General features: G+C 43.7%; 1 long non-coding RNA gene across 1 annotated transcript; it reads right to left on the bottom strand.

Moving 5' to 3' along the window:
• Positions 1–33,634: 33,634 nt before the first annotated feature.
• Positions 33,635–52,762, bottom strand: LOC129058659 (uncharacterized). Its single transcript, XR_008523930.1, has 3 exons — positions 50,540–52,762; positions 47,640–47,733; positions 33,635–34,832 (listed from the first exon to the last, which is right to left on the bottom strand). It is a non-coding gene; the product is annotated as an uncharacterized LOC129058659 (long non-coding RNA).
• Positions 52,763–72,089: the final 19,327 nt, after the last annotated feature.

The raw sequence follows: 72,089 nt of genomic DNA, 5'->3' as shown, positions 1-72,089 counted from the left end.
GAGACAAATGCATATCTGATTGCTTCCTCTGCCCTATTGTTTATGTAAAAATGCAGATTCACTGAGACAGACTAAATCGTGTTTTTAGTGGAAGGCTGATCAAGGACTCAGAAGAATATAACTTCAGTCTCTTATCCATTTATGACCTGAAACCCCTGCCTCAAGTTGTCTAGCCTTACCAGACTGAACCAATGTATATCTTACACATATTGATTGATGTCTTATGTCTCCCTAAAATGTATAAAAGCAAGCTCTACCCTGACCACCTTGGGCACATGTCATCAGGACCTCCTGAGACTGTGTCATGAGCACGTTCTTAACTTTGGCAAAATAAACTTTCTAAATTGATTGAGACCTGTCTCAGATACCTTTTAGTTTACACACCTGAGATTTGCTGCCTTCAGATCTTCTCTTCCAGTCTTCTGAAAGATTCTGCTTTCCCAGAGGCACAGGTCCCAGAGTTCCTCCTCTCATCAACTCAGCAATCCATCTAATAGCCACATACAGGAGGATTTCTGTAACTATCATTGAGTACTAGCAGGTGAGCCATTTAACACTTTTTCTCTTTCCCATCACTAAGACATTTGGACTTGAAAGCCTCTAGATCCAGACAGAATAGCTGAGCCCTTTTATACAGAGATGGAGGGAGAATCAAGTCTCTGCAGAGGCTAACAGGTGGCAAAGGGGCATACAGGCTTGACACCTCTTCCCCTATGCCCTTCATTTGTCCATGGGGCATTCCTGGAAACTGGTTAAAAACAGACTAGTGAAGTTAAAATGGCCTTTCCCCGAGGAACAATATTAACATTATAGTGGGTTCCTGAGCTAAAACCAGGAACCAAAGACAAGAAATCCATGACCAATAATGAGTTGGAGAAAAACAGACGAAACAACCATAGGCACATAAAATAACAGAAATGACTCTCCACCATGGAGTCTCAAACTCACAGTTATGATGGGTAAAGCCACTGAGGAATGGGTGAGACTAAAAGGAGTACTGTAAGAAGGGGGCTGTCCGTAATGTGGGGGCTCTGGGAGTAGAAGAAGTGGCTTGAGAGAGGGAAGGAAGTTTAGGACAAACATGAGGAAACCAGCTTCCCACACGATAGGAAAAACATGGTAGCTGGTGCAGGGGCTTTGGCATGAAGCAGTCGTAAAACATCCCATCCCCACCACTCCCTAGCTGTGTAACTTCAGGGAAGCAGCTTCTCTTCCATGAATTCCAGGTTCCTCATTGGTTAAAAGCAGGTAATAATGCCTAGCAGGAAGTTGTGAGGATTTGGTGACTGGCATCTCAAATTTAATGTGTCCAAAGTAGCCCTAAACCTGTAGTTTCCATTGTCTTTTCATTTTAGTTAATGACCTCTTCATTCTTTCACTTGTTCAAGCCGAAAACCTTGGAATCATTCAATCCTGTGGGCTCTCTTCTAAATTCATCCAGACTGTAACCACTTTTCTCATCACCTCCATCACTCCACACTGGCCCAAGCACCAAGCCTTCTCACCTGAATCACAACAAAGCCCCCCCCCCCACCCACCCACCACTACCAAGTGTCCCCACTTCCACCATTGACCGCTACAGTGTGAATCCACACAGCAGCACATAATCCCATCAATCACTCCTCTCTGCTCACATCCCCTCCAGCATTTCCATCTCAGAGTAAAACTCAAAGCCCTACTCTTGATCTACAAGGTATATGGCCCCTGCTAGCCTGGACATTTTCTTTTTCCACTTTCTCTCCTGCCAGCCTTGTTGCTATTCCTAGATCTTGTCTGTTGTTCTCCTGAGTAAGCTGGAGTTGAAAATCAGCTGGAGTACATTGAGATGAAAAGGCCTAAGGGATTTGGGTGTGGCACAAAACATGTCTGCTACCCTCAGGGAACAGAGGAAAGAGAATCCGGGTGCATGGCCCAGCCAGAGCTGGGAGGGTTTCGAGCATCCTTCCTGCCTTTTCTCAACCTACCTAACATCAGAGCCCACCTGAGGAACTTCCCGGGAAGCCCCTGTTACCTCTTCAGTCCTCCCAAAGCCATGGCCCTGTCTTCTATCAAGGAAAACCTTCACTGTTCTGTTATCTGGAGTTCAAACAAGCCAGTAATTCCCAATCCCTTTGTATTTTGTGGCCCCATCCATTCTATCATTCTATCCTCCAGACTTCTGCCAAAGTGAGCTTTCCAACTTACTTTGGAATTTTTGGACTCATTTGCCAACTTAATTTAGATACTTTTTCCAAGTATCTGCCAAAGATATTTTAAATTATCTTTTTAAGTAGATTCATTTATCCTCTCTACCTCTTTTTTTTTTTTTTTTTTTTTTTTTAGTACCTACTGTATGCCAAATACCTGCTAGCCACCTTGGAGCAAGACATGCTTCAAAAGTGAAGAAGATAAGTTGCGTGAACATGAGAAAATTACTTGTTTTCTCTGCCTTAGTTGTCTTATCTCTAAGACAGACATACTTCCTTCCCCCAAGGAGCTGATCCACCACAGTCTTTAGTGGAATAGGTGGCAGAATTAATCCGTTATTGAATATGCATAAAGTCTATGAAGATAGGGTGGTCATTCCTTCTGAGCACATGGTAGGTACTCAGGAAAATCATGCTGGTTGTTTGATTTAAATCTGCAATTAGTATTTGGTATTATGTGCTGCTTGGCACCTTACTTAAACCTGTGGAGGACAGAGATAAGTTAGACTCTGTCTCTCCTCCAAAAAACTGACAGTTTAGTGGGGAAGACAGAAGCACAGGCAAGTCTGTATAACGTCTGTAAGAATGGGCTTTAATCAAGGGATGAACCAACACCACTGGTGCTCAGGGAAGGAATCACTTTGCCTGCAGAGGTCAGCTGGGCTTCCTCAAGGGATAGGACATTTGAGCTGGGCCTGGAAAAGTGAACCCACTTGCCTCTTCCTCCCTCCCAAGAGAAAAGTATGGACAAAGGCAAGGCAGTGTGGGACAGCATGGCAGGCGTAGGGAGCCATGAACAGAACGGTGGTGGGCAGAGAGCGAAGAGGAGCAGAGTGGGGTTGAGGCTTCGCTCTGGATCACAGAGGGCCTAGGGAGCAGGCTAAGGAATCTGCATTAGCTTAAAGATATTGAAGCACCCTGGAGAGGTTCATACTGGAGCCATTCCCAAGGAAATGGTAATGTTATATGACAGTTAAGACCACAAACTCTGGCACAGGACACATTTGCATTCAAATCTTAGCTCTTGTAACCTAAAAGCTGTTTGAACATGGAAGAGTTACTCTGTGCCTTAGTTATTTCATCTGTAAAATGGATATAATAATAGTACTTACCTCAAAGGGTTAAATTATGAGGCTTAAGTAAGTTAATTCTTATAAAGTATTTAGAACTGTGCCTGGCTCATAGTAAGCACTGAAGTGCTAGCATTAGCATCAGCATTATCACTCTTTTAATTATCTGAATTTCCTCCTAGAGTGCCCATCCATGAGGGTAGAAAACCTGTTCATCTTGCTTGTGCCATGATCCCAGTGCCTAGAAAAGGATCTGGCATATAGTAGGTGTTCAATTAATGTTCACTGAATGAAACAAATGGCAGACTGGATGGGCTGGTCCTCTTGAGGCATGGGCTTCTCAAGCCTTTGCAGACCCCAAAGGCAGGCAATGACCTCCTGTCCTGCCTGGATGCTAGGAAGCAGGCTCAGCTGGGGCTTGCTCAAGGGTCCAGAGTCATCCACTCAGGCTCCACAGACTTTCTCAGCTGCAGACACACTTATCCTCATCAGGGCCTGCCTACCCCAGGACACAGCCACACAGCCTTAACCTGCACCTTCAAAGTCTGCCCCTCATTACCTCGATGGGCCGTCCTGTTGCCACCTCTCCTCAGCCAGGGGTCTAGAAACAGGCCATTTCTAGGGAACTTCTGCTTTCCATCCTCTAGTATTGAAACCACCCAACGATTCTCAGTGCCTTGCAGTCAGGTCCCCTCCAGACCCTCCTCCCTGCCTCTGCCCAAGTGAGCCTTCCACACTCAAATCTTCTCAGGTCGCTTCTGTGCTTAAAACCCAGCCCTGCTGTCACTTGTCCTCCAGATAAAGTCCAAACACTTTAGCACAGCTGCTTACCAAACCCTACACAGTCAGCCCCAGACCATGTTCCCAACCTCACCCTCCAGCTGCATCATTGCCCTGAGACCCTTCTCACTTTGCCCACCAGTGTGCAGCTCCCCAAACGCCCTTGTCTTTACACGTCTGCCTAGAGCTCCCTTCTCCCCCTGTGCCCCCAGAAAACTCCTCTGCAAGCCGTTAAGACCTACTTCAATTACAATTTACTCCATGGCACCCCTCCCCAGGCACCCTGTTATGGCTTAATAAAGCTGTTTTATGACCACTTACAATTATGTTTCTATTTCTGTCTCAACCACAGGACTGAGAGACTTTGAAGGGAGGGCTGGAACTGTCTGGTTTTGAGGGATTTTTTTTGTTTTTTGTTTTTTTAACTTATTTAGTGCCCAGTTCAGAATATGGGACATAATAGTCACTCAGGAAGTGTTGTTTGGTTGGTTGGTTGGTTGGTTAGTTGATCCACTGGCAGAATGAATGAATAAATAGCAAGCTCTCTGTACCCCTGTGATCCTGGCATGTAGTAGGGGTGCAGTGAATGTTTCTTGTGTGAATTCATAGATAAGATGCCCCTCCATTGGCCTTCTATGTTGCATTTTTGTTCAGCACAGGCTCCACCTAATACACATATACATAAACACACACACACACACACACACACACACACACACACACACACACACAGCTCTTCCAACCCCCTCCTTTCACTTTTTCTAAAAGAACCATTTGGTAAGCACTGACTTATTTAACTATAATCTAATAGAATTTATTTTGTATTGGGATATAAAAAGAATATATTCAAATTTGTAATCTTCCAGAAGTTCTTTTCAAAACATGGCCAAGAATTAGCAAGTGGTCCCATGAAATTCAGCCAAGGAACAGCTGATGAGCGGATGTTCTTTCTTGGGTGCCCCTTCCTGCTCCCCCACCCTACTCTGCGCATGTGAGGCCCCGGCCCAGCCTCTCTTCCTTGGCATTGAGTAGACACCTGTGGCTGTACCGTAATCCCCAGGTAAGCCACCCACACATAGCCCAGCACCACCCCCATCCTGGTCATGGAGACATCAATAGCTGGGCGCACCTGCAGGCCAGCTGGTCACTGATCCATGGGCAAAGCCCAGGAGGGCTGAGGTCTCGGCTTTTGAAGCACTGACAGGGCTGCCCTGCTGAGCCTGACCCTTGACCTGCAGGTGGGCACAACCATTGTCCCTACATGTCCCAACCCCTCTCTGCCCCACTGCAGGGACCCATGAAGGTATCCATTTCAGGTCAGTGCAAAGCAAAACAAACAGAAGGGCCAAGGGGCAGGGGTTTGTGTGGAGGGTTTTGCTGGGCAAGGAAGCCATTGTTGAAAATACAGGTATAATCCTCTCCAGGCAGGCCCCACCAGCCAGCAGGGCGCCACCTGCCATGAAGCTATTTATAAACACGTGGCCTGGGTTGAATCTCCAAAACAAGAGATGCTGTAAATCAGGGGATTCTGCAGGCATTGGAAGATGCTTCAACATCAGAAATAGGAGAAAGGAGGCGGAGAGATCTCCCTGCCATACACCAGAAGCTGAAGCCAGCACAGACCTGGCAGAAGAGAGCTGGCAGGGCCTCTGCAGAGCCCAGACACTACAGACAACTACCTCACTGTCAGACCCCAACAGCAGGAGATGAGTCCATTTAAGCCATAGCATTTCTGACAATCATCAATGTGCTACTGGCAAAGAGTAGAGTGTTTGTGAATGAAGGCTTCGGGGGTCGGAGCAGGGGTTGTATCATTTAGCAGGACAGACCTATATCTTGTTTCTAATTCTGATTCAGCCACAAACTAACTGTGTGAACTCAGATAAGTGACAACCTCTTGGAGTCTCAGTTAATTCACCCATAAAACAGGCATGTCAATGTCCAACTTGAAGAGGTGTTGTGGGGATCAATTGTGTCCAAAATCCCCTGGTGCCCCTTTCAGCTTCTCACTTCCCATAATCCACCTGGCTCAGCCAACCAAATATAGTCATATGCTGCATAATGCCATTTCAGTCAATGATGGAATGCATATAGAATGGTGGCGCCAAAAGATGATAATAGCTGAAAAATTCTTATTGCCTAGTGACATAGCCATCATAATGTCACAGTGCAACACATTACTCATGTGTTTGTGGTGAGGCTGGTGTAAACAAACCTACTGTGCTGCCAGTTGTATAAAAATATAGCATATACAATTATGTACAGTACATAATACTTGAAAATGATAATAAATGACTGATGATAATAAACTGTTGGTTTATGTATTTACTATAATATACTTTATATCCTTATTTTAGTATGTACTCCTTCACGCTCCTTCAGGAAGAATTCCGAAAGAAGACATTGTTATCACAGAGACGACAGCTCCAAGTGTCCCACTGAAAGCCTTTTAGTGGGACAAGATGTGAAGGTGGAAGACAGTGATATTGATGATCCTGACCCTGTGTAGGCCTAGCCTAACGCATGTGTTAGTGTTTTAGTCTTTAACAAAAAAATTTTAAAATAATAAAATAAATTTTTTAAATGGAAAAAGCTAATAGAATAAAGGTATAAAGATAATATTTTGTACAGTTATACAACATATTTGTGTTTTAAGCTAAGTGTTATTACAGAAGACTCCAAAAGTTAAAAAAATTAAAAATTTTATAAAGCAAAAATGTTATAGTAAGCTAAGGTTAATTTGCTATTGAAGAAATAAATTCTTTTTTTCTTCTTTTTTTTTTTTTTGAGATGGAGTTTTGCTCTTGTTGCCCAGGCTGGAGTGCAATGGTGTGATCTCGGCTCATTGCAACCTCTGCCTCCCGGGTTCAAGCAATCCTCCTGTCTCAGCCTCCCAACTAGCTGGGACTACAGGCATGCGCCACCACGCCCAGCTAATTTTGTATTTTTAGTAGAGACAGGGTTTCCCCATGTTGGTCAGGCTGGTCTGGAACTCCCAACCTCGGGTGATCCGCCTGCCTCGGCCTCCCAAAGTGCTGGGATTACAGGCGTGAGCCACTGCGCCCAGCCATTTTTTTAACCTTTATTTAAGTTCAGGGTTACATGTGCAGGTTTGTTATATAGGTAAACTGTGTGTCACGGGGGTTTGGTGTACAGATAATTTTGTCATCTGCGTAATAAGCACAGTACTCAATAGGTATTTTTCTCACCCTCTCCCTCCTCCCACCCACCACCTTCAAGTAGGCCCCAGTGTCTGTTGTTCCCCTCCTACTATCCATATGCTCTCATTGTTTAGCACCCACTTATAAGTAAGAACATGCAGTATTTGCTTTTCTATTCCTGTGTTAGTTTGCTAAGGATAATGGCTTCCAGCTCCATCCCTGTTTCTGCAAAGGACATGAGTTCATTCTTTTTTATGGTTACATAGTATTCTGTGGTGTACATTTACCACATTTTCTTTAACCAGTCCACCATTGATGGGCATTTAGGTTGATTCCATGTCTTCCATATTGTGAATAGTGCTGCAATAAACATATGTGTGCATGTGTCTTTATGGTAGAATGATTTATATTTTGGGGGATATATACCCAAAAATGGAATTGTTGGGTTGAATGGTAATTCTGTTTTAAGTTCTTTAAGGAATTGCCACACTGCTTTCCACAATAGCTGAACTAATTTACACTCCAACCAGCAGTGTGTAACTATTCTGTTTTCTCTGCAACCTCATCAGCATCTGTTATTTTTTGACTTTCTAGTAATAGCCATTCTGACTGGTGTGAGATGGTATCTCACTGTGGTTTTGAATTGCATTTCTCTAATGACCAGTAATGTTGAGATTTTTTTATATGATTGTTGGCCACATAAAAGTCTTCTTTTGAGAAGTGTCAGCTCATGTCCTTTGCATGCTTTTTAATGGGGTTGTTTATTTTTTGTTTGTAAATGTGTTTAAGTTCCTTATAGATACTGGCTATTAGACCTTTGTCAGATGTACAGTTTCCAAATATTTTCTCCCTTTCTATAGCTTGTCTGTTTACTTTGTTGATAGTTTCTTTTGCTGTGTAGAAGCTCTTAAGTTTAATTAGATCCCATTTGTTAATTTTTGCTTTTGTTGTGATTGCTTTTGGTGTCTTCCTCATGAGATCTTTGCCAGTTCCTATGTCCAGAATGGTATTGCATAGGTTATCTTCCAGGGTTTTTATAGTTTTTGGTTTTGGATTTAAGTCTTTAGTCCATCTTGAGTTGATTTTTGTATGTGGTGTAAGGTAGGTGTCTGGCTTCAATCTTCTACATATGGCTAGCCAGTGATCCCAGCACCATTTATTGAATGGAGAGTCCTTTTCCCATTGCTTATTTTTGTCAGCTTTGTCGAAGATCAGATGGTTGTAGGTTTGCAGCATTATTTCTGGCTCTGTATTCTGTTCCATTGATCTATGTGTCTAATTTTCTACCAGTATTATGCTGTTTTGGTTACTGTAGCCCTGTAGTATAGTTTGAGGTCAGGTAACATGATGCCTCCATCTTTGTTCTATTTGCTTAGGATTGCCTTGGCTATTCAGGCTCTTTTTTGGTTCCATATGAATTTTAAAATAGTTTTTTCGAATTATGTGAATAATTTAATTGGTAGTTTGATAGGAATAACATTGAATCTATAAATTGCTTTGAGAAGGATGGCTGTTTTAACAATATTGATTCTTCCTATCAATGAGCTTGGAATGTTTTTCCATTGTTTGTGTCATCCCTGATTTCTTTTAGTGGTGTTTTGTAATTCTCATTGTAGAGCTCTTTCACCTCCCTGGTTAGCTGTATTACCAGGTATTTTATTCTTTTTGTGGCAATTTTGAATGGAATTGCATTCCTGATTTGGCTGTCAGCTTGGATGTTGTTAGTGGATAGGAATGCTACTGATTTTTATTTGTTAATTTTGTATCCTGAAACTTTGCTGAAGTTGTTTATCAGATCAAGGAGCTTTTAGGCAGAGACTATGGGGTTTTCTGAACATAGAATCATCTCATCTGCAAACAGGGATAGTTTGACTTCCTCTGTTCCTATTTGGATGCCCTTTATTTTTTCTCTTGCCCTGATTGCTCTGGCCATTGCTCTGGCCAGAGCTTCCGATACTATGTTGAATAGGAGTGGTGAGAGAGGGCATCTTTGTCTTGTGCCAGTTTTCGAGGGGAATGCTTCCAGCTTTTGTCCATTCAATATGATGTTGACTGTGGGTTTGTCATAGATGGCTCTTACTATTTTGAAGTATGTTCCTTCAATGCCTAGTTTATTGAGTTTTTAACATGAAGGGATGTTGAATTGTATCAAAAGCCTTTTCTGCATCTATTAGGATAATCATGTGGTTTTTGTTTTTGGTTCTGCTTATGTGATGAATCACATTCATTGATTCGAATATGTTGAACCAACCTTGTATCCCAGGGATAAAGCCTAATCATAGTAGATTAGCTTTTTGATGTGCTGCTAGATTTGAGTTGCTAGTATTTTGTTGAGGATTTTTGCATCTATGTTCATCAAGAACACTGGCCTGAAGTTTTGCTTTTTGTTATGTCTCTGCCAGGTTTGGTATCAGGATGATGCTGGCCTCATAGAATGAGTTGGGGAGGAGTCCCTCCTCCTCCATTTCTTGGAATAGTTTCACTAGGAATGACATGAGCTATTCTTTATACATCTGGTAGAATTCAGTTGTGAATTCATCTGGTCCTGAGCTTTTTTTGGTTGGTAGGCTTTTTATTGATTCAACTTTGAAACTTGTTGTTGGTCAGTTGAGGAATTCAAGTTCTTCCTGATTCAGTCTTGGAAGGTTGTGTGTATCCAGGAATGTGTCCATTTCTTCTAAGTTTTCTACTTTGTGTGCATAGAGGTGTTCAGAGTAGTCTCTGATTTTTTTTTTTTAATTTCAGTGGGGTCGGTGGTAATGTCCCCTTTGTCATTTCTAATTGTGTTTATTTGGATCTTCTCTCTTTTTTTCTTTATTAGCTTAGCTAGCAGTCTATCTATCTTATTAACTTTTTCAGAGAACCAATTTGTAAATTAGTTGATCTCTTGTATGGTTTTTCATGTCTCAGTTTCCTTCAGTTCAGCTCTGATTTTGGTTATTTCTTGTCTTCTGCTATCTTTGGAGTTGGTTTGCTCTTGCTTCTCTAGTTTTTCTAGTTGGGATGTTAGGTGTTAATTTGAGATCTTTCTGATTTTTTCATGTGAGCATTTAGTGCTATAAACTTGCCTCTTGACTTTGCCTTAGCTGTATCCCCAAGATTCTGATATGTTATACATTTGCTCTCATTAGTTTCAAAGAATTAATTTCTGCCTTAATTTCATTGTTTGCCTCAAAGTCATTCAGGAGTAGGCTGTTTAATTTCCATGTGATTTTATGGTTTTGAGTGATTTTCTTAGTAATTGATTTCTATTTCTACTGCACTGTGTGCAAAAGTGTGGTTGGTATGATTTTGGTTTTTTGAATTTGCTGAGTATAGTTTTATGTCTGATCGTGTGGTTGATTTTGGAGTATGTGCTATGTGGCGATGAGAAGAATGTATATTCTTTTGTTTTGGGGTGGGGAGTTTGGTAGAGATCTTTTAGGTCCATTTGGTCAAGTGTTGAGTTCAGGTCCTGAATATTTTTGTTAATTTTCTGCCTTGATGATCTGTCTAATACTGTCAGTGGAGTGTTGAATCTATTATGGATTGTATGGGAATCTAAGTCTCTTCATAGGTCTCTAAGAACTTGCTTTATGAATATGGGTGCTCCTGTGTTGGGTGCATATATATTTAGGATAGTTAGATCTTCTTGTTGAATTGAACCCTTTACCATTATATAATGCCCTTCTTTATCTTTTTTTGATCTTTGTTGGTTTAAAGTCCATTTTGTCTGAAATTACGATTGCAACCCCTGCTTTTTTCTATTTTTCCTTTGCTTGGTAGATTTTTCTCCATCCCTTTATTTTGAGTCTATGGATGTCATTGCATGTGAAATGGGTCTCTTGAAGAGAGCATACCATTGGGCCTTGCTTCTTTATCCAGCTTGCCACTCTATGCCATTTAATTGAGGCATTTTGCCCATTTACACCCAAGAGTAGTATTGGTATGTACGGATTTGATTCTGTCATCATGTTGTTAGCTGGTTATTATGCAGACTTATTTGTGTGATTGCTTTATAGTGTCACTGGTTTGTGTACTTAAGTGTCTTTCTGTAGTGGCTGATAACAGTCTTTCCTTTCCATGTTTAGTGCTCCTTTCAGGACCTCTTGTAAAGCAGGTCTGGTGGTAACAAATTCCCTCAACATTTGCTTGTCTGAAAAGGATCTTATTTCTCCTTCACTTATGAAGTTTAGTTTGGCTAAATATGAAATTATTGGTTGAAAAATTTTTTCTTTAAGAATGCTGAATATAGGCCCTCAGTCTCTCCTGTGTTGTAGGATTTCTACTGAAAGATCCACTATTAGCCTGATGAAATTCCCTTTGTAGGTGACCTGCCTCTTCTCTCTAGCTGCCTTTAACATTTTTTCTTTCATTTCACTTTGGAGAATCTGATGATTGTATGTCTTGAGGATGGTCTTCTTGTATTATATAATATCTCACAGGGGTTCTCTGCATATCCTGGATTTGAATGTTGGCTTCTCTAGAGAGGTTTGGGATGTTTTCATGGACAATATCCTGAAATATGTTTTCCAAGTTGTTTGCATTCTCCCATCTCTTTCAGGAACACCAGTGGGCCATAGATTTGATCTCTTTCCCATATTTATCTGAAGTTTTGTTCATTCTTTTTTCTTCATTTTTGTCAGACTGAGTTATTCCAGAGAGCCAGTCATCAAACCTGAGATTCCTTCCTCAGCTTGATCTGTTCTGCTGTTAATACTTGTGATTGCATTATGTAATTTTTACAGTATGTTTTTCAGGTCTATCAGATCAGTTCGGTTCTTTCTTATGATGGCTATTGCAATAGGCTATAGCATCTAGGTTTGTGTAAGTATACTGTATCATGTTGATACAATGGTGAAATCACCTAACAATGCATTTCTCAGACTGTATCCCCATCATTAAGCAACACATAACTGTGTTCTAAAATGCTAGAACTTTTAAAAATATTTTATTGTTAAATGTAACTCATTCAAAAAATCCTTAAAGATCAGTGTATGATTGAATAAAATACTACAAAATGAATATGTGGTCTCCACCCAAATAAAAAATTGGGGATTTGGCTTTTATTATTGAGCATAAATCCTAGAGATTCATCCAAGTTGCTGTGTGTATCAATTCATTGCTTTGGCTGGGCACAATAGCTCATGCTTGTGATCCCAGCACTTTGGGAGGCCAAGGCAGGTAGGATTGCTTGAGCTGAGCAGTTTGAGACCAGCCTGGGCAACATAACAAGATCTTGTCCCTACTACAAATTAAAAAAAAAAAAACAGCTGGCCAACATAACAAGATATTGTCCCTACTAAAAATTTAAAAAAAAAAAAAAATCAGCTGGCCAGGTGGTATATGCCTGTGGTCACAGCTACTTGGGAGGCTAAGGTGGGAGGATCACTTGAACCTGGGAGACCAAGGCTGCAGTAAGCCATGATCACACCACTGCACTCTAGCCCAGGAAACAAAATGAGACCTTGTCTCAGAAAATTTTAAAAATTAATTCATTGCTTTTTATTGGATTGCATGGCATATGTGTACCACAATTTAACCATTCATATTTTTTTTGTTTGGTTTGTTTGTTTTTGTCTTGCAATGTTGCCTAGGTTCTTGAACTCCTTGGCTCAAGCAATTCTCCCTCAGCCTCCTAAGCAGCTGAGACTATAGATGTCCTATTGAAGGACATCTGGAATGATCGTAGTTCTTGACTATCGCAAATAAAGTAGCTATAAACATTCATGTACAGGTTTTTGTGTGAACATAGCTAGACAGACCCTGTTAACTCCTCTGCTCACAATCTTCTAATAGCATCTCCTATCAATTTTTTAAAGCCAAATTGTCTTACAATGGTCTACAAAGCCCTACACAATGACTCCAAGCTCATCTCCAACCACTCACCCCTTGCTTACAACCCATCAGCAACTCTAATCTTATTGTTCTTTCTCCAACAAACCAGGCACATTCTGCCTCAGCGCCTTTGCATTTGATGTTCCTTCAGCCCAGAATGCTCTTCCCACAGAGAGCTACATGACCTACCCCCTCACTTCCTTAAAGTCTCTGCTTAAATGTCAATGAACTGATTAGAGAGTATTTCCCTATATATAAAATATATATTCCCATATATATAAAATATCAATCCCACAGATCCTCCTACTGCTGCACTAGACAATCTCTATTTTCTTACCCTGTATTTCCCTATCATCAGATATGTTATATATTTATTGATTCACTGTTTGTATTATGTCACTAAAATCTAAATTCTACTCAAGCAGGGACTTTGTTTTGTCCACTACTGTATCCTCAACACTTAGAACAAAGTGTGGCACATACTAAGTACTAAAAAAAAAAAAAAAATTAAGTAAAAATTAATTTCTAGGCTAAGGATAAACTCTTTTTTTATCCTGGTTGTTGCATATAACATATATTAGTTCATTTCCATTGTTGTATAATATTCCAGTATATGAATAAACCACACTTATTATAAGCTGTTAGTAAGCATTCTTTTATCTATCCTTAAGTACAGTTATATATTTATTTGGGGGTATATATCTAAGAAATAAATTGCTGGATCATAAGCTAAGAGTATCTTCAAATCTACTATGTAATTCTTCACTGTTTTCCATAGTGGTTGTACCAATGTCATACTCCCACCAGCAATGTTAAGCAGTTCTTATTGTTCCACATCTTCACCAATATTTGATAGTGTCAGATTTTTTAACTTCAGCTATTCTGATGGGTATTTAATGACATCTTCCTGTGATTTGACATTTCATCAACTCCTCTTACTGAGACTGATCACCTTTTATATGTTTTAGTATGTTTATTAGACATTTGGATGTCATAATTTATGAAGTGCCCATTCAAGACCTTTGCTCAGCTTTCTATGGGTTGCTTGCCTTTTTCAAATTGACTTGGAGGAGTCTTTTGTTGACTTTGGATCTGGACCCTATGTCTGATGTACATGTGTCAAGGATCTTCGTCCATCTTATCACTTCACCTTTCCTTCTCTCTTTATGGTATCTTTTGATGAACTGAAGTCCTAAATTTTAGTGTAGTCTTCTCCTTTATGTTTAGCAGGATTTGTGAGCTATATAAAAAACTCTCACTACCCCCAAAGTCATAAAGCTATTGTCCTAGCTTATCTTTGTAAAGTTTCATTGTTTTACATTTCTCATTTAGATACACAGCACATCTGGATTTGATTTTAGTGATGAGGTAAGGTAAAGGTCAAGTTTCTTTTTCTTATATGGATAACCAATTTTCTCAGCATCATTTATTGATGAGACCTCTCTCCACTGCTCTGCAGTGTCACCATTGTCATAAATCAATGTCCACACATGCATGGTCTGTTTCTGGATTCTCACATCTCTTCCATTGCTGTATGTCTCTATCCTTGTGCCAGTACTACACAGTCTTAATAACTGTAGCTTTATAATAGGCCTTAAGGAGGCACTACATACTTTTTTTTCTCCAAGGTTGTATTTGTTGTTCTTGTCCCTTCACATTTTCATAAAAATTTTAGAATCACATTGTAATTCTACAAAACAGAAACAAACCAGTTGGGATTTAATTGGAATTACATTGAATCTATAGATCACTTTGAGAACTAATATCTTCATAATATTGAATCTTCAAGCTGTAAACATGGTATGTCCCTATATTTATTTAGGACTTCTTTGTTTTCTTTCAATAATATTTAATAGTTTTCTCTGCAGGAGTTGTGTGGATGTTTTATTAGACTTATTTCTAGGTGTTTAATATTTCCAGATATATTTAAGTACCATGCTTTAATTTTGGGGGGTTTGTTGCTGGTATATAGAAACATGACTGAGTTTTATACATAGTCTTTGTGTCCAGCTAAACTCTTATAAAGTCTAATATTTTATCTGCAGATTCTTTTGGATATTCTATGTACATAATCCTATCCTCTTTAAATACTGAGACTTTTGTTTATTCCTTTCATGCATTCTCTTTATTTTCTTACCCTACTGCTCTGGCTAGGACTTCCACAACAATGTTGAATAGAAGTGGGGAGAGTAGACATCCTTGCCTCATTTCTAATCTTTGGGAAGAGTGGATGAAGGGATTCGGTAATTCCCCATTAAATAGAGTGTTGATTGTAGTTTGTGTAGATGCCTCTAATCAGAGTGAGTTCCCTTCTATTCCTAGTTTGCTGATAGCATTTTTTTTTTTTTTTTTTTTTTTTGAGACAGAATCTTGCTCTGTTGCCCAGGCTGGAGTGCCATGGCACGATCTCGGCTCACTGCAAGCTCCGCCTCCCAGGTTCACGCCATTCTCCTGCCTCAGCCTCCCGAGTAGCTGGGACTATAGGCGCCCGCCACCACGCCCAGCTAATTTTTTTTATTATTATTTTTAGTAGAGACGGGGTTTCACCGTGTTAGCCAAGATGGTCTTGATTTCCTGACCTCATGATGCACCCGCCTCGGCCTCCCAAAGTGCTGGAATTACAGGCGTGAGCCACTGCGCCCGGCCTCTGCTAATAGCTTTTTTATCATAAGTGGAATTTTATCAAATATTCTGTCTATATCTATTGAGATGATCTCATGATCTTTCTCCTTGCTGTTAATTTGGTGAATTACATTGACTTGTTTTCAAATATAAAGGTAATCTTGCTGTCTTGGAATAAAGCCAACTCCATCAAAATGTTTTATGCATGATGTATATTACATGATTCAGTTTGCTAATACTATGTTTTATATCTTTATGTTCATGACTGGAATCAGCCTGTTATTTTCATTATTCATGTGTCTCTGTCAGGTTTTAGTATCAAGGTTATGCTAGTCTCATTAAAACGAGTTAGGGAGTCCCCTCTTTTTTATTTTCTGGAATAGTTTTTGTAAGATTCATGTAATTTCTTGCTTAAATGTTTATAGAAGATGCCTCTGATGTTTTCTTTGTGGAAACATTTTTTGGTTTCGAATTCAATATTTTGAATAACTATAGGACTACTAGAATTTCTATTTCTTATATTCATTTTTGGAAAGTTGGGTTTTTATAAGAATTTGTTCATTCTATCTAAACTTTCAAGTATTCTGTCATAAAGTTGTTGTGCTTATCCTCTTTTCTTTTTCTCTATGTCTTTGGCTCTGAAGTTGACATCCTCTTTTTCATTCCTAACATTACTTATTTACATCTTCTCTAAAACCAGGGTATTATCCATTTTATTAGTCTTTTCAATAAACCAAATTTGGCTTTGCTAATCCCTTCTATTTTACATTTGGTTTCTCTTTCATTAATTTCTACTCTTATCTTTGCTATAAGTTTTTCCTTCTACTTCCTTGGGTTTATTTTGTTCTTTATGATGATGTTTTCCTAATTTCTTGAGATGGATGCTAAGCTCATTAATTTCCATATTTATATGCTTCTAAGGATATCCATTTCTCTATAAATGCAGGTTTGTTTCCCACAAGTTTTGAATATAATATTTTTATCACTCGGTTAAAGAGATTTTGTTTAATATCCATTGCAGATTTTGCTTTAGTATTTAGAATAATAATACTAACTTGTAAGCACAGCTATCATTTTGCTATTGATTTCTGGCTTAATTGCACTGTAATCAAAAAACATTCTTTGAGGATTTCAGTACTTTTTAAATTGCTTTAAGTCTCACTGTATGCAATTTTCACAAATTTCTTATGTGTACTTGAAAATAATGTGTATTCTGCAAATGTTGAACACAGTGTTTTACCAAAGACTTTTTTCATATCTTCACTTTACTGCTGAGAAACCTCCAGGAGTTGCCATTGCCCCTTGCTTCCATTGATGCTCAAAAATATGCCTTTAAGTATCTTGCATGGGCCACATAGTTAATAAATGTGAGTCAGATGCAGGTCTTCTGGTGCCAAATCATGTTCCTGTTCTTTTCCCCTTATTCTACCTTTCCCAAGACTTTGTTTGATGGGAAACATTTTAGAGATGAAGCAAGAGTTCCATAACCAAAGAATCTGTGGTCAAGTAGGTTTGGGAAATACTGCAAGAAACCAATTCGTTTGTTCACTGTAGGACTCTGTAGACCTTACTATGCTGTTGTGCCTTGTGGATCTTCAAAAGGCAAATATAGTATAGTTTCCCCAAGTTGTTTACACAGGAGCACTTTTTGTTTTATATAACTGCTATTAGGATTTAGCCATGTGAGACATGCTCTATGATGCCATGTTGCTTCCTGTAGATGACATATGAATGTCTATATGTGGGTTTGTGTGTACACAATGTACTGTCATATGTATGGCAGTAACATCATCACTGGTTCAGACTTCAGGTGTCTGACAATTAGATTACTACATAATCCAATTAATTGGTTTACTACATAATCAGATGACCTTTATACGTCTGTGTAATTTAAAAACATGGAGAGAGCAGAACAAATGTGACTCTGGTTATAAAAAGGTGACATGAAGGATCCTTGTGATGTTGAAAATGTTCAGGTGGAAATACAAACTTAGATGATAAAATTATATAGAACCTAATACACACACACACACACACACACACACACACACACACGAATACAAATAAAACTAGGGAAATCTGAATAATACTGATGGATTGTATAACTGTTAGTGTCCTTGTGATACTATACTATAGTTTTGCAAAATGTTGCTACTGGCGGAAACTAGGCAAAGTATGCAACAGATCTCCCTTTATTAATTCTTATGACTGCATGTAAATCTACAACTATCTCAATAAAAATTCAGCTTAAAAAATGGAGCCACTGGGTGCAGTGGCTCACACCTGGAATCCCAGCACTTTGGGAGGCCAAGGCAGGCAGATCACCTGAGGTCAGGAGTTCAAGACCAGCCTAGCCAACTTGGCGAAACCCCATCTCCACTGAAAATTTGAAACTTAGCTGAGCGTGGTGGCAGGCCCCTGTAGCCCCAGCTACTCAGGAGCTGGGGCTGAGGCAGGAGAATCGCTTGAACCTGGGAGGCGGAGCTTGCAGTGAGCCGAGATGCACCACTGCACTCCAGCCTGGGAGACAGAGTGAGACTCCATCTCAAAAAAAAAAAGGGGGGAAAAGAAAAGGTTAAATTATATTCTCAACTTCAAAAAGAAAACAAAAACAAATTATATAAAACATTTTCCAAAATTTCCATCAAAAAAGTCAAACTCGTAGAAGCAGAGAGTAGAATGGTGGTTCCCAGGGGCTTGGGAGTAAGAGTAGAGATAAGAGAGATGTTGGATAAAAAAATACAAAATCTTGGCCGGGCACAGTGGCTCACGCCTGTAATCTCTGCACTTTAGGAGGCCGAGGCAGGTGGATCACAAAGTCAGGAGTTCAAGACCAGCCTGGCCAACATGGTAAAACCCCATCTCTACTAAAGATTAAAAAAATTAGCCGGGTGTGGTGGCACAAGCCTGTAATCCCAGCTACTCGGGAGGCTGAGGCAAGAGAATTGCTTGAACTCAGGTAGCAGAGGTTGCAGTGAGCTGAGATTACACCACTGCACTTGTCTGGGCAACAAAGTGAGACTCCACCTCAAAAAAAAACAAAAAAAAATACAAAATCTCAATTAGATAGGAGATATAAGTTCAAAAATTCTATTGTACTACATGTTGACTGTAGTTAATAACAATGTATTATAAACTTGAAAATCACTAAAAAAGTAGATGTTAAGTATTTTCATTGCAAAAAAATAATAAGTATGTGAGGTACTACATATGTTAATTAGTTCAATTTAGCTATTCTACAGTGTATACATGTTTCAAAATATCATATTGCATACCATAAATACATATAATTTTATTTTGCCAATTAATATTTTTTTACTTCCATCAAGAATGGCTAAATATTTTGGTGTTTTCAAAAGTAAGCTGCATTTCTTTGGGAAATATTCACTTATGCAGAATACATTTTGCCTTAACAACGGTGGAAGCATGAAATGTCCACTTAATGTTGCAGCCAGCACAGGACTCCCCAGTCAGCTCCTGCTCAGAAAACAGGCCAAGGAAGACTGCAAAAATATCCAGAGCATGGGCTTGAAGAAGGGAAAATTCCTAAAAATAAAGGGTGATCACAGTGTGGCATCTGAGTTTATTTATTGTCTGCTTGTCCTATTTTTTTCAAGAGTATAACCTCGCTGATAAGAACACAAGCTCAGAATCAGACAAATGTAGAACTGAGTCCCAGCTCCACCACCTACAAATTGGATTGTCTTGAACAATTACTATTCTCAGTTTTCTCACTTGGAAAGTAGGAATGATAGTAGTTCTTACACCATTGGGCTACTGTGAGGAGTAAATGAGAACATGAACTTAAACTACTTAGCCTGGTGCCGGACACACAGTTTGTGTTTATTAAAAGTAGCTATCATTATTTCTAGAATCTAAAATCACATTTCTGAGGATGAATACAAGCTATCACGAGAGAAAGTAAACAATAATATAATTATAAAATAAAAATTAAAGGAAACGAAAGAACTTATGTTTTTCTAGAAAAAATATAACTACAATGTTGGCTCAGGAAAATATACAAGCTATTAATACACCAATATCCATAGAAGCTACAGAAAAGATACTCAATGATCTATCCCCTTCTCCAACAACAAAAAAAAAAAAAAAAAAAAAAAAGGGATGGGCCAAGAAGATAGTATGCATAGATAAATATTCCCAAGACTTCAGCAAGCAGATTATTCTCAGGCTATCCAATCAGAGTATAGTAAAGAAAGTTTTGGCCAGGCATGGTAGCTCACGACTGTAATCCCAGCATTCTTGGAGCCAAGGCAGGAAGTTTGCTTGAGCACAGAAGTTGGAAACCAGCCTGGACAACATAGTGAGACCCCATCTCTATAAAAATAAAAATAAAAAAAAAAGAAAAGAAAGTTGCCCAGCTCTTTTACAAGGTTAGGTTTAACCCATATACCAAATCTTCCCCCATACACATACACTCAAAAATGGACCAACCACATTTGTGGACGTAGAAGCAGAAACCCACTGTAATATATTATCAAATCAAATTTGGCAGACTATTAAGAGAATAATAAACAATGGATTCGTGGTAAGCAGACAGCAAAGCTGGTGTAAGCAGAAATGAGAGGCTGTTTTGCCATAAGTCTTCCCATGCCCTGGGCATCAGCTGCTTTGTTCATAGAAGAAATAGAGTGTCAGTTAATCCAACTACTCAGTTCCACAGATTGGTCAACCAAGTGTACTATTAAAACAGAGTTAACGTATGCAGGTGTGTGTATGTAGGGTGCATGGCTTGGGGGTGATAGAGAGAGAGTTGAAAGAATTTATGCTGTATAAAGTATTTCGTACCCTTTTTAACATAATATTTTCACATAAGCTTATCTTTCATAAAGATAACTTGAAACAACTGGCTACCATTTCTTCTTCTTATGCATATACCATTATTGATTTACTAATCCTTTCATGTTACGTATTTAAGTTCTCTTTTTCAATGCTAAAAATTATATTGCAATAAACATAGTCCTGGCTAATTCTTTGTTCATATTTCTGATATTTCCTTAGGACCTACTTTTAGAAGTAAAATTATTATACCAACCATTGCCACACTCTTTGAATTCTCACTACGTGTTAAAAATCTTGATGCATTTGGCCTAAGCGCTCTTGAAAAAGTTGGCATCGTATTATACTTCTGCCAGCGGTGCATAAGCATGCCTTTTCTACTACAGCCTTAGTAGCATTTAAGTGTTCTTTTTTCTGAACCCGTGTTAATGCAATTGGTCAAAAATGGCAATATCATGTTGTTCTTTTAATTTAGCACTGTTTGATAAGCAGCAGAGGTAAACCTTCTTTCCCATGTTTGACAGCCAGTCTCTTTGCTATGCATTGTCTTTACTTGAGTGAAGACAAACTCTGAAATCTGCTGCCTTATAGATATCTCTCTACAGGGTGATTTTTCTCAGTACAAAGTCTCCAGAGCATACATGCTGTGACACACGCAGTCCTGAGCCGGCCATCAGCCAAGTACCTGGATGGTGTAATGATGGAGAGCTGGAAACCCGAGTACCTCTTTGCAAAACCACTTTCATAATGACCAGCCCTCTGAATGGATGCAGACACAGGCAGGATAAGCCAAGAGAAGGATAAAGTGAAAAGGCCATATGTGAGGGCTTTTAATTGCCACAGACTGGAAACACTATTACACTTGTTTTTAATCTCCCCACTCTCTGTTCATCTCTCTCCTTTTAATTTTCCTAAATGGCCCAGCCGCTGCTGTTGAGGAGAAGGTATTTAATATGGGTGAGGATTTAGCTGTTCCTCCAGGAACAGGCTGGGCCACCGCTTTTGAAATGTCATCTTGATTTGCTGCTTCCTCACTAAGTAAGAGACTTAATAAGGCTTAGGAGATGATTCTGGAAACAAACCTCCCTAATGAAATGGCCCAGGGCCTCGCCCACTATTTTAGCTCTAGGGACAGCTGCCCTGGGAACAAGAGCTACTGATAGGAAAGGAGGCTGGAAACTGCCCACCTTGGCTCCAGCCACTCAGAACCACACCAAGTTCCCCTGGCCTGCACTGTGTCTGTCTGTCTGTCTCTCTCTCCCCTGCCCCTACCTCCCCTCTTTCTCCCTGGGTCAGATGAGTCTCCTCCAAGTTCACCCAGCACTCTATACTTATATCTCTGCTAATATTTATTCCACAATGTTGGAATTATCTGTTGACTCTCCCACTTTCCCTTCCTCCTACATCCACTCCAAACCATGAGCTATTTGAGAATAGGAATATTTCTAATTTGTCAGGATACCTTGGTACCAGACAGAGTATTCATTCCAGAATAACTGCTCAATAAGTAATTGGTGAATGAATGAATGAATTAATTACTCACCAGATGACCTTTAACATCTCTTTGTCACAAGTCAGCTATGGCTCAATTTTCTTATCTATCAAACAGGAATACATATTCCTGCTGGAATCCCTTAGAGAGGTACTGTGAACAACTACAAGAGGGCTATGAACAGCTCGTTTTCAAAGGATACAATCGTGCAGGTGGTGTACTTCCCAGAGTATCTGAACAAGATAGTGTGTGGGATCTAGGATCAGGCCTGAGCTCTGCCTACCAAACCATGTGCCCTAGTTCATGGCTGTGTTCAGCTCAGGGTACCACCAAAGAGACACTGAACAATCAAGTGGCAGAATTACTTGGCCATTTTGCATGAACCAGCCTCTGTCATTGGCTGCTCAATTGCTAGCTCCACAGAACCTATCAGGTCAAATGATGCAACTGGCAGGCTGCTTGCATCACAGCCTGGACCTGCTTCAAACGCCTTTCATGGTCTGGGCCCCTCTAAAAGCTGTGGGCTTCCCTTATCCCCCATAACTGGATCAGGCTAGTATTCCTCAGTGCACCAAATGCTACCTCTAGAACCAACAGGAGCCTGCCAAGCATTGTACTGTTTCTGTCAGGAGGTACAAGAGACAATTGTCCTTTGGAAGGATATTCCAGCATGCCTCTGACCACTAAACCCCTAGAAATTCACAGATGTAGAAGGCCTCTGTACCTTCATAGAATTAATCTCCATGTGTTATTCCAACACTTCCAATCTACTTGCCATTTCTTGCTCATCCAGTTCAATTAACATGTTGTTATCAACACAGTGAACCAACATGATGTTCTTCAGAATGCCCACATCCCTTTGGACTATATTGTAACATAGGGTGAGAGAAATAACATCATCCTAACGCAAGACCATAAATGTATACTGTTGACTGTCCCATGTCAATCCAAACTGACTCTACTCCTGCTTCATGATGGCTATGGAAAACAACATGACTGCCAGATTGATGTTCATACATCACCCACTGTAGACTGTGTTTCTTATCTACCAAGGACAGCACATCTGGCTCCGCAGCTGCAATGGGAACTATACTTAGTGTTGAAATAAAAATAAAGACTATCTGACCACAATGTGATGGCTAAGTTTTACTGCCAAACAAGGAACTTGCTCTGGCACAAATTCTAGGTGAGTTCTAGGAAAGAAGAGAAAGAGGGAAGATCTGTCAAAGCCAACAGACTGAGAATTGTTTCTGTCCTGTATTAGGAAATCAAAATTTGAGTGAGGCTGATTGATGGAAACTAACTGGGCTCTTCTGTTGTGTAAGCGTTAGAAGTGGTTTGCTGTATGCTCTGCTGATTACCTGTGGACCCTGCCTCAGGATCATGACGTCCCCTTGCTTTGTGATATTCCTGAGTCAGGATGATCTCATCCCCAGGTCTGACCAGTTTCAACAGGCTAGGAGGCCCGGTCAGACTTTATCATTGGTTAAGTGTGTGGTAACAGTACTGTCCCTCAGAATCCAGCAATCCATACTATAGTAGGTGTTGGGCTGGTGAATAAAATAGGGTATGGCATTTTTTAGGTTCTTGGTCTTAGCACAATCTCAGTCAAATGTCAGTACCTCCCAAGATGAGGTATTTTTTTTAAATATACTATCTTGGTCAGGGAGGGCAGTTTCAGAGCCTTTTTCTTGTCTTTTCTCACTAGTTGTGTTGTTATTCAACAGGTCAAGGATCCAATGTGAGGGTTCTGCAAACTACCAAGAAAGTCCACTCTAATTATACATTTAGGGCCTGGGGAAATGCCATCAGCTGGACCCACAGATACAGTGGACCCACTGTGAGCTAGATCTAGGCAAGGACTTCCTTTATTAGACGGACTTCATGCATGGACCTCATGTGTCCCCATTCTAGAAGAGTTATTATGGCCCACTGGGTCCCTGGGTATCAATGTCAGTTCAGACCCTGTGAAAAGGCTGAAAAATGTTTTCAGGTTTTTGAGAAGTCTGAGTATTCTTCCCAGTGCATGGTTACCTCAGTAAATGGCCATAAGCCATCATTACTACTGAGTATAGCTGCTTCAGAGTTGCAGGGTCCTTCCTCACAGGGACACAGCCTTTCCTTCAGTCAATGGAGTTTGGCCCTGAGAAGTAGCTTGGGTATGAAAAATGGGCAAAATCAAAACTTTTTATTGGGCCAGTTGCTCTCCACCTCCCAATCAACCCCTAAATTTATATTGATATACAGTGTATATACATTAAAGAATACCTGTGTTTGCTGCCCCTCTGTCTTGGAAGGAAGACTTTGGTCTTTTAACCATCTCCATAGTATTACTCAGGCAGGGCCTTCCTGTGCCACTTGGGCTTTGCTGCTCATTGCCATAGTTAGGTCCATCTTGCTTCTGATAGTTAAGCACTGCCGTTTGGCCTCTAGCATTTGGGATTCTATCCTTCCCCACTGCTACAAGGGAGCCCAGTGCTGTAACAGCATCTGCTAGCCTTAGCCCTGGTCTGGTCCACTGAGCTTTTCAATGATGCGAAATGTCCCTCTCAGCACATTCCTTATCACTCTGGTAAAGAGAATGTCCTCTTGGCCCTCCCATAGAACATAGTTGACTTTTTCCAACCTTACATAGCACATCCACTCTATTCTGTAAGCCTTTTGATTCCTTCTGCATTGTGTGCCACAGCAGTTTGCCATGTCTGCTTCACTTAGTGGAGGTTGTCACTTTTGCCAAGTTTCCAAAAGCCATCCTGGCAGCATATTGGCATCATCTCCTGGGTTCTTTGCCAGTATATTAAATCCCATATGTGCTGCAATATCAATAAACTCTCCCCTATCTAGTTTTATATTCTGCCTCCCATAATGTAGCACCTTGATCTAATTCATGCACACTCTCCCACCCCCTTCCACTCATGGAACAAATGAGCCAGATCCTGCCACCAGCGTACAGTCCCTCTCCTCCCTTAGCAGGCCCAGCTCCTCCCCAGTCTGGCTCCTCTGAGATTATACCCTTGTTATTGGTCTGGTTGGAGGAGGAGAAGTGCGGATGAATCCCAAGAGGATTAAGCATTGTTTTATACAGCGTCTGCCTCATTTAATTGGAGGCTTCTACATAAGCCTCAAACAAGGTGTGGGAGGGGAGGGAGGATAACTGCCTTCTAATAATAGAGAGAGGGCACTTCTGCCTAGCAGCTTCAGGAGAATCTGGAAGTTCAAGGTTCTCAATTGTATCTATCCAGATTTCCCCATCTCAAGAACCTGAGGCTTGGTGTGCAAAGCTCACTGGGATTGAGAATTCTACTTCTGTAGTTCTGCTACTCTTATAATTAAGCCTAGTCTTCTGCTTTGTCTGCCCTCCGGCTGCATAAGATTAGTGTTTGCTTAAATGATGCTAACAAGGCTCTCTTGCTTTTCCATTTTGCCTTAAATTTGTAATTAGTTACCCAAATCCTGCCATTATCTCTCTTCAACAAATGAACGGCACTCAGCAACAACCACCCAATTCTATAGTCCCCATAGTTATCATTTCCCTCATTCCTCTTCAGTGCCAGAAATAATACATCAACCCAAATTGCCTGCCAACAACATTCTACCCCAGCTCACCAATGTGCAAGTTTTAGCAACTGCACCTCTACAGCACACCAGGGGCCATCTGTGGGCCCACCTGTGGTGGGGTCCTCATTGCCAGCCAGCTGACAAGGGACCATATTTTAGAGTCTAAGTCACAGGACCACTCTGGGAGCCAACTGTTTTAGATTGGATTTCCTAAAAAGACTCTGAGACAGAGCTGTATGCAGAAGTTCTCTTGGGGGTGTTCTTAAGAGAGATGTCAGGAAGGATGTAAGGAAGGAAGGCAGAATAAGGCAGAGAAAGAAACTGCCCACAGTGCAATTTGCAACCAAGGCCTCAGCTGATCCTGCCAGCTGGGCTTGGTATTTCCATACCAGCTAGACACTGGCCCATGGGCCACCCTGGGAGGGGACATACCCTTAGATAAGACAGTTTTCTACAGTAGAGGGTAAGGCTCAGTGAGGGATGCAGCTGTGAGCCATGAGCAGCAATATCTCCAGCAGCTGGGGGATGACGTGTCAGCCCTGAAGACATCTGGGTGGAGCACCATGGCACCCCACAATAATGTCAGTAGGAGTCTGTGATGGCAGGGGTTACTGTGGCTGCAGGGCTCATCCCAGTTTTCAGCCTCCCTCACCCAACTCCCTAAAGGCCCTGCCGTCTGTGGATTCCTGGCCCCTGGGGCCTTGGCCCACCAACCATAGGATAATTGTACACATGGTTTTAGGGATTGGTGGGATTTCAGGAACTGATCCCTAACCAACTGCCATCCAGATGGAGATACTAGGGCCACTGCTCTCTGAGTGAAATCACAGTATAGGTAGGGGCGAGAGACAGCACTGGGAGTTTCTGTCCGCACACGTATGGGTAAACAGAAGCTCCTGCCACTAACAGCTCCCTGCAGCGTTTTCACTAGGGAATGGGAAGATCCAGGCTAAAGGCCCCTCTTCCCGGTGTCCTCCCATTGCGTATGACTCTAACACTGTTTGGGTGCTCCCTTCACTATCTCCTACAATGTGACAGGACCTACCCTTCATACAGCACATGAAGTTCTGCGGTTCCCCAGACAATGAGCTTCTACCTTGCACCGAGCCCTAAGCCAAGCACCCTGCACATATGATATCATTTAACCCTTGTAACAATCCCTTGAGAGCATTATTATTGTTCCCATTTAGAAATAAAGAAACCGAGGCTCCAAAAAGTGAAATGACTTTCCAGCTACATTTTCTCCCCCCGACTCCCCCATACCCTGCACTGCACTCTGAAAACCTACCTGATCAGAGTGTGAGCTCCCAGGGCTGAGGCCCTGTCCCTTCACTCTCTTGGTCTTGTGTGGCCACCTATCTGGCTCAGGCATAGTTCAGCGAAGCCCTGGAGGAAGGTTTAGGAGCATCCCAGTGATTGTGAGGACAAGACCGCTCTTTTAGGGTGACCAATCATCCCAGCCTGCCCAGGAATGATTGAGTTTTTCTGGGACTCTGGACTTTCACCCTACTCTTTTCCCACTCTTGTCCCTATTCTCAAAAGAAAGAAGGCAGTCGGTCTGTGATTATGGATGTGGTTGGCCTCAACGAGGGGACCACTGGCCTCAAACCCAGGCACTGCTCTCCCACCAACAACCTCCCTCTCCAGCAGCCTGACCAACTCTTGCTCTACCTTTCAGCTTTAACACGTGTCATCAGCCCAGAGGCTCTGTCATCTTCCCCACTCCTTCTGTCTACTCCTATACCAAGCATTCACCCACCTCCACCTCCAAACCAGACCATGAGCTCCAATAGGGCAGCGCCAAGGACATTGCTGGCCTGGCAGAGAGAAGAGGCTCCAAGACATTTGCTGAATAGATGAATAAGTGGATGGGCAAATGGTGTTTAATTGCTCCATAATTGTTGTCTGTTCCTTACCTATTTATCCATGTAGTATTTTTTGATGCCCCTCTCCCAAGCCAGACTACCGGCTCAACTGAAAACTGAGGCTGAATCCTTCTTTGGGTCTTCCCCACAGTGCTGAGCACATGCACACAGCAGGGCACACAGTAGGTGCTCAGGGAAGGCTTTGAATGGGTGCTTAAGGACACTTGCTGCCTGCAGTAAACTTTCTCAGGCTCCCTAGAGCATAGCAGATATGACTGCGGCTTTTTAAAATACTTCACACCCTGATCTGCATCAGTGGCTGCCTTTGAGCCCAGGACCCAGCGTGGCTGCTTCTCTGCAGGTCAAGGCTGCGCCTGATTGAAGAGGTAGGGGGACAAGTACACTGGGCAGAACTGGAGGAGTTCCTGTAGTGTTTCCTCTGATCAGGAATGGAACTTATGTTGGGAGATGCCAGCACCTGCCATTTCAGCTGGCTGCACCTCTTAAATGATAGTGGTCTTGGATTCTGAATCTGGCATACCTGTTCTTCTGTTTGTCTGTCTTGGGGCATCTCCAGCTCTTTCACCCACTCCCTTCCCCACACAACTCACTGGCCCTCTGTAGGCACCAGGTCCCATCCATATTCACAAAGATGAAGCCAGCAGAGCAGCTGTTCTGTTCCCTGGGGCCTGATGTTCTAAAGGGGAATAATGACTATTCATGAGTGTGCTTAACTGAGTTGACAGATGCTCATAGCAGACTGGACTTACTGTTCCTTGCAGTCTTCACTGACCTCAGTGTATATGGACAAACCAAATTCCACCCCTAGGCAATACTCTGGTTTCAGACTGAAATTTGAAGACAGAGTTAAGAACCTAGTTCAAGGGGGGCCACTGGAAGCACCAAAAGTTGTAGCAACCCTTGAGTCTACCCTGTTCAGATGGTTTGTTTTGCAGGAACCACACACACACACACACACACACACACACACACTGCCTTCAAACTCCTCTGACTTGTCTTCATCACCTAACCAGTTTTCAACATACCCCACCCTGTCTACCTGCTCAGCTCAAGTCAGGGGTGTAGCTCAGCACATTCATGGGTGATCATACCTCACCATCATTCCCTGTCTCCTTAATTTGCTTATCTGCCTATCTGGATTAAATCGAGCACCTGAAAAGGGCCAGACACCATGCCCATTTAATTTAGTGCTCAAAGTTTATATATTAAATAATTTAGTGTTCAAAAAGAGTACTCTGTGTATTAGCTCCATTTAACAGATAAGAAAATCGAGTCTCAGAGAGGTTAAGTGACTTACTTAAAGGTACACAGTGGTGAAACCAGAATTTAAAACTAGGTCCTCTGATTCCAACAACTGCTCTTTCCACTACAATGCCCTAATTACATTTAAACATCACACATAACTGACCACCACTGCCTCTTTGTGCACCAAGACCTCTTCCCACACACCTCTCACTTTGCTCTGTTACCCAAAGTCAGGTGGCAACTCTAACTCTGAGTCCTCTTCATGCCAGTCATTGAGTCCTTTCCAGCCACCTCTCCAGTTCCTCTCCCATCCTCCTCATTCCATTCCTACTCCTCTGCATGGGAGAGTCCTCACCAGCTCTCCCTGTGTAACCATCACAACCTGCCCTCCCCACCCTTCCAATGTCATCACCCCATTCATTCCCTCCCCACAAAACCTCAGACTTTCTGCCTGTCTATACTAGTCCTGCCCCTCCTAAGTAAGCCTTGCTGTCTCACAACTCTGCAGATGACAACAGTGTTGCCCACACACCCTGCCTGTGAATTCCTAGTCATCCTTCAAAATTCAGTTCGAATGTCACCTCTGCTGAGAAGCGCCCGCCCCAGCTCTCCCAGGCAGAGATGGGTGCCCATCCTTTGACCTTTTTCAGTATCCTGTACTTAGCCCTGTCTCATGTCCTTTGCCACACACTAATGCAATCATTTAGTGTATGTGTATGTGTCTTCTCTATTACTCTCTGACTATCTCTTATCTGTCTTTGGCATTTTGTTTTGTGTGTGTGCATGCATGCATGCATGTTTGACCTTGGGTGCAGATAGTTAAACGTGCTTCTTGGTTTCATGGAACTCCATCATCACTGGCCTATGAAGGCCTCTCTTTTATCCCTATTCCCACCCTCCTTCCCCTCCTCCTCCTATTTGTCTCTGTGTGCCCAGGGCCTAACACAGAACACAGAAGGGTGCTCAGCAAATGTTGCTGGGTGCAGGAGATGGGTGACAAATTAGTCATACACCCCATTTAATCCCACCCCTTGGAGATTTCATCAGTCAGCCAAAGTGGAGAATGGTATGGTTTAACTGGCACAGCCAAGGAAATGAGAGTTATTGAACAAGATCAAGTCTTTGTTGTTTGAAGGCCTGGCTGTTGCAGAAGAAATAAAAAAGGTCAAGAGTTTGAGACCAGCCTGGCCAACATGGTGAAACCCAGTCTCTAGTAAAAATACAAAAATTAGCCGGGCATGGTGGCATGCGTCTTATAATCCCAGCTATTAGGGAGGCTGAGGCAGGAGAATCACTTGAGCCTGGGAGGTAGAGGTTACAGTGAGCCAGGATTGCGCCACTGCACTCCAGCCTGGTCGACAGAGTGAGACTCCATCTTTAAAAAAAAATGTACACATCAGAGACCAGTTTATCATTTGGGGACTGCAATGTAAAATTTCTGATGCAAATTTATTTCAATCCAACAAGCCCAAGATAGAACTCTCAGCTCTTCATCCAAAAGGGCACTGGCCTCCCCAGGAGTCACCTGAGAGGTCATTCCCTTCCTTCTAAAGATGCTGCTATTGTCCACAGATCATTGCCCCCTCTAGACAACTATCTGGAATGCTTATCTAGGGCAATTCACTGATCACCCACAAGAGCACTGTCAGAATTTCGAAGCCACAATTCTTTTTGGAACAAAAATATGTCCCATAATTTTTTTTTTTTTTTTGAGATGGAGTCTTGCTCTTGTCACCCAGGCTGGAGTGCAGTGGCGTGATCTTGGCTCATTGCGACCTCCGCCTCCCAGGTTCAAGCAATTCTCCTGCCTCAGGCTTGAGTAGCTGGGATTACAGGCGCCCGCCACCGCACCTGGCTAATTTTTGTTCTTTTAGTAGAGATGGGGTTTCACCATGTTGGCCAGGCTGGTCTCAAACTCCTAACCTCAGGTGATCCGCCCGCCTCAGCTTCCCAAAGTGAAATATGTCCCATAGTTTAATCATTGTGGTAGACTGTAAAAAAAAAAAAAAAAAAAAAAAAAACGGTCACAATTCTTCATTCTTCCTTGTATCCTTTGCCGTGGAACTTGTTTGGGCCAATAGGATGCTGGCAGGAATGAAGCACAGGCTTGAAATGAACTTGCAAACTGGAGTTTCCTTCTCTTTATCCCTCTGCCATTGCCAAAAGAACATGCCCCAGCTAGCCTGCTGGAGGATGAAAGATAAATCAAAGAAAGCTGAGTAGCCCAGATATCCCAGATGAGGCCATCCTTGCCTGGCATCATCCAGCTCCACCCTAGATATCTCAGCAAGCTCAGCCAAGATCAGCCAACAGCAGATGCATGAGTAAGTCCAGCCCAGATCAGCTGAACCACTGCAAACTCATGAGCTAAATAATGTTACTGTTGTATGTCCCTGAGGCTTTTGTGGTTTCTTTTGCATCAATACTGTGGTAATTGATACCCAAAACAATCAACACACACACACACATACATATATACACACACACACACATACACACACACACACACACACAGACTTAATTGATCTGACCTTTGGGACTTCATAAAGGCCAAATCTGCAAGATTTGCCTCAATTAAAGGCACTGAAATGAATTTGTTAAAGGTTCTGAAGGCGGTCACTTAGGGGAAACCACCCAAAAGCATAGCATAATGACAACTTCTTTGAACAAGTATAGAGCCTAAGGGGAACTACTTTAGAAAGGCAACATGTAAATGCTGGCATGTTTGCCCATTTACCTGTGAAAATACCTCATATTTGCTGAGTATCCCCTAGTGTGACTTCTGGAAGCACCATTTTTTTCTGTACAAGAGATAGCCCTATACGGAAGTCTATGTGAATACAATTAATGAACATCACCGTATCTAAACCATGGGCTAATGTTTTTCTCTTTGGAAATACTAGATGCCTATGGATATCTGCAGAGAACTGCTGGATTAGTGGAAAATTACTTGAAAATCTGTTAACAGACTACTGTGAAACTCAACTAACCATTATCTTTGGGATTTGGGGCACAAGTGACAGAAACTAAGGCATATGTTTTCCATTCCTACACCCCATCACACACACACAAAAGGAAGGTCCTTGTGACCTAAAAATATAGTCTGCAAATGTTCAAAGGCTGCTTGTCCTTACGTCTCCTCTGAAGATGTGCAGAGCTTGCACTTTTAAGTGCAAATGTCTAAAGGGTCTCCAGCCTGGGAAGAGCCGTATCTCAGCCAGGCTGGGTGCTGGTGCCTGCACACTCCGGCTGGTGCCTCCCCAGCAGGCAGCTGTACCCACAAGCTGGACTAATGAGGACCTTGTACCACCATCCCAAGACCAGGTCCACATACTGGGACAAGGGAGGTACTGGTCTTGAGGAGCCAAGGGGGGTCTTTAGAAGGATAGGGGACCAGTGGATAGAGAGCTGATAGAGTTCTGTGGCCATGCACATGGGCTTTGGAATCACACCTGGTTCTAAACTGGTCTGCCACTTACTTGCTGTGTGACCCTAGGGAAGTCACTACATTCTTTCAGCCTCAGTCTCCTCAGCCTCAGTGTCCTCAAACATGAAAACAGGGATACTTTCCTTGGAGGGCTGTCACAGTAGTTAAATCAGAAAATGGATGTGGAGTAATTAGCATTGTCCCTAGCACACAGTAAACACGCCATAAAAACTGTTATTAGAATTATAGACACATTTTGGCTTGACTGCGATGAGAGCTGTTTTAAGCAACAGAATTACTAACCCACCAACAGTGTTATTGAAACAAGCCAAGGACCCACAGGATATATCCTGTAGCTAATGATGCACTGACTGTGCCAATCAACAGGTCCCCACTTCTGTCTGCTCAGCAGGCCCCCACCTGTCTCCTGTCCATTTCTCAAGAGCCGCAGACTGGGAAAACAGCCAAATGAACAAAAAACACACTCGTTAGAATTGTGTCAAAAGTAGGAATAAAATTGTTCTGAATGAGGTTTGAACCTGTGAGGATCATGCTCAGACCATGGACTCTGAGGCTCAAACCTGTACTTTCTACTTCTTTCTTGAGCATATTCCATTTATTAAGCACCTGTTACATGCCAGGCACTGTGCTAGGTGCATGACAAGCATTATCTCATTTAATTCTTCCAAGGACATTTTAAGATGTTTTGTATATGAGGAAATGAGGCACAGAGCAGGTAAGTCATGTGTCCAGTCTCACACAGCCATTATATGGCAGATGACCCAGCCATCCCATTACTGGGTATATACCCAAAGGACTATAAATCATGCTGCTATAAAGACACATGCACATGTATGTTTATTGCAGCATTATTCACAATAGCAAAGACTTGGAACCAATCCAAATGTCCAACAATGATAGACCGGATTAAGAAAATGTGGCACATATACACCGTGGAATACTATGCAGCCATCAAAAATGATGAGTTCATGTCCTTTGTAGGGACATGGATGAAATTGGAAATCATCATTCTCAGTAAATTATCGCAGGAACAAAAAACCAAACACCGCATATTCTCACTCATAGGTGGGAACTGAACAATGAGAACACATGGACACAGGAAGGGGAACATCACACTCTGGGGACTGTTGTGGGGTGGGGGCAGGGGAGAGGGATAGCATTAGGAGATATACCTAATGCTAAATGACGAGTTAATGGGTGCAGCACACCAGCATGGCACATGTATACATATGTAACTTACCTGCACATTGTGCACATGTACCCTAAAACTTAAAGTATAATAATAATAAAATAAAATAAAATAAATTGAAGAGAGGTCTGTGCATCTCCAAAGCCCACACTCATTTCTGCCTCTTGCTGCCATGACCCCCAAGCTAAACCGTCTAGATAAATGACCCCGTAAGGCCAACACAATGTGCACTCAGAGTAATGAACATGAGCCCTTTCTCATCAGTACTTTAATGATGTTTCCTAAGCTGTAGCAGTCCAATTTCTACCTCCACAATGTTTGCCACATCCACATACCTTTTCCTTTTACATTATCTCCCAATTCCTTTCATCAAATCATCCCACTTTTTTGACTGAACTTTATTTTAAAAGGAAACCTTCTGCATTATCACAGTTCATATCACTTGCTATAAGTAATTAAATTTTAAATACATAATAATTAAATTTAAAAGGCCATCTGAATATCACTTAAAATCAGCTTGTGCACTACATGCTACATACCATGTCTAGTGAAGCTCTGCTATAAACATCATTTTCTCATATGTATGTATATATTTGTATATATACATATATAGAACTTTTATTATGGAAATTTTTATGAACAGTTTCAAAGCAAATGTGAAAAGAATAGTGTAATAAACCCACGTACTGATCACTCAACTTCAACAATTATCAACTCACACCTGCTCCTGTTTCATCTGTACCCCAAGCCACTTCCCCAACCTCCCTATTATTTTAAAGCAAATCTGAGACATCGTATCATTTCATTCACATATACAACAATCTTGATAACAGCAAACATGTGAAGAATGTTTGCTAGATGCCAGACAGGTAAAGCATAGCAAATGCACACTCATATATCTACAGTCACCACAACCTTGAGACTCTTATCCCCATCTTCAATGTGGAGGGAAAAGGAAAGTGGAAGCATAGACACAAAGGCAACTTGCCCAAGGTCCCACAGCTGGTAAGTGGCATAGCTGGGACTGAACTCAAGCAGTTCATGCCCTTAACCTACAACACTGTTTCTTGGCATTCTAGGTGAATGCAACATGCTTTTCCCTTTGCATAGAGCTGGCCCAGAATGAGTTTCCTGGAGTTGGTGTGTGGAGCCCATCATCTTTGCTGTCCCATCTCGGCACCCCGGCCACATCACCATCAGGTTACCAGAGAGGAGCTGCTGCCTTGAGACATGAGGCAGGAAGGGTGGACACTGAGGTCCCTGCAGCTTCTGCTTGGGGCAGAATGTGGGCCCAGCATGTAAGGCACGAGCTCCTGGGCTGGGGGTATTAAAGACAGTGTGTTGCAGCTGATACAGATACAGAAGTTGACCCTTGATAATCATTTAGTACTTGATGCCATTGCTCTTCTTTTCAGCCGACACCATCTTCACACAGGCACTGATTTCTCCAAGGCCTTGTTTCCTGAGAAGGTGGCTGCTGCCTAGGTTGGCCTTGACTGCACTGGGATCGGGCAGGGAGGAATGCCTTTTGTCTTGATTGAAACCCTCCACATTCATTTGCTTTCAGCAGCATGCAGAGTCCTGGTTTAAAGAGGGGGTGAGAGGGCTTAAATGTCTCCAAAGGTTTCTGAGACATGGGATTTCTCAAGAGAGAAAGGGTGATGATTTCAGAGTAAAGGAATCAAAAGCACATGTACTGCCTTTCTCCGTGCATACAGAGTGACTTAAATATGAAGGGAAGAAAGCGTTAGGAAAAACAGTTTTGAGTTTCGTTGAACCAACATTGGAAAAATGCAGCAAGACCCTTTCCAAATCCAAAGCAGAACCGTGTCCTTCCACCTCTGTGGAAAACTCTTCTGGTCTGGAAACCAGGTCTCCTGGGGCTGCCAAGAGTCCCCAGCCTCGGCAGAGTACCTCCCCCTACTTCCTCTGACAGAGAAGCAGATGGTCTCAAAGCCACCCTCCCTAACCCCAAAGCCCATTGAAGGGGGGCAGGGAGACTGTGCCAAGGCTGGCAATTCCCCTCGGCAGAATCTTCCCTTTCCTTGTCTCTGGTGCCCAACAGAGGCAAGAATGTGTGCGGGCCCTTGGCTGGGTAGTTTCCATTAGGAAGCAAGGAGCTAAACAGGTTCGGAGGCTCTCCAGGGATGTGTGGGGTTTTGGGGAACGGTTTTGTATTCTGGTTTTCTAAACCAATCTCTCCCCCTCCCTCTTTCTCCTCCCTTTTCCAGACTCTAGTAACAACTATTCTACTTTCTGCTTCTACAAGATCAACTCTTTTAGATTCTACATAAAGTCACCAATCAAACTCGAGCCAAAGAGGATGAATGTTTATTGTAAGGCTGCATGTAGGTGCTCAGCCAGGCCCCATAAACAAGAGTTACCTTCAGGAGGCCACTGTTTTCCCATGGTTCTGACATTCTCGTGACCTGGTGTTCCTCTGTCTCCTCTGGTTGCTATCAGCTGCCCTTTCAATAGTCCCTGCTATCCTGTTATCCCATTGCTTCTAAAACTTGATTTCTGCCTTTTATCTGCCTGCCTGCTCTCAACTATCTCTCTTAGGTACCACAGAGGAGAAGATCTGATTGGGCCCATTAACCACAATACCAAACTCTGAGTTTCTATTAAACAGCATCCTGCAACAGCCCATCTCGCTGGCCTTTGAGGGGCTGCCTTTGGCTGGGCCTCAATGCCTGATCTAATCAGTTGTGGCCAGGAGGCAGAGACATACAGTTAATCTCAAAGCAACCAATACAGAAGCAGCTACCTCCAGCCACTTTGTTTAGACCAGGTACATGGAGGCAGGAGGAGAATGAAAAGTCCACCTCAGCACCCTATGTTGCCCTAAACATTGAAACAAAGGCCCAATGATCCTAGGCAGAGTATCAAAGGCTACCAATGAAAGAGCATCAGAGGCTAACAATTAAGCCTCAGCCTAAGAGAGGGGTGTGTGTGCGTGTGTGTGTGTGAACAGCAATGCTGAGTTTCGATTAGGTAAACCTGTTTTGTAACATGGTCTAGCCTTTTAAATCCCAACTGTCATGGAGGCCTCTGCTTTCCAGGAAGTTATTCCCATTGGCAGTTATTTCTGCAATCGTGGTTGTTATGAAACCCTTTATTTTGAAAACACAAACACATTTCAAAACAAGGCTTCTTACACATTCAGCTTTCTCTGGTCCACTGGGAGCAAAATGGCGCAGATGTTTCCCTGTGGCCCATATACTTGTATGTTATCCTGGTGGGCCATTCAAGTCCCAAAATCCATCTTGCAGTCACCATGGAAAAATGCAGAGGCATGCTGCGGGAGGATGCATGTCAACTCATCCCAAGCACTCCCTTCAGCCAGCTCCCTGCCCCACACGTGGCAGAGCCATGACACAATGGCCTGTTCCTCTGAGAGTAATTCATTATGTAATTAAAAGCTTTTTCATCAAAGTCATTTTCTAAAGCAATCACTGGGATAGTATCAATTAGGAAACACTAACAGAGAAGGAGCTGGGCCCTGATGTCAGGGCTCATGCCCTTAAGAGTTTACATAAGTTTTCAGATGCTTGTGCCAGGGACCCTGACAGAATGCTGGGTAAGAAACAAACAGCACATGCTCTTCAGTCTTCAGTGGACCTTTCTGGAGAGGGTCTGTTCCCACAAGCCAGGCTCACAAAGAACCAGGGTGAAGTGATGGAAAGAAATGGGCTTTGAGATGACACCAACATGGATTCTAATCCCTGCTCCAACTGTTACCAGCTGTGGGAACTTGGGCAAGTCAAGTAAGCTCTCTGAACGTCAGTTTCTTCATCGGAGTGGCATGGTCTGCCCAGAGGTCTCTGGAGAAGCAAAAGTCCTCTCCTCAGGCTGCTCAGCAATCACCAGCCACAGAGGGTTTTCCCCAACCCTCCTGGGTCCTGTTCATAATGGGTTTGGTTCAGAAAACTCCCCCTAAGCATAGGGCTTACTTGCTGAAAGAGCTCACTCTGAAAAGAGATGATAGGCAGGCAAGTGTCGTCACAGCACCACCTGACCAGGGCAATGAGAAATGAGTGCACTGATATTTTAGGAAGCACAGAGGCAAGATCAGGGAGAGCCTCCTGGAAGAGGAGACAGAGGGGTGAGAGGAGAAGTTTCCAAACAATGAGATGGGATGAGCACAGGCTGAGGTGATGAGGTGGGAACTGTGGGCAAGACCAGGTCTCCAGCTGCAGAGTTAAGGAGCTCACTCTCCAGATGCAGGTTTGGGAAGATGACTCAAGCCCAAGTGAGGAAAACAGACTGGACAGGTGAGACTCAGAAGAACGTAGTGGCAGCCATTCAAGGAAGGAGGGCAGCTTGGTGGCCCGCTGACAGTTGAGCCAGGCTTATCTGTACTGTGCAATCAGAAGGAAAAACCAATTTGACAAATGGAAAAACCCTCATGTGTAGGAATCAAGTTACCTAGCATACCTGGCACACAAGTTGGATATCCTACAGCCCTTCCCCTGGCTGTCCTCCTAAGGCAAGCCCCGTGGGCCAGCCAAGCTACCCTAGCCCATGCTGTGGGCCACTATACTGTATACCGCAGGGGCAGGATGTGGTCAGGGGAGGCCAAGATGGGCCTCAGAAAACAGCAGGGGAAACATTGCCGCATCTGACCCAACACAACTGTCAGCTGGCTGAGCCATCCACTCCGTCAGGCCCAGGCCAGACCTTCCCCCATCTCGGAAATGACACAGAACTCTCCTTGCTATCCTTCTGCCTGCCGCTACTATGGGCTGAGCGAGCCCCCTGCCTCTCAGCCAGATGTCCACTCGCTGCTGCCTGATGACAGAAGTGCTGACCACAGCCATCTAGGTTGTACACTGTGTACCCCAATGCCCCACCCATGAACTTGGTGTTGGAAACTAGTTCCCTGGTGTCGATTTTCATGACTGGTCATCTAATGAATTCACTGTGCCTCTAACCATGCTGAGATTCCAGAAGGTTGCCATGGTAACATGCTACAGGCCTGGCCTAGACTGAGAGGCCTTGGGGAGATAGTGGGTTATGGAGCCCTGATGAAAACAGAGCCCAAGGTGGAGCAGTGAGCAGCTCCCACCGGCTGGGCCAAGGAGTGCTTTGCACTCTCCATCCCTGCTCTCATCTGCAGCACAGTGAGATGAGCTGTACCCACAGCCCATGCAAAACCAAGCTGTCTGCCTCAACTCATGATGCAAAAGGGAAAATATACCCAGTTGTCCCTCCACCCCATTAGAACCAGATATGCATAATTTGTACATTGTAGACTTTAGAGAACATATAAAGAAGCAATGCCAGACCTGTGCAATTTAAACACACACATGTAGCCACTTTTCTTATTGCTCACTCCTGGACCCTGCCTTTCTTTCACCATTCCCCCATCCTGGACAACACCTCCCTTTCTCTTACTTTATATGAGCACTGGACAAGACTTAAGCTGCTCCTCCTACCTGAGACCTCCTTAACTCCTCTGGTCCACACTGCCTTTCCCCTTTCCTAAGCTGCAACCAAACACACTTCTGAGCACTGGGTGTCAGCTGTTGGTCTCCTAGTGTATCCTGCCTGACAGCCTGGTTTCCCTATACACTTCAAAGGTGTTGCATCTCCCTCTCTCACTCAGAACCCAGCACAGGGCCAAGCACATCGTAGGCACTCCATGCAGATTTTTCTGACATGTAACTGCCAACCTTGAGACTGCAGCCACAAGGTAGCAGTTTAGAAAATATCTCTGAAAACAGCCAGGTCAGCCCCCTTCTGGGAGATGCAACAACCCTTGGGGCACCAGAACCAGGGGTCAAGGAAGAGGTCTGAGCCCCTGCGAAGGGCATCCAGTCTCCAGCCCCAGTGCCCTGGCAGAGCTATGCAGCCTCAGCTGAACTTGCCCATCACCACATTCCCACCCACTCATCCCTGGGCCAGGCCCCCAATCTCAGGCTGACCTTGGGGCTGTGTGCCAAGGAACTGACAATGGCACTGGGCAATCCTAGCCAAGTTCAAGTTCATGTGATGGGCTATTACAGTAAGGGGGCTCATGGGCACTGGATGGGAGCCTTAGAAAAGGGGAGCCCAACACCTTTGAAGAAGGTGGTGGCCTTTCCATTAAAGTAGCCCCCAAGCTAGAGACCTGGCCTCCATCATGCTTGGCCCCTCACTCCTCATCATGCTGCACGTTCAGTCATCCAACCAATACATCCTGTCGGTGGCATCCAGCTCTGTACCCTCCACCTGACCTCCATGGCCACAGTTCTCCTCTCAGTCACCTGGGTAATGACCACAGCCTCCTCATGGCCCCAGCCCCCAGCCTCACTCCCTCCATTCCATACTGTCAGCTCTCAAAAACTTAAAGCTGCCCCATTGCTGTCCATAGGATGGAGTCTGAACTCCTTAGTCTTGCTCACAAGACTGGCCTGTACCCTGCGAGGCTAAGAACCTGCCTCTCTATGCTGCCTCCCGCTGCCTCCATCCATGACTCAAGGTTCCAATCACACTGAACACTTGTAGGGCCTTGACTGGGCCATATTCCATCTTAATTCGGGACCTCTGCAAAGGACACATAGACACTTAGACACACACAACTTCACTAGGCACTATCCTGATGTCTATTTCTCAAATGTCCTTCCCTAAACCCCTGGGTTGCACTAGATGTCTCCCTTCTATGTGTTCCAGGGTTCCCCATGCTACCAAACCCTTTCTCTGTGAGTTGAGCTCACAGGGGTAGAAACAGATGACCAGATGACTGGTGGGCTGTGCTGGTCTCTGCCAGATGAGGACACAATCAAGCCTTTGGTCAAAGACATGCCATCTGTGTGACCAGGCCTGTCTTCACTGGGCTCAGAGAACCAAAGAAACTGGGCTGGGCTAGGCAGCCAGACTGCAGGGCTCCTTGCTCCATAGAGATGCCGCAACTAAAGCTTCTCGCCGCAACTAAAGCTTCTCCCCACTCCTCAGTGCCTCCCTTTCTACCTAGAGGACCCAGCCAGTTCCCACAAGGGTGCAACCAGAGCCTGCAGGTTCCTGCAGGAACTCTACTAGATGAGCAGTTACTGACAGGAAAGGCTTGAGAACATTCTGGAAGGAAGACATTCCTGGCCTAGAAATCCTATGTACTGTTAACTCTCTCTGGGAAGAAGAAAGAGCTGCGGGTCATGCCAACACCCAGGAGTCTCCTTTGGACATCCCATTAATAGAGTGGGGCTCCCTAGGAATGCGTTTGCTGCTCTGCTGATCCAGAGGGATATTCCACCAAACCACCCAGCACATCCACCCCCAAGGCAGCAGCCCCAGTCCAGGGGACCTTACAGTGTGCATGCCCCTGTGAGTGGTTCTTCCTCCTGACTCATGAGTATGGCTCAGCTCTGTGCTGGGCAGGGGGAAGTCAGCATGTTGGGTTTTTGTCTGCAGGAGAAATCTCCCCACTGCCCACCCATGGTCCACAAACAAGAGGCTCCTAAGCTTTCCAATGACCAGGATGGAGAGACGTCAGTTAGTCTCTGTGACGGTTTATTTTATGTGTCAACTTGGCTGGGCCATGGTACTCAGATCTTTAGTCAAACACGTCTGGTTGTTGCTGTGAAGGTATTTTTAGAATGATGTTAACATTTAAATCAGTAGACTTTGAATCAAACAAATTACCTTCCCCGATGTGAATGGGTCTCATCCAATCAGTTGAAGGCCTTAGACTGACATCCAAGGAGGAGAAAACCTGCCAGCAGACTGCCTTCAGACTCAACTGAAACATCACTTCTTCCCTGGGTCTTTAGCCTGCAGCCTACTTGCTCTCTCTTGTCTGTCTGTCTGTCTGTCTCTCTCCCCCTGCCCCTCCACACATACACATACACATACACAGACACACACACACACACACACACACACACAGTCATGCATTGCTTAACAACAGGGATACTTCTAAAGAAATGCATCATTAGGCAATTTTATCATTGTGTGAACAGCATCGAGTGTACTTATACAAACCTAGATGGTATAGCCTACATGGTATATCACACATCTAGGCAATGTGGTATAGCCTATTGCTCTTAGCTACAAACCTGTATAGCATGTTACTACACTGAATACTGTAGGCAATTGTAATGCAACAGTAAGAATTTATGTATCTAAACATAGAAAAGGTACAGTAAAAATACCCTATAAAAGATTTAAAATTTTTGCTTACCCTGAACAGAGCCTGCAGGACTGGAAGTTGCTCTGGGTGAGTCAGTGTGTGGGTGGTAAGTGAATGTGAAAGGCTAGAATATTACTGTACACTATTGTACACTTTATAAACACTGTACACTTAGGCTACACTAAATTTATTTTTTAAAATGTTCACTCTTCGATAATAAGTTACCCTTAGCTTACTGTAACTTTTTTACTTTATAAACTTTTCAATTTTTTAACTTTTTGACACTTTTGTAATAACACTTAGATTAAAACACACATTGGGCTGGGAGCAGTGCCTCAAGCCTGTAATCCCAACACTTTGGGAGGCCGAGGCAGGTGGATCATGAGGTCAGGAGTTCAAGACCAGCCTGTCCAAGACAGTAAAACCTCATCTCTACTAAAAATATTAAAAAATTAGCCAGGCATGGTGGCGGGTGCCTGTAATCCCAGCTACTCGGGAGGCTGAGGCAGAGAATTGCTTGAACCTGGGAGGCAGAGGTTGCAGTAAGCCGAGACCACACCACTGCCCTCCAGCCTGGGTGACAGAGCGAGACTCCGTCTCAAAAAACTATATATATATTATATATTTTATATATATTATATGTATATTTATATATTATATATATAATATATATTATATATATTTATATAATATATAATATATAATATATTATATAATATATTATATATTATATATTATATATAATATATAATATATTATATATTTAATATTATATATACACACACACGTTGTGCAGCTATGCAAAAATATTTTCTTTATATTCTTATTTTATAAGCCTTTTTCTATTTTTAATTTTTTTAACTTTTTAACCTATTTTGTTAAAAACTGAGACACAAACATACACACAGGGTTAGAGTCACCAATATCACTGTCTTCCACCTCCACATCTTGTCCCACTGGAAGGTCTTCAGGGGCAGTAACATGCATGGAGCTGTCATCTCCTACATTAACAATGCCTTCTTCTGGAATTCCTCCTGAAGGACCTGCCTGAGGCTATTTTACAGTTAATTTTTTTAATAGGTAGAAGGAATTCACTCTAAAATAATGATAAAAAGAATAGTATAGTAAATACATAAACCAGTTATATACTTGTTTATTATCATTATCAAGTATTATGTGCTGTACATAATTGTTATGTACTAGACGTTTATACGACTGGCAGTGCAGTAGGTTTGTTTATGCCAGTGTCACCACAGACACGCAAGTAATGCATTGTGCTTCGACATTATGATGGCTACAGCGTCACTAGGCAATACAAATCTTTTACCTCTGTTATAATCTTATGGGACCAGCATCCTATATGCAGTCCACCATTGACTGAAACATCACTATGCAGCACATCACTGTGTGTGACACACACACACACATACACACACACACACACACACACACATTCTACTGACGCTATTTTTCTGGAGAGCCCTAATACAATCTCCCTCCCTGTTCTGGATTCTGCCTTGGCCACCCTTTGCTAAGGTGCTTGAGTGCATAAACACACACACATGATACCCACCCACAAGTAAACTTTAGGTCCTTATTCACCCACAGACACCTGTGGTAAGTCCAGATGATACAAACAGTTGGAAATGGGTACAAGGTCCCGGACAAGGTGACCCCATGCCAGTCCTCCCTCAGACTAATTTACAGATGGCAGCCTCCCTGAGGGCAGGCAGGTGGGGTAAGTGCTCTGCCACCTACTGAGTGCATATTCTTGGACATGCAACTTGTCTTCTCTGAGCCTTAGCTTTTTCTTCCAGAAAATGGGGATAATAATACTACATGTGTCACTGGATTATTAGAAGAATGAAATGAGATAGAGTGCCTAACACAGCTCATCACTACTCCCAACAGGACAGTTCCAATAATTCAATATTATTCCCTCTTATGGTACACACCCATGTCCACACTGTCCAATCTATACACACAAAGACTGTTAAACAGGGCTTACGGTTCTCTTCACGGAGGCCTCAGGAGAAGTCTCCATGCTTGCTTTTAAATCAACTCTTCATTCCCACACAGACTGACCACCATTATCTCCTTTGACTCTCACTGTATCATGTGGTAGCAGGTGGCTAACCCCATGCACCAGGTAGGAAAGTGAAGCAGAGGCACAGCCCATGATACACTTTGTGTGAGACGAGCTAAAACCTGCAGCTCCTGGCTCCAATTCCTAAGAACTCCTCTACTCAGCAGGGCTCTGCAGATTCCCACTGGGTCCACTTGTGCAGATGGGCCTGTGAGGCCACCCATGCCAGAGGCAGCTCCCTGCACCCTCAGTAAAGGCTTCCTTACCTCTAACCCAGATCTTCCTGCTCGGCTCAGCCTGCTTCTTTGGATTTAACCAGAGTTGCCACCCTTAACCACATCTATTCCATGTCTCTGTTCTTGTGTTCTCCCAAATATCCAGAGCCCAGTTTCTTTCCTTTCTTCTCTCTTAAGATTTATTCTCCAAGCTTCAGCCTTACAAATCTGCCCTAGCCAGAATCTTCTTGGGACACAATAAAAACACAAAGAGTTCTTCACTTGAGGCTTTCTCTTGGCAACCATGTGTAAAGACTCCCAAACAACATATAAAATAAATTAATCTGGTATTTAGGACCTTGTCTGAACACAGAACTGGACCAACTGGAGAGGCAGGGTGTGTCTGGAAGGACACAGGCACTGGTGGTCAAGAACCTGCCTTCTACTCTTCTCTCTGCTACTAGCCAGGTGGCCTTGGGCAGCTCATTTTGCCTATTTGTGCTTCAATTTCTCCAGTTATGAAATAAATGAGTGAGTTGGATAGAGTTGGATAATTTCTAACGTCCTAAATATCTGGGATTCTCTGACGTACTGGTTCATCCTCACATATAAGTTATCACTTACATAAGGAAGAAATCTACATCATGGGTGTTACTCTTGTCCCAAGCCTCTGGCAGACATCACTGGTTGACAACAGCATTCTTTCCTTCTAAGACAGACCAAGCCTCAGAAGATTTCTCTACAGAGCACTCCAGTAGCTACTACCAATCAACCAGTACAAATAAATACAACTATTTGTATTAGAAACATTCAAGACCCTGAAAGCTTGTCCTCATCAGGATCCTCCAATACTGCCCCACCCAGGTGTGGGGCCTGCTGGGGCTCTGCAGTGTCTCTGAGGCTGGATTTCAGGACTCACTAGTCTCCCACAGATGTCTGGACCATCAGGCAAGCTGGACCTGTCCTGGTCACTCCATAACTCCCTGGCATCTGGTGCCCACAACCCAGGGCCCACAGAAGCCTTGGAAGATGTCTCAGAAGCAGAAACTTCTGTCCTAAGCAACAATTCCAGAGAAGTGGAGGCACAAAGCGTGGGCCAGGGCATTGCCAGACCCACCCCAGGGCTGCCCAACACACACACGCACACCACACCCACGCTCTCTGTCCAGCTCAGGTATTCACGCGTGCACACTCACACACACACCCCCGGAGAAGAGCTCCTGGGTGAAAATGTCCTGCAACAGTGCCATCTAGTGGGAGCCGGGGTCTGTCCTGCCCTCGCAGATTTCCCCTGTGAGCCCCAGGGAGATGGTCTTAAGATCCAGAGATGTGAAAGTTGTGGCTGCTTCTTGTGAAGAAAAATACAAAATAAGCGATAACGGGAGACCCTGTCTACCTTGGGATGTCTCACTGCCCCCCTCAATTCCCACCTGTACACAAGGCTAACTGGCCCAACCACCACCATCCCTCTATCTACTACACATCCCCAAATCCCTGCTCTCTGCCTTCAGCCCTGTGAAATTCTGCCCCCCTGGGGTCCTGCTACAGCGCCTTCTACCCCAGTATATGGTCTCTGACTCAGTCACACATTTTCAGGAAACATGGGGAGGACTCTAGCCAGATTCTAGCTCAGCTATTCCCCAGTTTTGTAGTTTCCTGCATCCGAACCTCAGTTTACTCTTCTGTGAAATAGGAGAATGCCTTTGTGACTAGGTTGCTGTGAAGATTAAACAGCCTTTTCCAGAAGGTCTCTGGCTGTGATGCCTGAAAAATCCCGGCAGCACCAAGGAGGTTCACAGCACTAAGATGGTCAGGAAGGCTATTTGCTAGAGGCCAGGATAGTTCTCAACCCTATAGGGGATGGGAAACCCAGATAGTCCCTCTCCCTCAACACTGGGAACTCTGCCCCATCCCTCTTACATGGGTGGGGCAAGACCACATCCTTTTAAATAACTAAATATAATATAGGGTCCCAAGCAGGAGAACCCCTCCTTGCCTTTTAGAGACTATGGGAAGATCTGTCAGAGCTTAATGCTTTCAGGCTGGGAGCGGTGGCTCACACCTGTAATCCCAGCACTTTGGAAGGCCAAGGTGGGAGGATCACTTTGAGCTCAGGAGCTTGAGACCAGCCTGGGCAACACGGCAAAACTTCATCTCTACAAAAAAAAAAAAAATACAAGCTGGCCATGGTGATGCACACCTGTAGTTCCAGCTACTCAGGAGGGTGAGGTGGGAGAATCACTTGAGCCCAGGAAGTGGAGGTTGCAGTGAGTTGAGATCATGCCACTGCACTCCAGCCTGGGTGACAGAGTGAGATCCTATCTCAAAAAAAAAAAAAGGAAAAAAAGAACTTAATGCTTTCAGGTTCAAATGTTTCCAGCCAGTGTAACAGAACAGAAATACTGTCACTGATCATGGCAGAGGACTCTAAGAGGAGCAAGAGCATTACTAATCCCTCCTCAGCAAAGGAGAATTTTCCCCGGGGTCTGGGAGACTAGCTGCACACAGAGGGCTTTTGTAAGGAAGTCAAGGGACAAGGAGGCCCTGGAAGCCAGGAGGCTGCTGTGGCTGAACAGGAGGAGATGGAACAGTGTTGCTGATTCTGCAGCCTGGGGATGATGACACCCCAGGCTCCAGGATACAGTGTCCAGCCACCCTCCCTGCTTGCAGAGGAAATGAAGAGGGTATGAAATGCCCATTCTTCATACCTACAGGAAGGGGAAGAAGCCTTAGGTGGTGCTCCTAAACGGCCTGTGTTGCCTAGGGAAGGACCACTGGATACTGAAGCAACCACATCCAAACTCAACTTCAACGCTCATTCATTTGCTGCATGGGTGGCGGCCCAGAACACAAGCAGCTTCTCAAAAGGAAGCTTCATGGCTAGGCAAAAGCTGAAAGACACCTCCTCAAAGTGAAAAAGTAACCAGCAAATCTAATAAGGTCAGCCCCAGTTGAGAAACCTGCAAAGCAACCAAGATGACATGAACAGCAACAGCCAGGCCCTTCCCGCATCGGGGGCAGGTGCCAACAGCATCAGAGTCCTGTGGGCCAAGGGCCAAGAGCATCAGAATCTGGCAGAAGAGACAATTCCTCTCTCGACTTGGCAGATCCAGTCTCCCAGTGTGAACCTGCCTTTTGGCCTGAGAGCCAGCAGCCCCAGCCGACAAATACAGTGTCCTTGCCTCTACCTGAACTTAATTCAAACCATTCTGCTCAACCCTAATTTGGAGCTTTTATTAGGTTTTAAGTTACACTATATATGGCACAATAGAAATATTTTTTCAGTGTTAAATTAGAAACATACCACAAGAGGATTTTTTAAAGCCTTTTACAACATTGTAGACTGAAATGTCTTCAACTCTGCAACCAAAATCTAACCAAGGTAACCTTCACAGGAGAAACTTTGATATCAAGAGAGGTATGTATCCTCTGGAATGTGCTTTTCTTCCTCTTTTCCAAAAGCAGTCAACAATATTCCTCTAATCAGTCTGGGGTGTGTTAGCATTGAAAGCAGGCATACTCTGGGGGTATTCCCAGGAGAAATAATGGCAGATACAGGCAGAATAAAATCACCATGCCCCCTGGCCTTTCAAATGAACATGTCCATCACCACCATCTGTCATATAAAGTGAGGCCTGGAGAGCAGGTCGTGCTCCGAATGGATCAGGCTAGGGTTCCTTGCTTGCCTCACACTTGAAGCACTCTGTACAGGAGACCATTTCTGTGGCAAGAGAGGGGCTAGAGACCAGGACACAGATGGTCTAAGCTCCAGGTGGCCCAGAAGTGCTTATGCTAAGAAATGTTTGGGCTGCCCCGCTAAGAACAGCTCCTCCACGTAGCACTCCTCACACTCTTAGATGAGGAGCTCTGGGAGCTCATTTGCATCCTGGCTGTAGCCCTGCTGAACATCATAAGGACAGCCTGTTGAAGGACACAGACTCAGGCATATGACCTGGCACATGGCAGAGTCCAATGCCTACCTTTGACATTTTGGACCCAACTTGGAATTTTTGAATGATTAGAGTTGTCTTTTGAAGAAAATCAAGGCAATGAATAAGAGGCAGCTGATAAGTGCTGGGAGAAAGAAACATGACAATCATGAGAATATGCCTATATTTGACCCACACAGAGCAATCTAATTTCCTTGAATTATACCAAGAAACCCTGAACTCTGAAGCCAGAGCATCACTCTCCAAGGTTGCTCTTCACCCCTGTGATCTGACCCTTTTCTCAAGGGCAGAGCAGCTGGCCAACTTGATGCCACTGATACCACAATAGAGGCACTGCAAGCACAAGTCCAGGAGGACAAATGGCCCCTCTGGAGAACGGGGACAGGGTGTGTTCATTCCTCAGAGCACTGGGTAGGATGGGGCTGTGTTTGCTACCAACCCCATAAGCCAACTGGTCAAGTGACAAATGCTGAACAGAATAAAAACAATCTGGCCCCTCCAAGCACGGGGCCTGAGGTTGCATAGGCACCTCTGAGAGGTCGCATTTGAGGATGTGCCCAGCCCACAGCTCTGCCCCTGACCCCTCTAATCCTGGGGCTTCCCATATGCCACAGTCAGCGCTGGGTCTGGTCCCTGCTAACTGCTGTGGGTATGGATCTTGGTACTGTGGGAGGCTCCTGTGGGGCTATGGAGACTAAACCCTCATGGAATGGCAAGGGACGTGCACAAGCCATGGGCCTGAATGCTGTATCACTCGGACACACATTCCAGGAGGAATTCCAAGCAGAAAAAGGCTTTGGGCTGGGAAAGGCATAAAGAGCTCCCAGAAAGACAGGCCTAGAGTTGGGCCTTGACTGATGGGCAGAAAAGGGAGCGTATTTAAGGCAAATGGTATCTGGCCACAGCTAAGACATGGAGATGGGGATGACACAGTGTGTTCCGCAACAGCCACTGTGGGACAAGGGTTGCCCTTGGAGACAAGCAGGAATAAGTAAAATTTCATCCTCCCAACTTCACTCCCTGGTGTGTCTCCATCGCTGAGAGTCCCTTGAGGGGTATCTTCAGATCTGAATGCCACCTGGCAGACAGAGCAGGCTGGGCTGCTGGAGGAGTGCTGAACCTCCCCTCCTGGCCCAGGTTGAAGGCTTTCACAGCGACTGAAGACTTGGGAGAAGCCGGCTAGTCCCACTGCCCTCTCCCCCACAATCTCGGGTGGCTGCTTCTCCCATTGATAACTCCCTGAGATCAAGTTCGCTCTGCCCTGCTTCCAGACGTAGGGATCAGAGTGAGCCCTGGGCCTTGGGCACAGCCCCCAGATGCTGAGCAGGTTGAAACCCAGACTGAGGCCCAGCCCCCTGCCTGCCCTCAGCCTTGGGAATATCACCGCCCAGGATGGAAACCCAGGGAGCCCCACTGCATTAGAAGGCGGGGGATGGAGCAGTCCAGACCCCTAATGTCAGGAAAAAGTGCTGGTCTGGCTTTCACCTGACCCCTACAAGAGGAAAAGGCCAAAGGTCTGAAGTGGCCCACGGCAGGCACAGCAGCCCCCCAGCTTCTGGGATCTGCCGGGCCTCAGTCTCTCGCTACAGTACCAGTCTCCCTTAACCAGACTCAAGCGGCATATCTGTTAACCCAGCTCACGCCCCTCCACTCAGTCCCTCCTACCTCCTTCTCTATCAGCAGAAAGGGGCACCTGGGAGCTCATCTGGGGCTGCCTCAAATGCTGAGTTCTCAGCCCAGCTCCTCCACCTTGCTCTGCCCTAGGCAGGCGCTGCCAGACCCCACTGCATGGAGTGAAGGACAAAAGCGCAAGGGCCCAGTCCCACTCAGCTCATAGCCCCCAGTGACCAGCACAGGACACTAGGAAGGGACCATGAGCCAGATGAGACCAAACCAGCTCCTGCCCCCAACAAAACCTATCTGGGGAAGCTGTTGCTCCTTTGTGTACATAATGAAGGGTGAACAGATTCCCACTGCCCAGGACAGCCCTGGCTTATACCTGTTATCTCTGTCAAATTCACTCTCAAAAGGATTCTACTTGAGATGCTAAATTATGTGGTTACCCTGTTTTACTACTTGCAAGGCTAGCGAGTGCTCAACACAGGATTAGAACCCAGTTCTAATTAGAACCCAGGCTTCAAGCTCAGGTCCTACCCATTTAGACGTGATGACTAGCAAAGGCTTGAGGGAGGAAGATGGGAAGCAATCTGGGTGGTGCTTCCATAAAGAGGAGCCTACAGGTAGCACAAGAACAAGGAAACACAAGAACAGGAAAAATGCTAGAAAATCTCCTATGGCCTGTCACGTGGCCACAGGCTGACAGATGAGCAGGAGAAGAAAGAGCCTAAAGGGCAGAGGAACAGTGCTGCAGAGGTGGCAAGCAGCCTGACCCTCAGGGCTGGGAGAGACAGCCTTGAAGACTCTGCCAGTGATCCCTGGCTAAATGCTAAGATGAGAAGAGATGTATTTTCAAGTAATGGTCTGTTGTCTAAAATATCTCCACGTCAGCATGAACAAAGAGGTTTGATCTCTGGTTAGAAGCTGGCTGGCTATCTAGGACAGCAATCAAAGCTGGACACAACAAGTGCTTGAAAAGACCCTGGGTGGGTAGAGGATGACCCATTCTTCCTCTGGAGCACCACGGACATCTGCTGGGCAGGTCACAGGCAGGCCAGGGTGAAATGTGCAGCCTGGAGACTCGGGGAGGCCTGCAGTGGGGGATGCCGCTGCACCAGGAGTTTAGGCATTAGCCCCTGGAGCTTGCAGTGCTGGACCACAGAGTAAACTGTGAGGGCTCCCAGGGCAGGGGCACCATGTGGGCAGAGCCTGGGGCACAGGCTGGAGGTCTTGGCCTGAGAGGGAGTGTCACAAAGCCCAAAGAGGCCCCTAAGCCATCTTCCCTGCCCCACTCTGCCTCCATCTCATCTTACCTTAGCTCCTCTGAAAGGTCTTCTGAAATCCCACCACTAAGTGGCCTCAGGATCCCCTAAATTTAATTAGAACCCCCTGTTATACAGTATCATAGACTCTGCAATATTCTTTTAGCCAATGAATTTTATCACCATTTATAAATAGAAATGTGTTTGTTTGCTTATTAACTGATTGTCCCCACTATACTGGAAGTTCCAAAGGGCAAGGACTGTGGCTGTTTTATCCAGCAGCACATCTCCAGTATCTAGCACACAAAATAAATGTTTGCAGAGAGGCTGAAAGCATGAAGACATGACTGAAATTCCACCATTAGACACTGTTCCTTAGGTTCTTTCACTTATTCAGGCAACCCACTTTTACCGAGCACCCTACTATATGTCAGTTGGGAAAAATAAGATTTAAAACAAAAATTCTTCTAAGATACAAATAAAATGCCCACAGGAGAGTTCACCTCTAAGATACTACCAGTTACATTAGTGGGAATTTGTTTGGCCAGTTGCCTTCCAGAGGGATAGCTGGTTCAGAGGAGGGCTTGGAGAGGGAGAACCCTGGCAGAAGAAAGAGAGGATTCTGGATGCGGGCACATGGAAGAAGAAGACAAGCCCGAATGTGGCTCTGGGCAAAGGTGAGAATCTGGGGGCTCGGGGAGTAAACAGGAGGTGCCAAGAGGCTGGGCAGGAGCACACGAAGGGAGGGACCATACAGGGAAGATCCACCTCACCATTACCTAACATCACCTCCAGGACAAGCCCTGCATTACATATTTTCTACACATCAGCTCAATCAATCCTCATAGCCACACCAAGAGGTAAGCGGTGTTACCTCATCTCACAGAGGGGCAGCTGTGGCCGGAGGAACTGAGTGACGTGTCAAAGAACACAGGTGACTTGGATTCAAACACAGGCCTGTTGACACTCAGCCCTTTCCCAGCCCGGGGCTGCTTCCAGGGCAGCCTCCATCCAGACTCTGTGTGGGGACCTTCATGTCAGTAATTACAGGCTACAGCACAGCTTCCAATGCTGATTTTAGGAAAGTGTGCTTGGCTTTCACCACAGAGAGCAGGAGGGAGCCACCACCTCCCAGGCTAATCTCACCAGTCAAGGCCTCGGGCCTTGTTTCACAATCAAAAGACCTTGAGAATAAAGGGGCAAGGGTGAAGAAAGTAAATAGTTCACACACTCTTCACCAGTTGCTCCTCCCAGCTTGGGATGGTGGTCAGTGCTGGTCACTAGCCATATCAAAACCAAAGGGCCGGAGGTGGGGGAAGATACCAACGTGAAGGGCAGAGCCTAGAGGCCCCATTGGTCAGAGGGGAATGTTGCTGAGAGGAACTGTACATAGCAAAAAAAAAAAAAAAACTCTTTCCCTCCACTCTCTCCACAGAACTCTTGCCCCTCTCAACCCCATCGGTCACACATAAGCAGCTCTGGTGGCAGGGGCAGCAGCAGGACAAGGTAGCTCTCCATTGTCCTGCCTGTCTCCAGACAAGAGTGTTTGATGAGAATGGGCAGAAAGGCCAGGCCCCAGCTCCCAGAGGGGCTATCAGGATGTGGCGATAGCAGAGGGGATGCTCAGAGAAGCTGGAGCTCAAAGAAATCAACCCAAGGACTGAGCAGCATGGCCGGATCCCATGTTTTGGGATCCCTGCTATGGAAGCCAAGGCCACACAAGGAAGGGATTTTGTTCCAGCCATAGAGTGAGGAGGGGAGCTCTGGAGCAGGGCCCTCAGGCCTGGATACCTCCACACAGTCCTACAAATCATGTTTCTCGTTGTCTGATGGTATCCCAAGCCCACTCCCTCCAAATCCACTGGGTAGAAAAGGGGTAAAGAAGGTATGCAAAGGATATGGGGGGCTTGAGTAGCCCCAAGGATGTGTCTCTCCCTCACTCCCAAGATTTGTGATTTGACCTCTTCCCATATTCCATGGATGTGGTCATGGACCGGAAGCTGAGTTCCTAGTCCCACCCACCCTTTCTCAGTCACTGACAGAGAACAAATGAGAGTCCAGAGGAGGGGTTGAGAGAACCCAGGTGCTTGCAGTATGCCGACCTGCATTTAAATTCAGGCTCCATACCTGCTGGCGCTCTGCCGTTAAGTCACCTTGGCTGTTTCCTCTTCTGTAAAACAGGGGACAACAAAAGCAACTGCTTCAAAGGACTGCGAAAGGACCCAACAGGCCACGTACCACGAGCACACAGCAACGTGTTCCTCCTCTTCCTTTCTGTGAAGAAACTCCCCTTCCCACCCACCCACCCATGCAGTCCCTTAGCTTCCAGCAAACACCTCTACAGATTCTTCCATCAGTCACAACTTGGCTTCAGCATATAATATCAAGATCCAATAACAATAACAAAAAGAATCCAACACAAGCACATCTTTGTTGAGCCTCTCTGTGGGTCAAGTCATACAAGGGGTGTGAGGATGCTAATAACCTGGTTGGGAAGACCACAGCATCAGCAGGCATATAGCAGATGCTTCAGAAAACCGACCAACGGCTCACAGCCAGTTGACAGTCACTCTTATCCTCATTCCCCTGTTTTCACAATAGGCTGTCACACCCAGAGAATGTGGGGCAGAGAGACTTTAACGGACTTCCTTGAGGTCACCACAGCAGGCTGGTGCCAGAGATCAGGGCAGAGTGGGTTTATTAACAGACTTATCCCTGGCTTGGAGATCAAAATGGCTTGAATTCTCATCAAAAAGTCTGTGTGACCTTGTGCAGGATACTTAACCTCTCTGAACATCAGTTTCTTCTGCAAAATGAGGTGACACCTTTGTCCCAGAATAGAAGTGAGGTCAAGTGTGGTGTCAGGCACTTGGAGGGGCTTAGCGCCTGCCCACCCTAACCCCATCTAAAGTAGCCAGAGGACAGTGACACAATTAAAAAGGCATGAAGTGCCAGACAGCAAGGTTCAGTTCTAGAATATCCTTAGGAGAGCAGCAAGAAAATAGAAAACCACACAGGAGCTTGTTTTTAAAGACAAAGAAAAATATGATTAAGCAGGCCTGAGAATACTGTTATGAAAGAATGAAAATATTTTCCTTACTAGGGCATTTGTAGGTTAACAGCTGATAGGGAGGTGGGAGCAGCCACCACAAGGCCACCAGGCACTTCCAACACCACAGTGTGAGGATCCTTGTGGAGGAGCCACAGCTAAGACCAAGCAGCCCCAAAGGCCAGCTGTGTAAGGGAGCTGTGTTGTTTTAGGGCCTCTGTTTCCAGCCTGTGAAATGGGACTGCCCCATGTCCCCATGTCAGTCCAACCATGGCTCCTTTCTATTGATAAACTGGACTACAGCCACTGTAATTACCATCTCAAGGTCAGGTGGAGGGAGCTGATATAGCTGATATAGGCTCAGAAAGGTTAAGGATTGCTCCTGAAGTCACACAGCTGAGAGAGGTGTGGCGAGACTGCACCAAAGCCAGAGTGGTCTCACTCTACCACATGGTGTCCCCATCTGGGGGGACTTCGCATTCATTCCACTCCATGAGCAGTACTGAGATAAGCCAGACATCCTCTGGCCCATAAGCAAGCTCTCCCAGCAACTCCAATCCCACCTCTCACTTGGGGGCCAGCGTACCTGGTCCTGTCAGCTCTACCTCTCTCCCTGCACCTGACATAACATGTGGGAATTTTCTTTTGGTCCTCGCCCTTGCTCCCTCTGCTCAGGCAACCATGACTGGTTTCCTGCTCCTCTCAAATTCCTTTCCTTCCTCGCACCTTCTCTTTCCCACTGCTGCGGGCCTGACCCAACTCCCCGCATCTGGTTCCTGGGTCACAGCAAGCACCCTCCTGACCTTGCACACTCTTTCTGCCCCTCCCTGATTCCCCCACCGAAATCAGCTTCTGCAGAGCACCACTAAGCTATGGCCCCTTCCACCCACATACCACCCCTCCCCTTGGAATCCTCCTGCACATCCCCACACCCACCAACTATCTGATACAGTTCATAGCTTTTCACATGTGCTTACAGCCTGTCAGTGTACCAACATTCTCCCCAGATGCACACAGTAGTTGCTCAATATGCATGTTGATGATATCTACTTTTGCACACTGGTCTGATTTACATCACTGGGATACCCTTTTGCTTGCAGGTTCTACCCAAAGCTCCGAGGGTCTGTGACCCAGCAGGGGCCAGTCCCACAGTGTGTGCCCCCACAGCGCGCTCTGATCCATCCTGGGTCCTGCCACTCCTGGGTCTTCCGACCAGGCTCTCACAACGGATCATACCCGCTCTGAGGGGAGTTCACAGTTTAACTAAAGGGACTCAGAGAGGGCCCCTCCCTTGTCCCAAGAGGAGAGCCCCATTCCCCTTTTCCCAGACTAATTTACTGACCTCTGAACTGTAGGAGTGCAGGGTGCTCCACCCCCACTCCACCTTAGGACACAGCCTTACAAAACTTAAAACACTTCTGTGTCCTCAAGATAATCTTAGGGAGGAAACTGAGGCTCTGAGAGGGGTGTGCCCTATTTGCCCAGGGCCCCAGTTCAAATCTTGGTTGTTCTGATCCTTTCCATTACACCATCCCATTCCTCTCCATCCAAATCTCCTTGGAGGGGATGGCAATTAACCCTCAGTCCCTCAGAGAACCACCAGCTGCAGATCCTAAGAATCAGGAAGGTACAGTGCCGAAGGCCTTTCCATGACATCTCCAGTTTTCCTAGGTCCACCTCAGAGGGACTCTGTCAGGTAACGACCACCCAGGAGCAGCTGCAGGTGCTTGAAAAGGTCTCCCTGCTGGTGTGATGGTGACCAGGGGACAGAAGCAACACTGTCTTCTGAGAGCACAGATCCATTCCCCTACCCTCCCTGCAGGTGGCCCCTGGGTAGCACTCCCAGGGAGCTAGGGGGAGGATCTGTGAGAGAAGCTGCCTGTTAAAGTGAGCAGGGGCTATGGGCAGCAGGTCTTTTGTCTACCCTCTCTGTGCTCCACATGCAGTCACAGGCAGGGGAGGAATTGGGAGACGCTCTGAGTGCTTTGAAATATTCAAGCAATGAGACTTTACTGAGCAACAGCTGCCACTTTGACACTTATAGAAAGTGCCCAGGCCCAAGCTGTGCAGATCAGAGCTAGGCCCCTGATGGCCTACAGTCAGGTGGGCACAGTCAAAGCAGACACTTCTGCTTCAGGCAGCAATCTGGGTCTTCGAGGAGCTGGCTGGAAGACCTGCAGCCCACCGTGCAGGAATCTATATCACTGCCATTGTTTTCAGGCTACTTATCTGCTGTGCTCCAGGCCCTGTGCTAAGCACTGAAGATCCAGATGTAAATGAGATGTAGGTACCACTCCCACAGTCTAGGATGGTGAAGGAGCCCAGTCCCACGGCCATGTGCAGAGGGCTGTCAGTGGGTTAGAGGTGCAGATCACTGAGCCTGCCCACTCCATGCCCTTCTGTGGGACTTGGCCAGCACAGATCCTCTGCTGCCTGGGCTGCCACATGGCCTCACCAGCCCAGTCCCAGCTGATTGGACCAGGGTATACACTGGCCCAAAAGTGGCTAGTAAAAAAGTTAAGGGTCCAAGAAGAGTCTGACTTAGAGAATTGGGGTTCAAAAAGCAAGTGAGTTAGAGTGGAGAAGGCTATGGGGCCAGTTGAGGTCAGAGAAGCCTTGACAGCTACACACAAGCTGAAGAAGCAGAACCTATGAAAGGCCTCAGCTTAGAGAAACAGAGGGCCAGATAGTGCTGACTCTAGGACCAGAGAGGCCAGAGAAGCCAGGGCAGGGCTGCTGAATGTGTGAGGGGCTGTTGAAACCTCAACAAGTCTTGAGGCCAGACTGGGAATATAAAGCATCTTCAGGACACAGGGCCAGAGCTCAGTATCATTCAATCCATGGGAAAAACATTGACCTGGCCGTTCCAGGCCCCATGCTAAGATGACGACAACTTGGCCTGTGCCCCAAGGAGCCCACAGTCTGAAGGAAGAAGTGAAGGTTAGTCTGATGATGGCAGCACAGGGACCAGGGCTGGGAGATAAGGAAGCCCCAGAGGCTGGGGTTGGGATCTGGAAGCTCATGGCAGGTAGGCAGGTCAGCCTGCTTTCCACAGGGAACTTCATCTCCAAGTCCAAAGCTACCTTGACAATGGAGTGGTCCTAGATATGGACCAGGTTCACTAGGTAATAAATGGCTCTGCTTGCATGGCAGAGCCCAGGGATGCACTCAAACAACTGGTTCATTCAGGCCCCCAGCAACCTCAAAAGGCTGGTTTGTCCACTGCCCTTTCCTGTCCAAAAAGACTCTGCTTGCATACCCATTCATCTGGCAGTGGCCAAGGCAGCTCCTCAAACCAGCCTAGCTCCAGCCTGCACACTGACTGCAGGCACAGGAGTGGATGAGAATTTGGAAAAACTCAATCAAAATGATCTCTACAGGGCCTATGGGAGAGGAGGAGGAACAAGTGACTGACACTTTTGGATTCAGATTCTTAATCTGAAAGGAAAAACAACCTGTTCCATGAGGTTGTTCTCAGCAGTACATGAGAATATGCAGGCAGAGCTGGCTTTCAGGGCCAAGCATCCAGTAAGTGTCCCGCTGCCATTAGGGGGCTGGCCTGGCAGTTCTGCCCTCCAGACTAGAGGCTGTGTCTTCTCCTTTGCACCCCCACCCCAAAGGTTTGTAGAGCTATTGAGGTATGTATTTATTTGTTTATTTTCTGCTTTGTTCTGAAGACAATTGGTTAAATTATTAGAATCAAGTGGCTACAATAGTCTTCATGTTTTGTTTCTTTTGTGATTGTTGTTGTTGTTGTCTCACTTTACAAAGAACTAACATTAATTGAGCAAATTTGATTTGACAAACTAGACGGCTTACATACCTTACCTCATTTGATTCTAGTATATTGTAGAAAGAAAACATGTTACTTCAAAACACATGACAGAATACCTTTCAGGAAGAGAACTGTGTTGGCCTAGGGAACTAAACCTCCCTAAGCCTCAATTTCCCCATCTGCACAAAAGGAATAATAACTGTACCTATCTCATGCAGCTACTGTGAGGATTAATTTAGACAATACATGGGAATCAATAAGCACTGCACTTTCTAGTGCCAGTGCCTAGAAATTACTGAGCCTAAAGGAGAAACCCAATAAATATTTGTTCATTGACCCATTGATTGATTTGCACATAGTAAACACTCAGTGATCATTGTTACTTTCACCATTTTTTTAGGAATACGTATAAATGGACAGTTTAATAATAAAGATGAGGCTCTCTAGACATGGTTTCTGTGTCTGGGATAAGATAAAAAGAACAGTTGAGGAAACTAGAGAAAAATTTCCTAAGGTTACAATAATCAAGGGTGTTTCAAGAGTAAAGATGCCAAAAATTCCACTTGAAGCCGTTTTCTCTGTTTCTTCAAAATATAATTTCTTTCCCCTGACTAAATCCTTCATTAAAATCTACCACACAGCTTTGGGTGGGTAGTGCTGTCAGGGGTGAAATGATTGGGGTAATGGCCATCAGATTGACATAAAGAAAGCTCCACAGTGACTGCAGTAATTACACATACACACATCGCAAGCAAAACACAGATTGCTGATTAAGAACTCAGCCATAGCAAGCACTGGGGACAAAAGAAATGCACATTGCTCATGGCAATCTATATGATAACCATTAAGAGAATCGTAGAAAAGTACGTGGTTTCTAAACTAACCAGAAAAATGGAATAATTTTTAAAATCCAAAAGAGAAAGTTAAGAAAGGCAAAAAAGGAGAGAAAAGAGAAACCAAGGTCATATACGACAAATAGAAAGCATATAATTAAATGGTAGATTTAAATACATTAAGTGTAAATGTACTAAATGCTCCAATTAAAAGACTCTAGCTAAAAGAGTGTCAAAATTGTTTGTATTTTTAATTTAAACAAATCTGTTTAAAAAGAGAAACATATAAAATATAACAAAATAGAAAGGTTATAAGTAAAAGGATAGAAAAAGATATATTCTGCAATCAATAACCTAAAGAAGCAGTGTAGCTATACTAACATCAGACAGTGAAAACCTTAAAACAAAAAGCATTACTAGAAAATAGGAAAGCCAGTTCACAATGACAAAAGATTCCATTCATCAGCAAGATAAAACAATTCTAAATGTATGTGCAGTTAATAATATGCATTCAAAACATGTAAAACAAATTTAGGTAAATCTACAAGGAAAAGAGAAATTCTCAAAGTGAGAGATTTAATAATCAGTAACTGTTAAAAACAATCAGATGAAAAATACTTAAGGATAAAGAACATTTTAACAACATTTGACTAATGAACATATACAACACTGCACCCAATAAGTGTAGAATAAAAATTATTTTCAAGTACACAAAAAATGACAAAACTGACCATATAAACCATAAAATAAATCTCAACAAATTGAGAAGTATTAAAATCATGAGCATGTTCTCTACTTATATGCAATTAAGTTAAAATCAGTAACAATAACAAAAAATACTCATATGTTTGGAAATTAAATAATTTTTCAAAATAATCAGTGGATCAAAGAAGTCCCAATAAAAAATGACAATATTTTGAAATGAATGCCAACAAAAATACATCAGAATTTGCCAGATACAGCTAAAGCAGTGCTTAGAGGAAATCTTATAGTCACAAATGCCTATTTTTATAATAAAAAAAGAATAAAAATTAATGAACCAAGCATTGTTTTCAAGAAGTTAGTAAAAGACATTTAGGAAAGATGGCAGCAGTGGTGACAGCATAGTTGTTTAATCTTCCCAGGTCCCCGCATAAAAACAGTCAGTGTAGGTACTTCGCAAAACCAAAAATCTATGAACACTTAACAACAAAAATAGATAAGACCTAAATAAATGGAGAATGTTGATGTTCATGAATTGGAAATCTCAATATTGTTAATATAGCAATTCTCCCCAAATGGACCTATAGATTCAATGAATACCAATCAAAATCCCAACACCTTTCTTTAAAGGATTTGCCAAGTTGATTCTAAAATTTATATGGAAAAGCAAATGACCTAGAATAGCCAAACAATTCTGAAAAAGAACAAAGTTGGAGGCCTTACACTCCCTGATTTCAGGACTTATTAGGAAGCTACAGTAATCAAGGTAGAATGGCATTGGCATAGAGAAATACAAATCAACAGAACAGAATGGAAAGTCAAGAGACTGATGCATACACATATGGGCAATTGATTTCTGACAAAGATGCCAAGATAATTGGATGGAGAAAAATAACTTTTCAGCAAATGGTGCTGGAGAGATCATAAAGCTATGAAGAGCAGGGATCAGAATGCAAATCAGTCCAGCTCCAGATCCCACAAACTAGAAACTATCAAACAAGAAATGAAACTAGAGAAAAAGGGTAGAGAAAAGCATAGGTGGCAGTTGATTCCTCTAAGCCACCCTTGTCCCTCATGACAGGGGATGGAAGAGCATCTCATCTCTGAGTCTCTGAGGAAGAGGGTCTCTCCACAAACATCAAACTTGTGCCATTAGAAGTGATCAACACAGCAGGAAAGGTGTGCTTGTTCTGAAAATGCTGTCTTAGCAGATTAGGCTGCCTCCAAAGGAGGAGTGTGGGTGGCTCAACTGCCCCCTGCTGTAGAGCTCCTGGAAAGAATTTGGGCCCCAGGCACCACGGTGGGGTGGGGAGAGAGATGAGGACAGAGAGGAAGAGAAGAGGGAAAAGGCCAGAGAAGGAAAGTGGGCTCCAAGGTGAATTCTACAGAATGAAGTGTTGCTCAATGCTCGATTCTAGCCCCATCCCCTCATTATATGGATGCAAAAATTGGGGCCCAGAAAGAGGAAGGGACTTAAGGGAGGATGCACAGCCAAGTGGCAGACCTAGGATTCCAATTTAATGTTTTTCTCTGCAAATGCAGCTAACTCTGGTAAGTGGTGAATCACAGGGACAGACAGCCACTGTGATTGCCATAATGGAGGGTGGTTGTTCTAACATTCCAACAGAGGCTCCTGTCTCCCCTTTCCACAGAGACCCAGGTGAAAGAGCCTTCTATCTTCTGCCTAGTGACCTGCCTTACTAGGGAGCTTGCTTAGGAGCTTGGGACAATCCCCTGGGCCTATACTCATCCCAGGGTTCTTTGGGCCCAGGCTGTGCCCCTCTGTGTCCAGGCCACAGCCCTACCACCATCTCCTATGCTAACTGAACCAGTGAGAAAGCAGAGGCACCCCCTGCCCTGATTCTGCAGTCTCAGACTGTCCAGGGAGGCCACCTCACCAAGTCTATGGTCATCCCTCCAGGCTCCAACCACAGATGGTTTCCTCTTTGCTGGCCCACCTGAGGGAGTCCTGCCAGCCTTGGGAATCCCGGGAGGGAAAGCTTAGTGCTGGCACAGACTCAAGTCAGGCTTTCATTTCCAAAGGTTTTGATCTTTTCACATCTGGCTGACCAGTAAATCCAGAGGAGCCACTGCAGGCTGGACATGTTGGGGGGATGGCTCTGTGGCAAACACAAGAAGAAAACAATCTCCCTCAACCCCCACCTCATCTGGACTGCCCACCATTTTGGCCCTAACAGACCCTGACTATGCTCTACCCTAAAGCTGCCTCCTCTCTGAGTCTCTCCCACTAGCCTGCAAGCTCCCAAGGGCAAGAACCTCTGGGATTCATCCCTGATCTCCTAGAAGCCAGCTTAGTTATAGGGATTCAGGAGATGCTTACCAAATTATAATTACATGAAAGAATCTGCATTCTGAACTCTCTTTTTGCAAAGGTTATGTAATTTTTTGGTTGATGTTGGTGAGTTGATTCATCTTCCATTCTCCTTAGTTTCATGATCTAAACTTCCTTTAACAGAAAAACACAAACCTTGCCTCAGCCAAGCTAAGTGGTAAAGGAAGCTGCTGCATTTTGGCCAGGCCAGGATCACTCACTGGAGGACCTGAGATTCCCAAAGCTGGAGCTCTAGAGGTGGCTGCCAATGGGGAGGGGAAGGAGGGAAGAATTCATGCAGCTGGGGGCAGGGGTGGTGAATAAAGAAAGTGAGGGAAGCCAGGAAGCAGAGGTATCTGGAGCTGGGACAGTTGCTCCCCCACCCACCTGACCCAACCCTTCATCCAACCCAACAGCATGTTCTGAACATTCTACCTTGTGAACATCTCTGGAATCCTCCACCTCTCTCCTTTACCTAGTCCAGTCACTATTTTCTTTCCAGTGAACAACTGTGCCCACTCTTTCCAATGCCAACTCTGTACAGGAGCCAGACAAATCTTTTAAGAACAGCTCTGATCACATATTCCCTGCTTTAAATCCTTCAATAGTTTTCTACATATCCTGAAAAAATCCATACTCACTTCCTTTACTAACAGGTTTGCACATGATTGGGCTCCTGCCCATCTCTATCCACTCGTCTTGCATACCCCTTTTCATGCCCTACAAAACACCAAGTTCTTTCTGTCTTCAGGACCTTTGGACCTTTGGACCACTCCTACTCTAGGAACTTCAACTGAATCCTGCTCATCTTTCTCACCTTGGCTGGAAGATCTGTCCCCAGCATCTAAAGTATATCCCCCCTTCTGTTTCATTCACAGCTGTCATCAGCATCTGTAGTGATGCTATTTATGTTTGTTTACTCATTGGTTAATGGTCTCCCTTATAAGAAGGTAAGCTCCATGAGGACAGGAGCTGTTTCTCGTCTTCACCACCACATCCTTGCACAGACACAGTGCCTCCCACACAACAAATGGTGTTGAGGAAATGGAGACAGAGGCTCTCCCACCATCCTGTCAGAAATTCCCAGAGGGCTGGACCCACCCCCAGAATCTTGGAGCTCCAGGGAAGCCATAGAGAGATACAGACACTGTGGGCTACAAGGCAGGTGAGCATCACCCAACAGAAATGACAATCGAGGGCTGGAAAGAGAAATATTCCAAGAGAGTAAGGAGAAGTCCTGGAAGGCAGCCTCCGGACAAGACCCCCGACCTAGCTTATCCCAAACTGTTCCACCATCTACAAGCCCAAGTTCATGACAGCACCTTGGGCCAGAGGAGTGTGGAGTCAAGATGGTGCATTTCTAATGTTCTCCTACTCTCAGATGGGGCATCTAGTGGTCAATGAGTGCAGAGCCTGGGTAGCCGAAAGACACAGGTTTCTGAATAAATGAGTATAATAAGGCTTACCTCACTAGACTGCTATGAGGATTAAATGCTGTAATATACAAAAAGCAGCCAGCATCCAGTAGATGCCCTTAATTCCCTTCTCCCATTCCCCCACCTCCCAAGGAGAACAACGGGGGATGTATGCTGCATAATTCCTCTCCTTGCCTCCTCCATGTCTACCCCGAACTGTGGTATCTAGGTGGGAAACAGCTTCAGGCTGCAGATGCTATGACAGCGCTGGTTAAATTGAATTACACTGAAACCAGAGAAGCCTTCAGCTCTCCCAGGGAGTTCAGAAGTGTTCACCCTGAGAGTAACTGCACACTGCACAGGAAAAGGCATTCAAGTTGATAAGAAGTCATTCAGATCACCATCTAACGCAGCTTTCGCCTTTGAAATAAATTCATTCCTTATTAGCACACACTTGGGATTTCCAGGATTGAATATTATTTCTATTACAGAAAGCCCATTTTTAAGACATTTTTATCATGTTGTCATGGTCCTATGTAATTTCATCTCTCCACAATGTTACTTTCATTCACATGCACAGAGCTATAAGCCCTGGTGAGAAAGGTAAAGAGAAAGAGAGAACAGGAACAACAGTCATTGATCCAACTAGGGTAGAAGCTAGCACCATTACATAACGCAGATGTGTCCACATCACTGAGGGTCTGCAGTCACGAAACAGTATTTGGACTTCTCCTGAAAGCAAAGTGAAGTCACTGAAGGACAACTAAGGATTTGGAATAGGTAGTGACTGATAAAATTTTCTTTTTAAAATACTTACTTTGGTTATAATGGAAAAGACAGATGCAACAGAAGGGAAGTAGTTAAGAAACTGTTCAAACATTCATTCAATTTAGATGTGACACCAAAAAAGCTAAGTGAAAAAAGAAAAAATAGGTAAATTGAACATAACAAAGACGTAAAACTTTTGTGCTTCAAAGGGCAGCCTCAAGAATGTGAAAAGACAAACCACAGAATGAAAGAAAATATTTATAAATTATATATCTGATGAGACTTGCATCAAGAATACAAAAACAACTCTTACAACTCAACAATAAAAAGACAATCCAATTTAAAAGTTGACAAAGGACTCGAATAGACATTTATTTTAAGAAGATATACAAATAATCAATAAACACATGAAAAGATGTTCAATATTATTAGTCATTAGGAGAATGTAAATCAAAACCACAATGAGATTCTACTCCACATCCACTAAGATGGCTATAATCATAAAGACAGATAATAAGTATTAGTGCAGATATGGAGAAATTGCTGGAGGGAATGTAAAATGATGCAGCCACTTTGAAAAATAGTTTGGCAGGTCCTCCTCAAGTTAAGCATAGAGTCACCATATAACCCAGCAATTCCACTCCATTCCACCTAAGAGAATTGAAAACATGCCAATACAAAAACCTGTCCATGAATGTTCAGAGCAGGATTATTCATGATAGCCAAAAAGTGGCAACAACCCAAATGTGCAACAGCTGATGAAGAGAGAAACAAAATGTGGTATACCCATAGAATGGAATATTATTCAGCCATAAAAAGGAAGAATTCTGACACATGCTACAACATGGATGAATCTTGAAAATACCATGTCAAACAAAAGAGGCTAGTCACAAAAGATCACATATTGTATGATTCCATTTATATGAAATGTCCAAAATAGGCACATTCATAGAAATAGAATGTAGATTGGTGGTTGCCCAGGGCTAGGGAGAGGGGAGAATGGGGAGTAACTACTAATACTGCTAACAGGGATGGGGTTTTGGGGGAGGGGGATTAAAATATTCTGGAATTAGGTAGGGTAATTGATGCATGGTGTTGTGAATATACTAAAAATCATTGAACCATACACTTTAGAAGAGTGAACTTTATGGTGTATCAGTTATATCTCAATGAAGCTGTTATTTGAAAAATAAAAGGCATTCATTAGTAAAGTTTCCAGGCGTTGTTCTGGGCAGTGAGGAAACAGTGAACAAAACCAACACAGTTCCCTTAAGGAACTGACATTCTAGTGGAATAATCCTAGTGAGAGATAATTCCATCAAGAGATCATCTTAGTGAGGGTCTTAGTAAGTTAATGTCACTGAAGAGAGAAGCAGATGGATTCAAGAGAGGCTCTGACGCAACAATCAACATGGCTTGCTGACCAACAGCAACAGGAGAGATGCCTGGGATCACCTTCCCCTAGGGAGCTCACAATAATTCTTATTATTATTACTCTCTGTGGCCTCGAGTCACTGTTCTCCACTTTAAAAGCACTAGAAAATTAGACAAAGTGGTCTTTGTAAGCCAGATATTTCAGGAATCCCTGAAAAATAAAAGACAAGGGGAACTTACTTGGTTTGAAAGAGAAAATCACAGCCAAAACTCATGCACAAAAGAACCTGAAGCATAAAAACAGGCAAGACCCCAAAGCTACTCAAAGCTCAGAGGTAGTGGATTCCAGAAGCAGGAAAGTGTTGGAACAAAGTTCTCCCACATTTCTGCACATCTTGTAAACAGAGGCAATGATAGCTTTTGTTCCAGACTATCCTTTCAAAGATGTTTGAATAGAGATAGCCATAGAAGATAGAGATAGTATCTCCCTCCAGGAGCAGGGTACACGATTAGTTTCTGTCCAGTACAATAAAAATAATATCACCCTCAAGGGCAAATTTTGGGTAAGTTTGCCTGCAGCCCATTATAAAAGATTGGAGTTTCGTAAGCCTGAGGTCCTTCAGCTTTGACAACAACTCAGTGCATATGCAGCTTCCACGTGAGCCAGCTCTGTGTCACTCCTGTGGGACTTGAGAGTGTTGGGAAGAAGCAAAGGGAATTGACATGACAAACAAGTTCATGCTGCTTGATGAACCATGAGTAGTGAAATCCTTTGTCGCTGACCCAGAGGTCTCATGTCTTCTGCCAACATCTGTGAAACTGTGGCAGACTGACTTGTTAGTTTGCAAGCAAGGTAAAATCTCAGATCTTAACAGTTCCTAACAAAGAGGCCTTGAGACAACCTGCTAGGTAACTGGTCAGGGAAACCACAGGAAGAGCAGCCAGATGGGATCATCCTCTCCTTTGACTCTTACTTGCTAAGACCAGGTAATGATATATAGCCCAAGTGGGGTCAGTGAGGGAGACCACACAATGAGGGTAGTACACGGAGTGCCTGAACACACCCTGAAGAACAGAGTGCTCCCACAGCCAAAACACAAACTAGTGGCCCACTCTGTGAAAAGTACTCTTCCCCTTCCCCACATAATCACAGAGTGTAGTTAACAAATTCAGCATCCACAGGCTAACAGACTCTCAGATACAAAAAATCAGCCCATGAAAGAGAAGTGCACATACAAACACACACATGAACACCCAAAGAAGGAGACTTAATACAGCAGAGTAAGTTTTTACAATAAGGATAATCACTATGTACATAAAAGTGCAAGAGAAAATCATAGCCATAAAAATTAACTAAAGTTCTTGGGATCTTACAATAGAATCATAAATCAGAGCTGAATAAAAGGCTAGACACAGCTAAAAGCAAATCAAGTAACTGGAAGACTGAGTCAAGGAATTCTCCATGAGCACAACACAAAACAACAAAGAAATGGAAATTTTTTTAAAAAGGATTAGGAGAAACAGAATTCCAAGAGATAAAATACTACCCAAAAAAGGGGATCTCAGAAACAAAGATTAGAGAAGATAGAAGGAGAGAATACACTCGCATAAATAATCAGAAAAAAGTTCCCAAGGTTGAAGAAAGACATAAAGTCTCTGAGTGAAAAGGCCCATTGAGTGCCAAGAAGAATGAAACCAACAAATCCACAGTCCTAGTGGAAGATTTTTAAACACCTCTCAGAAATTAAGAGATAAACTAGACCAAAATTAATTATAAAGAGAGGTGCCATCCATACAGTAGCCTATTTAAACATGACTATTTAAATTTAAATTTAAAATAATTACAATTAAATATAATTTAAAACTTAGGTCCTCAGTCCCAATGGACACATTTTAAGTGCTTGATAGTCATATGCATCTAGTAACTACTTTATTAGATGGTGCAGATACAGAACATTTCCATCATCTCAGAAAGTTCTATTGGATACTAACAAAAGCATTTAAATAACACAATAATAAATTGGTTATAACTGTAAAACACAGAAAATTGCACCCAACAAATAGAGAATACACATTTTCATAAAATACACATGAAACATTGAAATATTGACTACGTATTAGGCCACAAAGGAAATCATACAGTCCATATTCACTAACACAATGCAATAGAATTAAAAATAAAAATTATAATGAGAAGTTTGAAAATATCTGTATATTAGAAACTATAATTTCTACCTAATTCTTAAGTCAGAGAGAAAATCAAAATAGTTATTATCAACTAGAAATGAAATAAAAGTTACAAACTATAGGGTATAACAAGCAAGGAGCTCAAAAGATTTGTATCCTTAAATGCTTTGTTGGGGTGGTGATGAGGGGAGTTGAAATTATGCTTTTCTCAGAGACCAATAATGACAAAAAATATGGAAAAATACCCTAATGTTTAAGAAATTTAATGAGCAAATGCTGCCAAATTTTCAAAGAAGAGAAAAATCCTAGGTTGTGGAAACCATTTCAGAGCATAGAAAAAAAGAAATAGATAGCTACAACGCATTTCACAAGGTTAGCATAACTCTAATACCGGGAAGAGCATAAACAAAGAAAGCTATGCCAACCACATTTATAAACATAAATACAAAATACCTAAAGAAAGTACATGCTAATATCACATAATAAATTTGAACATCCATTCTTGATTTTTTTAAGAAAATAAAAATATTTCTTGACAAACTACCAACTGAAGAAAAATTCCTCAAGTTGATAATCTAACAGAAACCTACAACAATAATCCAAGTTAGGGGAGAAAATTTAGAGACATTCCCCATAGTCAAGGCCTAGCTAGTTGATGACAGTGGTGAGCCATCTGGAGTAGCCACTACCATCATGCTGGCTGCAGCAGGGAGGCGTGCCTGGGGCTGCACACTCCATGGAGCTGGTAGGAGCTGGGAACAAGAAGGAGCCCCACTCCTTCAGAGTTAAGGCAGGAGCTCCCCAGGTGCTGCTGCAGCCACCCAAGCCATGGCTCTGGGTCCAGGCATTCCTGTGCTCTTGGGGCCTAGGAACAGGCAGGAGCCCTACCCTCCCAGGCACAGCTGCAGCCACCCAAACAGAGGCTGCAAACCCAATTCTGCCACTCCACAGAGCAGGCAGGAGCCCTGAGCCCCTGGGCACAGCTGCAGCTGCTCAATCCATGGCTGCAGACCCAGGCATCTCTGCATGTGCCTGCTCCCAATACCATGGCTGAAGACCCAGGCATCTCTGCAAGTGCCTGCTCCCACTGCCTGGCTTCTCCCTGCTGTCAGTGCCCACTTCAATCTCAGAGCAAAGTTGGGGCTGAGCCTAGGCACTGCTGCAGCCTGGCTGGGTGTGCACACACTTGGAGCAGTGCTGACACACCAGCTCCTTCTCGCCGCCTCAGCCCCCTCCAGACTTTGGGCACTGATAAGCATAGGAGGGAAGCCAAGGAGAGTTTGAGGGCATCTCAGCACTGGCCTGCAGGCGGCCCTTGGCACCTACAGCCTGGATGCCATGAACAGCAGCAGAAGGCAGACAGTTCCTGGGTGGAAGGGGGCAGGTCCCCAGTGAGGCTCTCACCTTGAGGTCAGGGAGGGCCTGAAGGCTGGGGGCCGGGCTGCCAGTCCCGTGGACTGGAGTGGGAATTTGTGGTACCTGTTTTGGGCTTGCCCATGACCACCCATGGGCCAAATGGCATGAACTTCCTCCCCTCTGAGGCCCATAAAAGCCCAAGCTCAGAGCTGAGCATACATCAGGATGACCAGCTGCAGAGAGGAGCAACCCACTCTAGGGTCTCCTTTCTGCTGAGAGCTGCAGAAATGATGGTGTGACCTGCCTGCAGAGAGGAGCTACCCACTCTAGAGCCTCCTCTCTGCTGAGAGCTGCACAGACGATGGGATGACCAGCAGCAGAGAGGAGCTACACTCTCCACTGATAGCTGAACACTTATCGGGATGACTTGCCTAGCAGAGAGGAGCTATCCTCTATGCTAGGAGCTGAACACTCATTGGGACACCCTGGCTGCAGAAAGGAGCTGCTCCCCGTGGGTTTCCTCTGAGCTATTCTATCGCTTGATAAAGCTCTTCTTTGTCTTGCTCACCCTGCACTTGTCTGCATACCTCATTCTTCCTGGGCACAAGACAAGAACTTGGGACCACCAAATGAGGCTAAAAGAGCTATAACACAAATAGGGCTGAGACATACCCCTTGCTCGCTATGTTGTGGGCAAAGAGAAGGAAAGAAGAGCTGTGGTCCTTCAGGGAGCCCAGACCTGGGAACTCCCAGAGCCAGGGCTGTGACTCCCTCTTTGAGGCTCTGTAGTTCCTGGCATCTCCAAGGCGTGAGCCACAGCGCCTGGCCTTTTACCTATTTATTGAGAAAAAAAATTAAAGGTCGATAAGCGAGTGTCGTGGAAGTTACGGAGAAACAGAAACTCATGTACTGCTGGTAGAAATGTAAATGGAATGTCTTTAAAGTGTTATCATATTTTAACGTGAATGCTGACTTTCAGTTTGAACATTCCCTCCTTCTTTTAATGGAAATTATCCCAAAGACAACAAGAATAGAAAAGGGGGAAAAGCCTCCAAACTCCATTTTCAGTAAAACTAAAAGCCCCCTAAAACTCCAAACCACTAAGTAAGTGCCAAAAGGTGGGAAGATTAGGCAGATGTCACTAAGAATCAGCAAGGTATATCTCTGCAATCCTTTCTTTGCAAAAGCTGGAAAGGAGTCTCTGGGCTAAAATTAAGAGCACTTCTGAATTCACACTGGTTCCAAGAAACACGGCAAATTCAGCTAAACAAAGAATCACACAGGCAAGTCATATTACTCAGGCAATGAGAAAAAGACAAACTTTGCTTTGTAAAAGTTCTACAGCTGCTTATTTTATGGACTAGAATGAAATAAATATTAAACAAAGTCACAAATAAAAGCCTTAATCATAAGAAAAATTCTACCTAACCTGTAACTAAGCCCTGGCCATTCTTCCTCACAAACCTCTCGAAAATAGCTAGTCTAGTAAAGCCTCGTCATCTTCAAAGATGAGTAATTTAAAAGGAATCAGCACAGAAACTATTCAAAGATGCTACAAAAAACAAATGAGAAAAACAGATGGCAGACAACAAATATACTTCAGAGAAATATTAATGCAAAGAAGATTAAAATTGTGAAGGAAAATAAATTTGCCATTAATTTAGAAATCTTAATGAAACAATCACCTCTATGCAACAAGAGTACCTAGTAAATGTACTAAGAGTTCAAAGAAGAAATGGTGAGAAAATAAGAGAAGATAAAATTTGAACTGGAAATCAATTAAGGCAAAACTGGAACACAGACGAGAAAGAACAGACATTTTCTAAAACCCTGCAAGGGGCATAGTATGTATATATAAGTCAGAAAATAAATAAAAAGGAAGTATTTTGTTAATTGACAAAACATTACAGATACAGAAGACAGACAAAGAAGATGAACAGTGTATAATTAGAGTCTTTGGAGGACAGAAGAAAACAATGCAACTTAACAAATATTTTAAGATACAATTACAGATAATTTTCTTGACATAAGAAAAATTTTGACTTTACATATTGACCATGTGTTGGGGAAAACAGAGAAAAAATATATAAAACTAAGCCATTTTGTAGCAAAAATCTCTGGGCTTCAAAATTTAAAGAAAAAAAGAAAACCTGGGTAAGAAGGCACAAAGATCAAGTCACTTTTGAGGTGGAAATAATCAGGCCATCTTGAGATTTCTCTACAACAAGCAAAGCCAAAAATTTTTTTAAGTTAAAATAAATAAATAAAAATTTAAAAATTAGAGTAATTCCTGTAAAATTTGCAAAGAAATAAAAGGTAATTCTAAAATTTTACACTGGCCAAACTGATGTTCAACTATAAAAGCAACAAAGAGTTTTAGACTTGCAAGAATTAAGGAACTGTTACTCCCACTAATACTTCTGGAGATCTGAACCTCAACCAAAATCCCGGCATGGTGTGTGTGTGTATATAAATTTAAAAACTGAATCTAAAATTTATATGGAAATGCAAAGGGCCAAGAATAGATAAGGAACCCTTGAAAAAGGACAAAGCTGAACTTAAACTTTCAGATTTCAAGCTACGTAAAACAATAACAATTAAATTTATGGTTCTGGCAAAGAAGAGACAAATAGCTCAATGTGACAAACTAGGGATTCCAGAAACAAACCCACATATATACAGTCATTTGGTAATGACAAAGTTAGACTACTGAGCAGAAGGGGATGGACAGATTTTCACTAAATGGTACTGGATCAAATAGATATCCACATAAAAACAAATAAATCTTTGCATCCTACCTCACACTAAACACAAAGACCAATTCCAGATGGATTGCACATATAAAAATAACAGCCAAATCAGTTTAAATTTTAGAATAAAATATTTTAAAATATCTTCATAAACTTGGGATAGACAAGATTTCCTAAATAAGATACAAAATTGCTAATCATTAACAATTGATAAATTAGAATATATTCGCACTGTAAAGTTTTTGTTCATCAAAAAATACCATTAAAGAAAATAAAATGCGAACAGCTGAGTGGAAGAGAATATTTTCAATAGATGTGTCCAACAAATAACTCATATCCAAAATATATAAATAACTCCTACAAATTAAAAAGAAAAAGGCAACTCAGTAGAATTTAATGACATAAATGATGTTAATAATATATAATGATTTTTTTTTGAGACAGGGTCTCACCATGTAGCCCAGGCTGGTTTCAAACTCCTGGCCTTAAGCAATCCTCCCAAGGCCTCAGCCTCCTGGCACTTCATAAGAGTGCCTGAAATTAAACACATGTAAGGGTGTGCTGTTTCATTAGTCATCAGAGTTACGTAAATTAAAATGCAATTAGTTACTACTACTTACCCACCCATGGACCACAATGGCTAAAATGTAAAAGATAAATAATACCATGCATCAGTGACAATGTGAAGCAATTAGAATTCTTACACCCTGTTAGTGAAAATATAAATTGGTACAACTACTTTGGAAAACTGCTTGGCAGTATCTACAAAAGCTGAACATCACACATTCTACAACCCAACAATTGCACTCCTGGGTATACACCCAACAGAAAGGCTTACAAATGTGCCTCAAAAGACATGTACAAAGAAATGTGTAACAGCATTACTTATAATAGCTCAAAAAGTAAAATGCAAATGTCTACCAACAAAAGAATAAAAAACTGAATTGTGATACAGAGTTACAGTGACAATAGTCCCTCCATTTCCACACCTAGTAGATGCCTAAAACTGTGGATACTACTGAATCCTAAAATGAATTTCTTTTTCCTTCTCAATTTCACA

This window comes from Pongo abelii, chromosome 2, assembly GCF_028885655.2.
Source record: "Pongo abelii isolate AG06213 chromosome 2, NHGRI_mPonAbe1-v2.0_pri, whole genome shotgun sequence".
NCBI lineage: Eukaryota > Metazoa > Chordata > Mammalia > Primates > Hominidae > Pongo > Pongo abelii.
Note: the sequence above shows the minus strand (reverse complement) of the source record. Positions and strands in the feature narration are given on the sequence as shown.